This window comes from Echiichthys vipera (genome assembly GCF_963691815.1).
Source record: "Echiichthys vipera genome assembly, chromosome: 16".
Taxonomy (NCBI): Eukaryota; Metazoa; Chordata; class Actinopteri; order Perciformes; family Trachinidae; genus Echiichthys; species Echiichthys vipera.
The window spans coordinates 4,391,137-4,463,225 of record NC_139841.1 but is presented as its reverse complement, the minus strand read 5'-3'; the positions used below and the strand labels follow the sequence as shown (position 1 = coordinate 4,463,225).

General features: G+C 41.5%; 2 protein-coding genes across 2 annotated transcripts in view; one reads left to right on the top strand and one right to left on the bottom strand.

Annotated features, from left to right (window-relative positions):
• Positions 1-4,934, top strand: part of LOC310959169 (endophilin-B2-like) — a 22,905-nt gene extending 17,971 nt beyond the window's left edge. The window contains exons 9-10 of the mRNA XM_083930418.1: positions 1,449-1,689; positions 4,042-4,934. Of these exons, the coding sequence (XP_083786544.1) occupies positions 1,449-1,689; positions 4,042-4,149 (349 nt within the window). The 3' untranslated portion in view covers positions 4,150-4,934. The remainder of the gene's footprint in view (positions 1-1,448; positions 1,690-4,041) is intronic.
• Positions 4,935-48,317: 43,383 nt separating this feature from the next.
• Positions 48,318-70,778, bottom strand: pip5kl1 (phosphatidylinositol-4-phosphate 5-kinase-like 1; the record flags this gene model as incomplete). Its single annotated transcript, XM_083929987.1, has 9 exons — positions 48,318-48,762; positions 57,270-57,432; positions 57,673-57,785; positions 57,887-57,942; positions 58,033-58,067; positions 62,233-62,357; positions 62,529-62,683; positions 62,758-62,808; positions 70,563-70,778. The coding sequence occupies 9 exons, from the start codon at positions 70,776-70,778 to the stop codon at positions 48,318-48,320; spliced, it is 1,359 nt and encodes a 452-aa protein (XP_083786113.1).
• Positions 70,779-72,089: the final 1,311 nt, after the last annotated feature.

Sequence of the window (72,089 nt, the reverse complement as noted above, 5' to 3'; positions counted from 1 at the left end):
TCAATTCAATTCAATTTTATTTACAGTGCCAAATCCTAACAAAAGTTATCTCAGGACACTTTACAGAGTAGGTAAAGACCACACTCTTTGACTTATTTATGATTTACATAGACCCAACAATTCCCCCGTAGAGTACGGTGGCAACGAAAACCTTCACTATAACAGACAGGAACGTGGGACAGACCCAGCTCTGTGGAGGACGGACATCTGTCTGCACCGGTTGGGGAGGAAGAAAAGGAGAGAGAAAGAGAGAAAAGACAGACAGATGGACAGAGAGAGACAAAGACAGACAGAGAGACAGAGACAGACACACTTCCAGTAACTATAATAATATCTGTAGTAATGTGAATATGACTTATATGTTATGGCAGTTAATACAGCAGAATAGTAGAAACAAGCACAGCTAAGGTGATAGATTATAATAGTAGCAGGAAGCGTCATGTAGAACCACGGCAGCAGGCACCACCACCATCAGCAGAGACCTGCAAGATGACAAAGCACAAACAACTCCAGAGAAGAAGTTGAATTAGTAACAATCAAAGTTTACAAATCTTCTTTTTGTATTGTTGTTCAGGTTCATCTGTTGACGGGTTAGTTGACCTGTTTTTTGTCTGAAAAATATTATTTTCCTGAATGATCAGATCACAGGGCGAACTTCTTCCGACGCATTTGTTGTACGTCACTGTGTGCGCCCAACTCTGTGATTCACAGAAAGACGTCTTTTGGGAAAGGAGGAATATCACGCCTCGGTTTCACAGAGACAGGACGTCAAATTGCAGCCTTTACCTGGACACAAATGTGACACATTTTCTATATAAAAACCACTTCTGATGGCAACCAAAGACCAAAAAAGGGTTGCCAATTTCTCTAAAGGTTTGCCAATGGAAACCTGGCAACTGTTACTGTCGAGCCCTGCTCCAACATAGAAAATATTATTTGTTTCTACAGTATATTAATGTTCTGTATATCAAGTACAGCTGCTTTTAATATTTCCTGTAGTGCCACACAAAAGGACTAGGAGTAGGAGTGAATCTGTGAATAATATATCATTTTTTTAAGATAGTCCACAACATCCATAAAACCACATTATTTAGACACGGTAATTCATCCTTGAATTTCACACATTTTAAGATGTTTGTTTGATGCAAATGTTGACAAAAGAGGAGGTTTCTGTCTTAATAACACCTTTATTTTACTTAACCTTTTCAGCATGGGTAAATGGTAAATCTCTATAAACACCATAAAGCCAAGCTTCCAGATCTGTCTTTCCCCTGGAACAGTAGGAAGCTGTTCAGACAGCAGCACCACAGCCAAATCAAGACACATCTCTTTTTCCATTCTTTTAATGTGGAACACAAATAACACACACATCTGGATGTGACTGCTGTGTTGTTTTCATTGGAAACCCACTTTTTAGTAACTTACTCCTTCCCTTTGTTTTTGAGCAGATGTGCTAATGCTGCCAGCGCCCCCCACCCTCCTGCAGCTGTCTGTCCAGACCCTGTCTCCTCTGCTTTCCTGTCTGGACCATCATCTCCAGGGACCACAGTCTCCTCCTCTTCTAGCCAAAAGCCCAGCGCCCTGGCTATAGAGCAGACACAGCTCCCTGTCACAGGCACCAGGAAGGCCAAGGTCCTGTATGACTACGACGCCCATGATACCAGCGAGCTCTCCCTCTTGGCTGATGAGGTACAATAGGATATTCTGAGTCAGCCCACACACTAACATGTCTGTTGTCACGTAGAAATAAAGGGTCCCCTGAGACCAGACAGCTGATTGCAGTTAGAGAAGAGAGTACAGAGTATACCACACATTTAACAAAAATGGTCCTCATAAACTGATAATACCTTGAGACTGCCCGGACGGCAAATACTATGAAAATGAACTATCTTTTGTCTGTCGCAGTAAATAGAACAGCGAAGGTGCAGGAGGGAGGAAATGACGTAGATTACAGCACGGTGATGGAGCCGGTTCTTAATTTGGTCATGAACCGCGTCTCTTGCTGTTCTTTGAATTAGTCTGATTATTTTAGTGTCAGTCCTCGAAAAAAAGTTGTAATTCCAGCACTTTGTCTTACTTGCAAAAAAATATTAATAAAGCAACATTGCTATACTAGACCTTCATCAGGCAAACAGTTATTTGTGAGTAAGAGGGAGTGCAAGTCTGCACTCAATCCCAGAAATCACCCCCACAGACATGGAATCTAATAGACATCAGCTTTTTCTCCCTCAGTCAAAAATAAGGGTGGATAAAATCCAATGAGACACACATGAAACTATTTAAAAAAATGTATGACTAGAAAATGAACCAATGAACCTAAAACTATAAAAATCTAGATCTAGATAAATAACAAACATCTAGAAGATATAGACACATTATCCAGACGGAAAACTAAATGGTCAATGCATAGAACAATGTCAAAACCAGATGAAGACCAAGAAGCCGGCCGGCTAAACACCGTTGATATAGGTGTTTATCAGATCGGGGACATTCACAGTCATAAGTCAGTATTGGCACAGACTAATGGAGGCTGTTTATGAAACATCTACCAAAATAAATCACAAAAATTACCTGTTGAACAAAAAGTCTGCTGACTCAGCATCTGTTTTCAGTCCCAAATCCTGACGTAGCCTTCACCACCACCGCTCAAAGGAATCCCCGATGTTGACTCCTCTTTGGTTCCTGTGGAGGTCACATTTCAGCCTTTTTCACTTCTCTAACCTTCTCCATTGGGGCGAGCAGAGGCCACTTGCTGGTATCGTTTTTTCCCTTCTCCATGGTAACAGACGCTCTGGTAGCAGAGTTGCTAAGCTAATCACTAGCTGCTCAGAGTTTACGGAGACGCAGGGGGAGGGGACGAGGAGCAGGGAAGACGGGTTGATTGGACGGAGGGTACCTTCCGGGACCCATTGGTCAATTTCTATGCAGGCCTACAGCTGATAGACTGAATGGATTTTTTTTGTCCTTTTTGCTCATTTCATATTGTGTAGATCAGACTACAGGACCATAATCACTGTATAAACAATGTTAATAATAATTACCAATATTCCAAATCGTAGACCAAAGCTTTAAGTCTGGTTCATGCAAAGATGCTAGTGAAAACAACGTTGCCCTCATAATAGTACAATATATAAAACATGATTAGTGAGGCATTCAAACTCTGTATTTTAATGTGTACTCATTAAAGGATGCTGTAGGTTCACAAGTCTGTTATATATAATATATATAATATTCACGCTCCCACATGTGCGTTTAAAGAATGATTGATAGCTTTAATCATTCCACCTGTCCACATTGGCCATGAAGTGATTTATTTTTAGGGCAACTTCAATGTAAGAGATGGTAGGCAAAATCAAGTTCGGGTAATGCTAATATCATCTTCAGAAGTCTGAGTTAGACAAACCTCCAAAGTTAGAAAACGTGGTCTTGAACGGATGAGCTGTATTAAGGTGATCTAGAGGTAAATTTAAGGTAACACCTGTTAGGATGGACAGGTAGGCTTGGATCATATCTACTCCATACCTTCAATCCATCTCAATTGTTCATATATTTGTTTATTCAAGTACCTTGCAAATAACAATAAAGAGTGAAGCTGCATGGCTTGGCTAATGACAGTGAAGTGTTTGGTAAAAGGTGCATCATTATCAGCTTGGAGAATGCGGTTGTCAGCCTGCTGGCCATGCTACCTACTGGACTTTATTTATGTGATCTGGCCCACTCCATTTCCTGTTCTGCTTTTGGCCCTGGTCTTACCACACCTTAGAGGAAGTGGCAGATAAGGAGGGACATTAGACTGAAGCTGACTGAACCTTGAGGTCAGAAAAATTCCAAAACACACTGTAGCCAAGAGTCTGAGGCTGATGAGTGGAAAGACGGAGATATGTCACCGCATGGGGTGCAATGTATCGCTTTCCTTTTCCTTTAGAAACAACCTCAGTATTACATGGGTTTTCTTTTTGATTTTGTGTTAAGAGCTTCATAGTGGTCAAATAAAATGTGTCTTCAAATGTCCTCCTTTGTTTTGTGTTTTTGTTTCTCCAGCTCATTACTGTATACACTGTACCAGGAATGGACCCTGACTGGTTGGTTGGAGAACGGGGAAACCAAAAGGGCAAAGTCCCTGTCACCTACCTTGAACTGCTGAGCTAATGGACCAAGCAACAGGACACACACACACACACACACACACACACACACACACACACACACACACACACACACACACACACACACACACTATTTGTGTGCATTTAGTACACTTATTGTATCTGAAACACTTATGCAAACCTGTCTGTTGGGAAGGTTTCTATAAATACAGATGTCATGGGAGGAAATTGCAACAGAGCTTGCAACAGTTTTGTTTGATGTGGCCATGTGGATCATTACAGACTTCCTCTGATTCCAGTAATGTGTGAGTGAGCATGATGAGGCCAAAGTCGGGGCTACACTTCCTCATTGTTAACAGCGCAGTTTTTTTTTTGTGTGTGAACTTGAATTCTTCTAAATCTTACATTTGTGTTTTAACACAGCATTGATGAGGCCTTCAAAGACCTGAGACCTTGCATGATCCATAGAAGGGTAATTGTGAACACAGTGACATGGCTACAACAGAGTTTGATGGGGCGAAATACACGAGCTGTCAGAAAAATAGGAAATTGTAAACTGGCCAACAATTTAGCCAGCTTTTCTAAACTTCTTTCAAGCGAACAGCTAGGTACAAAGTGCTGTTAACCTAAAAACAACTGTTGCAACAATGCTGAAAGTAGATGACAGAGGCAACAGATAACTGCTGAGGAAATGAACAGTCATGTGGGAACCACTTATTGGAACCACCCATCACACTGTGACATCCTTACTGTGGGAAAGTTCTCCGGATCTGTCTTGTTTTTTTATTTCAGGGATTTCCGTAACTATGTATTGTAGTTACTAATGATGAGTCCAAAGTAGTCAGCTCCCACACGTACATTTGACTGGTAGCTTCCAGCTCTCTGACAGAGGGGATCCTCTAAACTCCCAAAGCATGTAGGGTGGACAGACCGGGTTACGAGGCCTAAAAGCAAGGTAAAGCTTGAACATCCACCAGTTGCTGAAAATAATTTCAGACCGTCTCCACAAAAGTAGACCTATGACATGTAATTTGTGTAACATCCTTGCAATTGTGTTGTACAAGAAAGTTGAAAACAATTGGAAACAGAGTGATTTTGTTTGCTGTGATCTGTGATGAGCTGACAGAGCTGCTGACCTTCAGGAAAACAGGTCACATTCATAGTCAAAGGACTTACTCACCAACTTGTATGACTAATGTTTGATAATGTGTAACTAACTACTGATGATGTAAAGTCCTTAATTGGCCAGTTTACCGCACCAGTGATTGTGCAACTAGTGTGAGTCATAGCTGTGTGTAATGTTGTAAGGCTTTCAAAGGGAATCCCGAGCGTGATCTCACATCCCAACATGCTAATAATAGAATAGTACACAGTAGTTGAGGATCTGAGATCACACCCGGCCTTGATATTCTTGGTTCCCGGAGGATGATGCTGAATGTTTTGTGACCCCCTGATCTTCCCTCTAGAGTCACCATCAGGTCAAAATATCCCTGTTTCATTTTAAATTGAACTGTCAGAATGCCATTCATTTAGCGTAGTACATTCATAGTTTCCTCTAGCGCCACCCTCAGGACTTCATTTATATTTATAGCTCTATTACTGATGAGGCTGTAACAACGGTAAAGTCGAAAAGTTGTTATTTGCTCTTCTTGTATTTGGTCCTCTTGTATTTTTGAGTGTAATAGGCTAGGCTTCGGCGATATGTTAAAAATGTCCAACTGGCCACCGTCACAGTAACCAGTGATTGCCGATATATTGGCCCAGGGCCGTGTGCAGCAACCCAGCTGGGAAGTGTGTTAAAACAGCGAGTTCGTCTCGCTAATAAATAAGAAAAATCTCACAATCTGTAAAGAAAAGACATATTTTAGCACTTATTTTCCTTATTAAACAGAAAAATATAAAATATATCTGAATACAAGTTTCTCTCTTTCACTGAACTAAGATGTCTCATTGCTTTATGAGAAACTAGATAGAAACGAAACTCACCAAACCCGTCTTGGTTAGTCTTTTATCTGTTTCAACAATCACCATGTCTGGTTAAATATAAAAAATCTTTCATTTACTGAGTAACATGTGAAAATGTCTGCAGAGTGGCGGCCATGGCTTCTTCTAGGGGAGACCAGTCAAAAATGACACAAAAAACTGCAACCGGTGTACTCAGTCCTCCCTATTTTAGTGCAATTACCCAACCCTGTAATAAACACAGCAGCAGTGCTTTAGACATTTGGTCTACTTGGACAATTGAGCAAATGCTATTCACTTATGAAGATGGGAGTTAAAAGCTCTAAAAAGGCTGGTCAGTGGACCTCACAATTAACAAGTGTGTGTGTGTGTGTGTGTGTGTGTGTGTGTGTGTGTGTGTGTGTGTGTGTGTGTGTGTGTGTGTGTGTGTGTGTGTGTGTGTGTGTGTGTGTGTGTGTGTGTGTGTGTGTGTGTGTGTGTGTGTGTGTGTGTGTGTGTGTGTGTGTGTGTGTGTGTGTGTGTGTGTGTGTGTGTGTGTGTGTGTGTGTGTGTGTGTGTGTGTGTGTGTAATTCAGGATTTCTCACCACAGTTGTTTTGATGGACTGTGTTTCTTGTTACGTAATGTCTGGGGGAGGCTAATTTTCTTTTCCTATAATGAAGAAGTCATGACCTTCCCTATGCTGACTGGCTAGTACTCATTGCCTTTGTTGGTTGGGTTTAGGAACAAGGAGTGAGATTGGTTTGTGTAAAAAAACCAGGGTAAGCCAATCAGAGGCAGAGTAGGACATAGGGAAAGAAATATGACCTGGAGTTGGGACAATAGGAGGTCTAGACATCGTATTGTCATTACATTCTTGTCATTCTCCAACGTATGGCCACTGGTTTGATGTGCAATAAACATGCATGTGTGTTACAGCAATATGATCTGTCTGGTTCTTGAATACCCACAAACAAAGCATTGAGTATTTCACAAAGGTTTACCTTAAAAAAAAAAAAATCTATTAAATAATTAGTGGGAAGAAATTGGATTGTCTAGTTTCATTAGAAACACTGGTAGATAAGACCATCAAAGAGTCACACATTCTTGCTGAGACTTGACAGAGAGATATGTCAGATGTTCTTTCCAGTCAAATCGGTCACCGGGTCACTCATTGCTGAAATATACCCTGGGGCAAGTACCCTGGGGCCTTGGTTTGCCACTGTGCCTCGGGCCACGTGTGGTTCATGGCCCAAGACTTTTGAAGGAAGTCGAATGCCAGGGCTCACTCCAGGTTAAAGTGAAATTCCGGTGCAAAGTACAATTACACTCATCGAATAAGACATCGAGACCATTTTTGTTCCCTGGTGAGTCACCGACAGCCGAATGCAGCTAAAACACTGATGAGCTCAGGGCAGTATGGTGAAGGCATAAGGCTCAATACTGCTGAAAATAACAGCAAACCTCTGCAGCAGCATGAGAAGAGACCCTACACAGAAAACAAAGCACCAACAACATAGTTAGTGTTCCCAGACTTTATTAAAAGAGTGTTTTAAAGACTTACCTACTGGCCCCTGTACCAGCTCCTCTCATAGTAAAGTCCATTCAAGTGTATTACCAAAGTCAATCCAACAGGAAGGAGCCCATTGGTGCTTTGTTTTCCGTGTAAGTGCTCTTCTCATGCTGCTGCAGAGGTTTGCTGTTATTTTGAGCAGTATTAGTGGTTAAAAAAGACGTTTTTATATGTCCCCCATGCTCGCCTTAGCTAATCAGTATTAGCCACATCCGGCTGTTAGCGACTCTCAGGGATATAGTAGCCACAATAACCAACCAACCAAAGGAGGAAGCCTCAGTCAGGGTTATCAGACACATTCTCCTCTATGTCCCTAGGTTACAGCATATATGATTGTACTTAGCTATGACTTCTGATCTCAACACGTGATTGAACAATAAAAAGGCTACCTCGGTTGTGTTGGTTCAGTGGTTGGAGCATTTGCCCCATGTAAAGAGACTGAAGGTCCTCGAGGCAGCGGCCGTGGGTTCGGCTCCGACCTGCGGCCCTTTGCTGTGTGTCTCACCCTCTCTCTCTCACCCCATTTCCTGTCTGTCCTATCTAATAAAAGGCTTGAAAGCTGCCAAAAAGGATCTTTAGGAAAATAGCTACTGCACTGCTTAAGACTTCACTCTTTGGTGTGACGATCAGACAACCACCCTCAGTTGAACATCAATCAAATTCCGATCAAATTGATCCCAAGGAGGTAAGTGAATGAATATGAATGATTACAGAACTTCCCCTCATGTGATGGTTATCAGATTTTCCGTGTAAAATTCACAAAGTAGAATTAACGACATATTACAGGAGTTTAAATGACATCATCTCACTCCCTTAACCCCATACCAACCATTCTGAGCAGAGACAGTGCAAATCACTGCTAATAAACACATTAGATCACTGATTGGAAATAAATCCCTGCAGTGTCAAGTATAAGCATGGCGGTAGTGTCCGGGGGTTTCTTTCGTTGCATCAGGAATTGCCAAACCCATGACTCAGTCATTTCACAGTCATTGGTTTACTCACCAAAACACATGTTCAGATGAACTTTACGAGTCATACAAACCTTCACTTTGCTCAGTCATCATGTGATGTAGCTGACAGCTAGAATGTGACCTGCTGTCCTCAACATTATGTCATGTCATCAGTCAGTTTATCAGATGATGATAAATTTATGATTGAAGAAAAGAAGGAAATCAAGTCCCGTAGAACAAGAATGTTAAAATCCATGTAGGGTGGAGGGTCAGGGTGGAGGATGGGTACCAAAACTCAAGTTCAGATGAACTTTACGAATCATACAAACCTTCACTTTGCTCAGTCATCATGTGATGTAGCTGACAGCTAGAATGTGACCTGCTGTCCTCAACATTATGTCATGTCATCAGTCAGTTTATCAGATGATGACAAATTTATGATTGAAGAAAAGAAGGAAATCAAGTCCCGTAGAACAAGAACGTTAAAATCCATGTAGGGTGGAGGACGGGTCTCAAAACCCAGAACATTCTCCTGAGGGACCTGTACTAATTCAAACCTCAACCTTTTCTGATCTTAAAGTGTAATTCTGGCTTTAAAGCATCCCAGGGTCTTTTTTGGCAAATACACTCTCACCATTGAGACAGTTTTTTCTTGTGTAAATATTAACTGAGAAATCCCAGACAGTTGCTAACAATCGAATGTGGCTAACACCGATTAGCTCGGGGCAGTACGGTGAATGCATTCAAATGTCTTTTTTAACCACTAATACTGCTGAAAATAACAGCAAACCTCTGCAACAGCATGAGAAGAGTCCCTACACATACGCATTCACTCTATCCGGATGGCATGATTTATCTGGATAGGTTTTGTGTGTGTTTTGTGGGTTTTTGTTTTGAACGATGACAAGCCGTGATGAAAACAAGCAAAAATTAAATGAAAGTGTAGGGACGGGTATTGTTAAGATTTTAACCATACCACTACTTCTACCAGTAGTGCTTATTGAAGAAGAAAAATTTAAAATTGAGAATTGAATGAACCACAGCTTTTTCTTCTACCTTATAATGTACTAAACAAACTGTACTGTAATAAACATTTTTGAAAGCCAAATCATCAGCACAGTTTTGAAGAAATATTAGTATGATGTCATAAATCAACAGCCATGTTTAACAATTCACTATATATATAGACATACTCAAAACAACCAACAAAAAATATCAAGTGGTAACATGGGCATCACATTATTACTCCTGTGTTTTTATAATGGCCCCAACCATAGACTGGATAAGACTAGCATAATATACCACTAGAATAACTGAACTTAGACTTAGACTTAGACTTAGACTTTTCTTTATTGATCCTTTGGGATGAACTCCTACAAGGAAATTGAGTTTCCAGAAGCTTACAAAAACACAAGGGAGGTATAAAAAATACAGTATAGGATAACCAATAAACTCTTAGCTAAATAAATACAGAAAGTATAAAAAAACAATAAACAGTAAGCAATAAACTCTTAGCTAAATATATATGAGGTAGATGTAAGAATACAGGTCAAATAAAATTCATAGAAAGTTAAATCATTCATTCATTCATTCATTCATCTTCAACCGCTTATCCGGGGGTCGGGGTCGCGGGGGGGCTGGAGCCGATCCAAGCTGACATCAGGCGTGAGGCGGGGTACACCCTGGACAGGACACCAGTCTATCGCAGGGCACATAGAGACGCACAGTTAAATGTAGAGGAAATGTATAAGATCAAATATGTTTGACTGTATATGACAGAAATGAGCAGTAAGATTAAAGTATTGCACTTAAGTGGTGGATATAGTTATTGCATAAAGAAAAGAAGATAAGTGTCCAGGTGTGTAAGAGTAGATTGTTAATTGCACAGTGAGAGGCTCCCACTCCTTCCCTTCTCTCCTCTTTATTTCCTCCTCCCCCCGAGTGAGGAGTTGTAGAGGGTGATGGCCTGAGGGACAAAGGAGTTCTTGAGCCTGTTGGTCCTGCACTTGGGCAGGAGCAGCCTTCCACTGAACAGGCTCCTCTGGCTGCTGGTGACGGTGTGCAGGGGGTGGCTGGCATTGTCCATAATGTCCATTAGTTCGTCCAGTGTCCTCCTCTGTGCCACTGTCACCAGTGAGTCCAGTTTCATGCTGACCACAGAGCCGGCCCGCCTGATCACTTTATCCAGTCTGGAAGTGTCCTTCTTGGACACGCTGCCCCCCCAGCACACCTCAGTGTAGAAGAGGACACTGGTGACCACAGACTGGTAAAACATCCACAGCAGTTTGATGCAGATGTTGAAGGACAGCAGTCTCCTCAGGAAGTACAACCTGCTTTGTGTCTTCCTGTGCAGGTGGCTGGTGTGTGTTGTCTAGTTTATTGTCTAGTCACAGCCCGAGGTATTTGTCCACAGCCTCCACCTCAGCTCCCTCTAGCAGGACTGGTCGTTGTCTTGGTCGGGACCTCCCAAAATCAATGATTAGCTCCTTGGTCTTGGAGGTGTTGAGCTGTAGGTGGTTAGTGTGGCACCAGAGAACAAATTCCCCCACCAGACTCCGATACTTCTCCTCTCTGTCCCCCCTGATACATCCCACGATGGCTGTGTCATCGGCTTACTTCTGTATGTGACACAGCTCCGAGTTGTAGCAGAAGTCAGAGGTGTACAGGGTGAAGAGAAGAGGGGCCAGCACTGTGCCCTGAGGGGCTCCAGTGCTGCTGAGGTAGTCTCTGACCCAGTCCACCAGATAGGGTTCCACTCCCATCCTGTTCAGTTTGTCCTGTAGTATAGGGGGCTGGATGGTGTTAAAGGCACTGGAGAAGTCCAGAAGGGAGTGGACTGTAGAGGATGGCATCCTGAGGTGGATGTAGAAACAGGAGAGTTGTGATCTAGGCTGTCAAAAAACGGTGTATTTATCCGTCTTTAGACCGCAATACTTTCATTCTGTACCGCTCAAAATGCCCCGTGGGTGTATTTTTTTCTTTTTTTAAATACAGCTTTTAATAAAGATTCTACCTATTCAACCTTTAATCATGATCTTTGATAATTGCTAATATCCAAACCTGTTCCAAACATAGCTGACACAGCACAACCCTGCCTTGTGTGGATAACCTCAGCTAATTCACCCAAACTCTCAGGGCTGACCTGGGATTAGCTAATGTTACTAAGCAACTACTGTGAGATCCATAGTTAGCGTAGTTAAGTTACAGCTAGCTTAACCGTAGCTTGCTTGCTAAGTAACGTTAGCTCATCGTAACCGAGGCTAAAAGTTGCCTGCTGGCTGTGCCTCAGCCGTGCAGCATGAATCTGGCGTTGGTTGCTTCATGGCTAATTTGCAAACAATTTGCAAGCTAGCATTATTCTAAATAAGATTTAAATTCCTTGTACAGCTAAAGATGCTGACTGCACTCCCCAATCAGGTGTCACTAATAAGAGTCTTCTGAGAACTTCAAAGCAAATCATCCACAGTGAATAATCAGAGTTTAAGCATCAACTAAATGAGCCAAAGGTAAACAATTAGTACACTTGTGCAAGTCATGCTGACACAGACACTCGCACACAAACATGCACGTAGCCTCCAGGATGTGGATTTTCTGTTTGTTGCTATCCTGACAAGATATATTAACCCAAAATTGTGCAAAATAGGAACCTGTGAAACCACAGTGTCCATGACTTGGTGAGTTAAAGAGGAAGTAGTCAGAATATGAGTTTTTATGCAGAAACAGGATGATCCCTCGCTAGCCTCCCATTCTTGAACACTGCCAGCTGTGTTTGGTGGAACACACGGCCAAGCACGAGGCACCATTGCTGTACCTGAACCCAGGTTTCTGTGACAGTTGGTTGCTCCTGCAGCTAGGTGGTGGCCCCTACGTTTGTTTGTCTAGCAGCACAGAAATAGCGTTGTATGGCAGCACTTAATTGCGCCCTCTGACCACTAGGGCGGCAGCATATAAGTACGGTCAGGTGTTTGCTCGAGCAGAGCAGCAACTGAGTGCTTCGTGAACCGTTTAGCCCTGGTTCTTTTAATGGGTGGTAGATGTGGGTCTCCCTCTCCTTCCTCCTCCCCGTGCAGCGTTTGGCTTTGAAAACAGGGAACGCTCATCAGCTGGCCAAAGTTAAAGGTGGGGATCACGTGACTCCACCACCAGCTGATTGGTTCCGCTGCTGCTTTGTCTCCTGCTTTGTCTGCCACTTTGTCTGCTGTTTTGCCTCTGCCGTTATACATACGGCTGTGTCGCTGCTGTTCATCTCTGTGGCTGTAGACGACGTTGTCCCCTGCTTCATCCCCAGCTGTCTTCATTGCTGCTCCATTACAGTAGTCTGCTTCAGATAAATTCATTGACAAGTATTTCCAAATTCTGCTGAGAAATAAGTCCTTTAACCCTCGATATTCTTGTAATTCACTCTGACTTTGTAATTACCTTATTGGAAGCTGTTAAAATTCAGGTAGGTCTGGGTCCATGGCTACACCATGATTTCTGGCTTTGTCTGTCATTTTTAACGTTGCTGATGTTAAAGAGTGTGTACTTTTATTTGTTCCTCTTTGGCTCCAAAAACACATACATCAGTGAATGGAGCTGAGGTAAGTTTCCAGCAGGTCCTTCATCTGGTCAGTGAAAAGGGGGAAGGAGGGGCAATGGTTGAGTGGGGAGAACAGTGGCATAGATGGGGTTTGGGGTGATAATCAGAGGCGTTGGTGTTGGTAAAAGGGGTTGATGGAGGTGGATGGAGGTGGAGAATCCACGTGTTCTTGGCAGGAAGTTATGTGTTCAGTGTCAACAATCTGCTGAATCTCTCAACTCCTCTTCTGACTGGTGATAGAGGGCCACTTGACAAACACATGATTCAGAGAGCTGCTGTAGAATTGTAGATGTAGAATTGAACGAGAGGATAGCAGAATTATTTTGTTATTTTTTTTAAAGATTTAAGCTGTATTCTCACACGTCAGCTGGCGACACGCAGCTCGCTCCAAACAATTTGGTGTGTTTATTGTTAGTGCTTGTTTGTCAACAAACTAAGTGATAACATTCCTTTTTGAATAGCACTCGTTTTTATTGGACTTTTTATCGGACTTTGTCTGCTTGTGCATCCATCTACCAGGAGTGTCAGAATGGAGGAACGATGCTGTGACAGCAGTGACATGCAACCTGTGCTTACGCACGCTCGTAACAATCTCCTGGATCTCAACAAAGTTGGACTTGCGGAAAGGGCCTCACCCTGGCTGCTGGCTAGCATCCCAGGGGAACTGATCCACTCTGCAAGCCGGTGGAGACAGAAACAGGGTAGACTGCTGGCTGCCAGAGAAGGGGATCTGAGGCGACTGACAGATCTGACAGATGGGAAGAGGAAGCAAGGGTGACGGGGTGGAATAAGGACAAGACTTCAGCACCGAAAATCCCGACCAGCTCTACATGCTATGATCCTTGCCTACCCACACTCTATCATCAATAAAATTTAGGAGCTAATACAGTCATTTGCACGGTACTCTTCTTCACTAAGTCATGGCTGCGCAAAGACGCTCCAAACTCACTTTATGACGTCACCGGGTTTTCACTCATACAGGCGTATGTGATAGTGTGATTTCATGTATGATTAAAATACAGAATAAATAGTATAAATATGAATAAATATGTTAGTGAAATTAGATTAAAAAGAGTAAAACAATTTTTTGCAAGTATTTTAGGTAGTTAAAGATGTGTTCAAGAGTTAAAACCATTCTAATTCATCTGAGGTGATAAAAACATCTGTATAGTGACACCAAGTCATTACAGTGCGCTTTGGATCCGTGTTCTGTGATCGATTGGTTTTGCCTGCAGGCCCTTGCCGCACGTTGCTTCACTTATAATGAAGCTGGAAAAAGGTTGTGAGAGTGAGAGCTGGTTAATGTGGCCCGGGAAAGGGAAGCAACCATAGACATAAAGAGTAGACGCCTCATCGAACGTTGGGCCTATTGGCGCTGACGAGCGGTGGGGCCGCCATCTTGGCCCGGTCGCCCGCTCCACTCAGTGTAAGGACAGGACACGGTTCAGCGTATTTTAATATTCATAGTGGGATTAACAGTAATAGAATATTCTGATATATGATATATGTGATGTATGATAGGTGTTTACAAACACTATAAATATAAACACAACAAGAGAAATCATTTATAGAGTATGAATAGGCTATATTTCATACATGAATACATAAATCTCTCTCTCTCTCACTCTCTCTCTTTCTCTCTCTCTCTCACACACACACACACACACACAAACACACGCACGCACACACACACACACACACACACACTCAGAGAAAATTAAAATACATATAAATCAAGAGTATCAATACAATTAGGTCAGGGAGAGAGAGATGACATTTTGGACACATCTAAATACAAGTCAAACAGACACACTTTCATTTAAAGCACTAAAAAAAACAAGAGCCGAACCCTTTATGTTAATAAATATTTAGAAATGATCCATGCTCTGCCAGTCGCATAGTCGTGGTAGTGGAGAGGAGAGGGAGCGAGTGTGTGTGGTATAAAAATATATATAACATTTTGTTAAATCGATCATTTTCACACTGTTTTGTTCTTGCACAGTTACCAATGAGAGTGTAGCTCTCATTCTAAAAGACAGTGATGTTGTAGGAATACTTTGTATAGTATCTAAAATGACTGTGTCCTTTGTTTTTAGGCAAGGTCTAATTATGTGGATGTCTTCTTTATTACATATTTTAATTATGTAGTAATTGTATTTAATGTGCAAACAAAAACACGGGGCATAGTTCAGTAATATCCATTTTAAATTATACAAACGATTTAAGATGTTTCCTTAGTTCAATAAATTTATGATTTTTTCTTTTCAGACTGTTTCAACTTCTCTGGTACAACTGAACTAAAAAAGCCTGGACTCATCAGTTCTGGTTTACAAACATGTGACGTTCGTCCTGCTTTCAAGTGGAGATGTGGAGAACCAAGTAAAAATGTATGGAACATTTAGTTCAGCTGTGAGAATATCGGGCACAGAGTGGAAATACATGTTCACGCTTGCCTCGTAAATCTCTAATTCATTCTTTATAATAAACCCCACATCATGTTGCACCTGTTTGAACAGCAAAGGATATTGGTCAGATTCTGCCACTTCTCCTTTGATAGTCTAAACTTAAAAAAAAAAGTGACATGACATGAAAAATTATCTCATAATTCATGTCAATGTCATGTTCAATATTTAAAAAAACAAAACTGAGAATATCTGAGGTGACCTGAGATGAACTGTCTCTGAAGTGTCTTCCTCTCATGAAACCACAGCACATCCTCCGCTGACCTACTGCTGGAAATGTGCAATCCATTTACTGTACACTAGACCACATGTACGACAACCCCTCTCCTCCCTGCTTCTCCTTTAATATCTACACAGGCTTGCACACACACACACACACATCTGGCCGGGGGGTAAATTAACTAACATTCCCACAGAGGCTAATCTCCATGCCTCTACTGTGACGAGATAATAATAATAAAATAAGGGACAGCAGCTCCTCTGGCAGCTAAATATGTATCTACCTGCCACAGCCTGAGGGACTCACTATAACATTCAAAAATGCCTGGATTTATGTATAATTGTTTAAAATTGTACTGTACCGTACTGATTATGAATTGTAATATTGTAATATTAGATTAGAGCAGGAATACGCTGCACAGGGCTCTGGCATCTTGTTCCTTCTGCTGCTCAACTCAGAGGCTCAACGAGTCACTCATAGAACTTATCTGGGAGAAGGACCGGTCCAAGATGGCGGCCGCATTTCTCGCGGCCCAACGTTCGATGCGGCATCTACTCTTTATATGTCTATGGAAGCAACGCCATGTCTGTTTTATTCATTCACATTTCCCTCTTCAGGTACGAAAAACACGGTCAATGCATAATGTGGTTGTGCTGGATTTTTGTTTACAATGCATGAATGCCCTGACGTGAAGCAGAGTCGCGCAGAAAAAGTTATTTTGTTGTTTAGTTCTCGTGTAGCTCTGAGTGTAGTATGAGCTAGTTAGCTAGTGACATGTGGCTCACGGAGTACTGTTTAGGTCTGAGAAGACACGGTGTGCGCGCGCGTGTAGAGAACAAGAGAGAGAGAAGCTAAGTAGCGATATGCTTATACATAAGGGTTATGTTGAGCCATGTACAGTATACTCACGGGTATTGTTTATTAATATGGAGTATATAGTATGTGTAAGTAAGTATATTAAGTGTAATATGTATTAGGGATGGGCATGATTACTCGACGATCGATTAATTTATTATTAAGGATTTCGTCGATGACAGTAATTTTTCATCGATCAAACTAATGCAGGTTCTGTTGCGTAGTGTGTGGGTCATGAGGAATGAAATGAATTTCATTATGTGGAAGCAATTAAACATTTTACCACACGGGGGCAATGTTTGAAAAAAAGCCACTAGGAGGATCTCGGCCCTCCTGAGTTTCCGTCTACTTCAAAAGTAATCATGAAGAGGACGAGGTCACGGCGAAGTGTGGCGTGGGATCATTTTGATTTAAAAAATGACTTAGTTCACTGCAAACACTGCGAAGCTGTGTATAAGTACAACACGGCCACGACTCAAATGATGTACCACTTGAACAACGCGCATCCGACCCTGGTTAGTAGCGGTGGATCCCACGCTCAGTCTCAACCTAGCATCAACTCGATGTTAGCACGGCCACGGAGGAGCTGCGATGCACAACGAACGGATCTGCAAGTTCATTGAGATGGATATGCTGCCCTTAAGTATTGTCGAGGGCGAAGGTTTTACAAAACTGCTAAAATTATTGGAACCAGCGTATCACATTCCGTCTCGACTGATAGAGACTCACTACGAAGAACGGAAGGAAGAGCTGTTAAAAGAATTGAGCACAACTGAAAAAGTTGCTCTTACAAAAGACTGTTGGACTGCGTTAACAGCGGAGAGCTACATCACCATCACCTGCCACTACATCAGTGATGACTGGCAAATGAACTCAGCGGTCCTGCTCACTGACAGCCTGCCAGGACGGCATACAGCTGACAACCTCGCAGAGAAAATGAATGAAGCTGTAGAGCAATCGGGACTTGAAGACCGAGTTATTGCATGCGTTCATGACAACGCGGCCAATATTGTTGCTGCTAACAGTCCCACCAGAGTGAACTGGATCTCCGTTGCCTGCTTTGCACACACACTCCAGTTGGCCATAAACGACGGATTTGCACTGTATCTGCATCGGGTAATATCAGCGGCTTGTAAACTTGTTAGCCACTTTCATCACAGCACCGCAGCAACCAATGCATTGCAAAAGAAACAGGAGCAAATGGGCCTCGCAACCCACCGGCTTATCCAGTCATGTAAAACACGGTGGAACTCTGTGTGCAAGATGTTTGATCGGCTGGTGGAGCAGCGGTGGGCGGTTGCTGCTGTGCTCTCGGACCGAACCGTGACTAAGCTTCCAGATGCCAGGATCCTGGAGTTGAAGGATGAGTGCTTGCAGATGATGGAAGACACACAGCCTGTGCTGTCAGCACTCAAATGTGCCACCACGGTTATGTCTGCAGAGAAAGACATTTCCATCTCGAACACTTATCCCGTTACCTTCGGCCTCATCAATATCCACCTCATGCACAGTGAAGAAGACGGGCCCAGACTCACCGAATTCAAAACAAAAGTGAGGTCCTCCATCATCAAGCGAATTAATGTAAGTTTAACTTTCTTTTATGTTAGTTTAAACAATTTCCGTAATAAATAGCAAATTGGGTTAGGCCTAATTACACGCATACGTGCCTCTCACCTGCTTTGTGTTGCCTTTTTAGGTATAGCTTTCTTTTTTATTGATTCCCCTATTATATATTTACAGGTTCAGTCTGATGAGTTTGTGTCATCTGCCCCCATGATCTCATCAATGCTGGACCCTCATCACAAGCACCTGAGCTTTCATAGCTCAACACAGAAAATGGCTGCTAATGTAAAACTAATTGAGCTGGGAAAGGCAGTGGAGATCGGTAGGGCGGCTATCCCAGATGCTGGGGGAGACGGGAAGCTTGCGTTGTCCGACACGGACGAGGGGAGCGCAAACACTGGAGTAGCGGCCTCTCAGTCCCAGGTCTCTGCTATGACACAACTCCTTGGGGAGCACTATACCACTCAATGCGAGTCTGGCATCGAAGCAGAACTTCAGAACTTTCTGAGGGATGCCCCCCCACCCCTGGATTACACCCCTACAAGCTGGTGGAAAGTGAATGGAATAAGGTTCCCTCGGCTTGCCAAATTAGCACAGAGGTATCTGTGCATCACAGCAACGTCTGTCCCCTCAGAGCGGGTGTTTTCGGCGGCTGGACTGACGGTCACCAGGCTGCGGTCACGTCTGACTCCGGAGCACGTTAACATGCTCATCTTTCTCAACAAAAATCAGTAGACTGGTGCTGAAGATGTTTGTGAGTTACTGGTTCTTTTTTTCTGCAGCTTTGTTAATAAGCCTAATTTATTGTAACAATCACCCTCTTTCTCGACTGTGTGCCTTTGGTCATTTTTGAGTTACGTTTGTCAAAATCTGTCCAAACTAAGTAGGCTGTGATATATTTTTGGTTAAGTTATAACATGATTGTTTGTTTGTATTAATATTAGTATTATTTATATTATTATTTTGGGAAAAAACGAGGGTCCGTTTTGTTTATGAGCACCGGCAGGCTTTGCTGCTTAAGAGCACAGTAGCGCATATCAAGTGTAACCGTTAAATGCTTCAGGAACTTCCACATGTATTGCTCATCTAATAATAAAGATCTAAATGTGGAAAAAACGCTGTGTTTTGGATTTTCTTTGCATTTTGAATGTAGTTAATTTTAATTAAAAAATATTAATGATTAATCGAAAATTAATTGTTAATTCTCCCGACGATCGACTAAGATAATTTAATCAAATGCCAATCCCTAATATGTATACATTTTTTTGATACTTTGTATTGATGACGTTATGATGATACATGTGAATGTAACATGGATAAATAATGTTTATGTTTTCACTTATAATGAAGCTGGCAAAAGGTTCAACACCCTGTCTGTTTATTCATTCACATTTCCCTCTTCAGGGACATTACATGTACAGGAGTGAAAGCTCGGGGAAGAGCAGAGGAGGAGGCATTTGTGTGTACATAAATGAATGGTGGTGCTGCCGGTACACAATCTAGCATATCATATGTATGAGAGACTTTGAACTAATGGGCATTGGGTTGAAATCTCATTATCTCCACCCACAGTTTGGCTGCATTTTGCTATTTGTTGTTTATGTCCCCCCAAGCGGCACTAAACATCGCGCCTTCGCTTCAATAGCAGATGTGTTCATAATCAGGTTTGATAATAATCATCTTTGCCAGGATTGCAACAGGTTGTTAAATGTAGAACCAGGAAGGAAAGCAAACGTGTGCTACATTCATCTCTCCAATGCCTACCAATCCAGGAGCATACCACCACTTTCAAACTCCAACCACAATGTGGTACTATAATAATAATGAATGTAGAATCTTATACCAACCTGCATATCAAAACTGAAAAGCCCCAACCAGAGAACAAGGTGGTTGGACAGTGGACTCATGACAGCAGTCAGGAACTGGGATCTTGCTTTGAAAGCACAGACTGGGATGTGCTGACGGGGGACACATTGGATGAAACTTGCACTGCCACAACAGACTACATTAACTTTTGTGTTGTAGGAATTTTACACAACACTTTCAAATTCTACAGGAGGCTTTCTGGAGTCAGCAGAGTCGTTGGTAGTTTAGTGCGCCAGCAGGCATTTCTTAGCAGGATGACATCGGATTCTACAGACATCTGGAGAAATGTTCTATTCTCTATCTAGAGTAACTGTGAGCACACAGTACCCGTTATCAGAGGCAAGAAGTTCTGATATCTATTCTTACTACTCCAGCATATAAACTTGTTACAAAGGCGTGGTTATGTGTGCGCTTGTGCGTGCATGTGTGTATTTTTGAAACAGCCGTCAGGACACCTCCATCTCGACTCCCACGCGTAGGGGTTCCCTCTGTGTCCACAGGAGTCTTCTTCTTTATCTGTGAAGGAAACAAAACACGGACAGCAATTCTCCTAACTCTTACGCTATCTGCCAGATTCCTGTTTGAGCGCTGACTAGTTCTTTGTCTTGTGACCTTGACTTGTTCCTGTGCAGAGAAAGCAGATACAGATTGAATCAAAAGTTTGAGTGCTTTGCTGGGAGCAGGAAAGTTTGAGCTTGAACTTATAATCACTATCACACTTTAAATGATCATACCTAATAATCACACTTATCACACTCTTATTAATCATTACTAATACACACGCTAACACATAATTATTAATTGAATCATTACTAATACACACACTAACACAAGATTTTTAATTCTTCAGTGTACAGTCCATCATTCCAGCAAAAACATTTAAAGTTTACACCAGTAATACCTCCTATATAACCAAAGACATTAAACAAATAATGACCTTGAGAAAATTGGCTTTCAAAAAGAGACAAGAAACTGAGAGGAACACTGAGGAAAGCAAAGGAGGCACACAACACACACCTGGAGGAAGTATTCAAGGCTGGCAATCCCAAAAACATGACACGTATGCTAGGTAAACTCAGGAAAACTTTTGTTACCAATGATGAGTTGGCATCCGCTACTGAGTTACAGTTTTTCTCGATTGCTAAGACACATTTCATGAAAGCTTCTCTCCCTTTCTCTAAACTGTAAACACAAACCCCAATTTTCAAGCTACGTTCACAAAACCTCAGACTCTTCTTGCAAAACCAAACTTTCACCTCAAAACAGTTCAATCTGTGCCCAAAACTGAACTTTGTTGTCAAATCATGCCCCAAGTCAATCAAAATTAAAAACACTACTGAGCAGCCACTAAACACTACATAGAAAAATAGAAAACACAATGCTCAGGACATGAAGCTGAATGCATGTTGCAAAACAAAAAAACTTGCATTTAGCACTTTACACAAAGACAAAAAACAGAAATCTTGTGCATTAACATGTAGCACTTGTACAGTACAAAAAACAAAGATCTTTTGCATTTACAGTACACATATTATTTGTTCAAAACAAACAGAAACCGTATGCATTTGCCACTTGTGTACAGTTCGGCATTGTCCTCAAGGACCATATCAACAATTAGGGGAGAACATACCTGTCCTCACACCCTTATGTGGCAGTCTTTTAATTCTACAAAAAGAGAACATGCAGTTACAAAAAATATTCATGGAATACTAGGCCTACAGAGAGTTAGACTAACCCTCCATTACAATACTACAGTACATTGGCACAGTGATGTACTGAAACATATATTTACTTACAGTATACTGTGGTACAGTATATACTGTAATATGTCATACAATAATTTGCTCTCAACATGTACATACTTTACTATAATGTCAAAAAATCGAATTACCTATTCTCTTCTCTAAATCTTCGGATTATGGGTGACACAGTGAATCTAGCGATGTTTGGTTGTACACTTTGTCCGGCCTCCCTCATGCTCATACCATGGACAAGAACATGGTCAATCACAGTAGCTCTGATGTCATCAGATATTACTGTTCTTTGTCTTCACTGACCACCTTGACCACCTTGACCTCCTCGACCTCCTCTCACACAAACTCTTCCTCTCAGATTTCTATCCATTGTAGTGCCTCACAAATCAGTGCTCTCTGAACTGACTTTAAATATTCCCTCACATCATTAGCCACAAGTGTTATCAATTTTGAGTTGTTGTGTTCAAGTAGTGACAACCGTGCTTTAATTGTGTTTGACTTTTGCCACCTGTGCTCACCATTATGCAGCACATGTGAATCACAATGAAAATGTGTTGGTAAGTTGTGTCTAAACAGGTGAAAAGTGCTCATAGTTTTGCCAAAAGAGTGATTGATTCAATCAGTGTGTTCAGGCAACAGAGAAATTGGTTCAGACAACAGGGTTTAGTGTTTTAGCAATTGAGAAAAACTGTAAACACCTTCTTTAGCAGGTTTGAAATGGCTAGGAGTAACAGTGCATTCACACCAAAAGCGATGGAGGCGATAATTGGCAGTCTTTCTGGGGAAAACCTGGTCTTATTAGGAGAGATGGTATTCATCCTACTTTAGAGGGTGCCGCTCTCATATCTAAGAACCTGGACGCAGTTGTTAGCGGTCTAAAACCATGACAACCCAGTGTTGGGATCAGGAAGCAGAGTGGCAGTGTTACACACCTCTCTGCGCTCCCTGTGGAGCATTTTCCAGCTCAGTTTAGTATACAAACACTGTCTGCCCCACGATCATATAAATTAAACAGATCAAAAATGAACAGAAGAGGAGCTATAAAGAAAAACTTGATACAAATCAACGCAAAATCTGTGACAATGCAACAATATCAGAAAATAAAATGTGGACTTTTAAACATTAGATCTCTGTCATCTAAAGCTGTATTAGTAAATGATCTGATATCAGATAACCATATTGATTTACTCTGTCTGACCGAAACATGGCTGCGTCCTGAAGAATATGCTAGCCTAAATGAATCCACTCCTCCCAGTCATATTAATACTCATATTCCTCGAAGCAGTGGTCGAGGAGGAGGCGTTGCAGCTATTTATGATTCAGGCCTATTAATAAACCCTAAACCTAAACTAAATTATAATTAATTTGAAAGTCTTGTTCTTAGTCTTTCACATTCAACCTGGAAAACTGTGCAGCCAATTATATTTGTTATAGTGTACCGTGCTCCTGGTCCGTACTCTGAATTTCTGTCTGAATTCTCAGAGTTTCTGTCAAATTTAGTCCTTAAATCTGACAAAGTAATCATTGTAGGTGATTTTAATATTCATGTGGACAGCGGTAATAATAGTCTCAGTATCGCGTTTATCTCTCTATTAGATTTGATTGGTTTTAGTCAGAGTGTACATAAACCTACTCACTGTTTTAATCACACCCTCGACCTTGTTTTGGCTTATGGTGTGGAAATCAATGACTAAATAGTCTTTCCACAGAATCCTATTTTATCAGACCATTTTTTAATAACTTTTGAATTCATATTACAGGACTACTCACCTCTGGGCAAAAGTGTCTACACTAGATGTTCATCTGACAGTGCTATAACTAAATTTAAGGAAGCGATTCCATCTGCATTTACTTTAATGCCTCATCCTAATATTCAAGACTCCTGCACTAACGTTAGTTTCTCTGAAATTGATCACCTTGTTGAAAGTGTTGCAGGCTCTCTAAGAACAACACTTGACTCTGTTGCTAAAACAGAGGAAGTTAGCTCCGTGGTATAACTCACAAACCCGTGAATTAAAACAAATATCGCGAAAGTTGGAAAGTAAATGGCGCTCCACTAAACTGGAGGAATCTCATTTAGTTTGGCAAGAAAGTCTTAAAACCTATAGGAAGGACCTCCGTAATGCCAGAGCAGCATATTACTCATCTTTAATAGAGGAGAATAAGAACAATCCTAGATTTCTTTTTAGCACTGTAGCCAGGCTGACAGAGAGCCACAGCTCTATTGAGCCATGTATTCCTATAACCCTCAGTAGTAACGACTTCATGACCTTCTTTAATGACAAAATTATAAACCCAGGAACCTTACAAACTGTACGACCTGATATATTCTTGGACTGCTTTTCTACAGTCGACCTTAACAAATTAACCTCTACTATTTCAGCATCAAAACCTTCTACTTGTCTCCTAGACTCTATTCCAACTAGGTTACTTAAAGAAGTGTTACCTTTAATTAGCACTCCTGTATTAGATATGATTAACATGTCTTTATCAGCAGGTTATGTACCACAGTCTTTTAAAGTAGCTGTAATTAAACCTCTTCTTAAAAAGCCCAGTCTTGATCCAGAGGTACTAGCCAACTATAGACCTATATCTAACCTTCCTTTTCTCTCTAAGATCCTCGAGTAATTAGTCGCCAATCAGCTGTGTGACGTTTTACATAATAATGAGTTATTTGAGGACTTCCAGTCAGGATTTAGAGTGAATCATAGCACTGAGACAGCACTGGTGAAAATTACTAATGACCTTCTAATAGCTTCAGACAAAGGACTTGTCTCTGTACTTGTCTTACTAGATCTTAGTGCTGCCTTCGACACTATTGACCATCACATCCTGCTACAGAGACTGGAGCATCTAATTGGCATTAAAGGAACCGCACTGAGCTGGTTTAAGTCATATTTATCAGATAGATCTCAGTTTGTACATGTTAATGACAAATCCTCCATGCACACTAAAGTTAGTCACGGAGTCCCACAGGGTTCTGTCCTTGGACCGATTCTTTTCACCTTATATATGCTTCCCTTAGGAAATATTATAAGGAAGCACTCCATCAATTTTCATTGTTATGCTGATGATACACAATTATATCTGTCGATCAAACCAGAAGAAACCCATCAGTTAGATTAACTTCAAATGTGCATTAAGGAAATAAAAAGCTGGATGACCTGCAATTTTCTGATGTTAAACTCAGATAAAACTGAAGTTATTGTACTTGGCCCCAAAGGCCTCCGAAATTCAATAGCTAAAGACATTATTACTCTGGATGATGTTGTGTTGTCCTCCAGCACCACAGTAAGGAATCTGGGTGTTATGTTTGATCAGGATATGTCCTTCGATTCTCACATAAAACTAACAACAAGGACTGCATATTTTCACCTGCGTAATATTGCAAAAATTAGGAACATTGTGTCTCAGAAAGATGCAGAGAAACTTGTTCATGCATTTGTTACTTCTAGGCTGGACTACTGCAACTCCTTATTATCAGGCTACTCCAATAAGTCTGTTAGGAGTCTCCAGTTGGTCCAAAATGCTGCAGCTCGTGTACTAACTAAAACAAATAGAAGAGAACATATTTCTCCTGTATTAGCTTCTCTGCACTGGCTACCTGTAAAATCTAGAATAGAATTTAAAATCCTTCTCCTTACCTACAAAGCTCTTATTGGTCAGGCTCCGTCGTATCTTAAAGAGCTCATAGTACCGTATCACCCAACTAGATCTCTGCGCTCTAAGAATGCAGGGCTACTTGTCGTTCCTAGAGTCTCCAAAAGTAGAATGGGAGGCAGAGCCTTCAGCTACGAAGCTCCTCTCCTGTGGAACCAACTCCCAAATGTTATTCGGGAGGCAGACACTGTCCCCTTATTTAAAAGTAAACTTAAAACTTTCCTTTTTGATAAAGCTTACAGCTAGGGCTTACGATGAGACTTTATTCTGCTTAATTATGCTGCTATAGGCCTAGTCTGCCGGGGGATAATACTTTTCCTGATACTCTGAGCTTCTCTCCTCTCTGTCTGTATCATTCATGTCTCATCAATGCATGTTACTAATTCAGCTTCTTCGCCGGAGCTGTTTGTGCTTTGTCGTCTCGCAGGTCTCTGCTGATCGTGGTGGTGCCTGCTGCCGTGGTCCTACATGACGCTTCCTGCTGCTATTATCACTGTTACTCATATATACTATCACTAGTTTAATAAACTATAAAATTTGTAGCTGTATCGTAGCTGCTATTGCCACTACTCATCATTGATCATGTTTGCCACCATAATTATTATCATTTTCATATTCTGTCACCTTAGCTGTGCTTGTTTCTACTATTCTGTTGTATTAACTGCCTTAACATTTACGTTATATTCACATTACTATAAATATTATAGTTATTGTTAGGCTTTGCTTGCATCTCTGGGAAGTGTGTCTGTCTGTCTCTCTCTGTCCATCTGTCTGTGTCTTTTCTCTCTTTCTCTCTCCTTTTCTTCCTCCCCAACCGGTCAAGACAGATGGCCGTCCTCCACAGAGCTGGGTCTGTCTGACGTTCCTGCCTGTTATAGGGAAGGTTTTCGTTGCCACTGTACTCTACAGAGGAATTGTTGGGTCTATGTAAATCATAAATAAGTCATTGAGTGTGGTCTTTACCTACTCTGTAAAGTGTCCTGAGATAACTTTTGTTATGATTCGACACTATAAAGAATTGAATTGAATTGAATTGAATTGAATTGATAACATCGCCTGGAACGCTTGTATTGTGTTGCTCTAATTTGTCACATTGGTCACATTTTTGATCATTGCTTCATCACTTCAATCACAGGTAGCAGCCGAGGCGGCTAGGTATTTGAAGCTAACCTCAGCAATCTGAACGCTGATTGGCTGTCGCGGCACAGCTTCATGCGACATCGCTTGAAAAGTTACAATTTTTCAACTTCAAGTGACACACACGATGAGGCGATGGACGCTTCATCGCATCGCTGTTATCGCTCGGAACGCGTCGCCGAAAACGACATTGCGTGTCATTGTGCCATTGATTTTGAATGGCAGCTTGATGCTTTCGTCGCCTCCATCGCTTTTGCTGTGAATGTACATAAGGAGAGATGCAGGGAGGGACTAGAGTCAGTCACAGTGTGCTCTGAGGATAGAGTGGTAATCACAGTGGGTCAGGTGGCTAACATCTTTAGTCAGCTTAATTCAAGGCTGTCGGCCCCGACAACATCAGTGCCTCTATCTTGAAAACCTACAGTAATGAGCTAGCCCTGGCATGGCAACCTATTTTCCAACGGTCCATAGACACAGAAAATGTCCCAACGGCCTGGAAAACATCACACATCATCCTGCCCCAAGGAGTGCAATGATTTCCGACCTGTGGCACCAATATCTATATTAATGAATTCAATGGAGAATATCATATCCCATTTGCTCTCTCAGTCTGTACAGGACAAACCTCAGCCCTTCCATTTTGCATATAGGCAACAGCGCAGCACCTAAGATGCTGTTACAACTTTCATGCATCTGATCTCAAAACCTTTGGATGTTTCGAAGATAAAACCTTATGCCAGGGTACTGTTCATCAACTTCTTCTCTGCATTCAATACAATGAAACCGGACATACTGCTCTCCAGAATGATTCTTATGGGCATGAATCCATATCTCATCCACTGGTACTGCTCCCTTTTACTAACAGGCAACAATTGGTCCAGGTCAATAACACCCATTTCCCCATGGTCACAACCACCTGCGGCGCCCCACAGAAGTTTGTTAGCTCTCCCCTGCTCTTCACACTGTATACCAATGACTGTGTTACCACCACATAATCAAGTTTTGATGACACTGCACTGGTATCACTGATGAAAGAGGGGGAGGGGGCTGACCTCTATCCAGGGGTGAAAGTAAGCTGGTACTGGCCGTTTTTTTTGGTAGCTTAGCATGACTCATTCTTTTTTATGAACTAGAGATTGTGTAGATAGACTGCAGAGCGGAAATCCTTTTTCTAAAAGAATTTTCATGGTTCACCTTGCGGCCTAGGAGGGATATTCAAATCCTGATTCAAATAGATCTATGTGATAAGATAAGGAAGAGAGTGCAAGAGGAAAATATAAAAAGTAATAATGCAGAGAAAAATTTACGATATGTTTCAAATAAAAGGCCGCAGCAATGATGAAACAGAAATGTACCAGGTAAAGTTAGCATAACAATAACCATGTGTAGTTGCAACAACGCCACCTGGGGTAATTTCACCCCTAGGAACTTCTAAGATACCTTTTAATGAATGAGGTCACACAGGTTCGATAAAACCACGGGGGCAAGAGACAGTTTTCCACTTAAAGAGCACACTTTATTTAACATAAGTAAATCAACAAAGAAAATAATCAAAAGCTCACATACACGCACACACCCACACACACACACCAGTTAATGACACCTAGAATTAGCACCCTGCAATAACAGAGATTAAAAGGCAGGGCTGTAGTTTACGGCGGCAGGGCCAAACCAAAGCAGGGAGGTCGCTAAATTAAAACCTGCGAAACCGCACTCACACACACACACACACACACACACTGGACACTTGTGAAAGGGGGCCACTACCAGGAACTGAACTGCCGCCTTGGACCACAGCACCTAACCAAAGCGCACAAAAACAAGTTAAAACATGCAACAGGGTGCTACACAGACCTGGTGTAATGAAAACAAAATACAAAGAACACTAAATAACGAAAATAGAAACTAATTATTAAGGCACAAATGAATGAAAACAGTGAAATGCCCTTTAAATGGCTCAGAAGTGGGCAGCCTTATTAATAGAGTGATCATGTGCGGAGGAGCCGGGCCCACGCCAACAGTAGCTCAATTGACAAGCCCAGGACAAAACACGTTCATAGGGTAGCCACACGGCTGATTAACAAACTGAACGTCATCAGTAAGAGCCAGGACGTCCAATAATTGAATAGAGCCAAAACAGCAGCGTAGATCCTGGGAAAGATGGCTTAACACGGGTCAACCGTTCACCACGGCCTCTACAAGAAAGGCACATAACTATAATTTAGCGCACATGTATACATAATTAAAAAACAACATTTCTAGCAAAATAAACTCATACATACCACTCGGCGAAGCTACAGTTACGCCCCAGGGCAACAGAGGAATGATGACTTGTGCGGCGGGTCAATCACTCAGCTACACCAGAACAGGAAAGTAACATTAAGCTGGGAACTGGGCGACGGAGCTGCCGGACAGCAGACAATTGTGGACTTACTGAAAGGAACAGGTGAGCGCATCCAGGGAGGGCTTCTGGCAGAGCACTTCGTCTCCCACAGCCTCCGCAGCCGCTTGTGCTGCAAACAGCGGAGATCACATCACCAAAATGCCCATTTACGCACAGACGCACAACGGAGGACTGGCAGAGAGCATTACCTGAATGAGGAGGATTGTACACCTGCAACGGCCAAGCTGAGCCACCGCAATGGACAGGCAGCAGCCACCGGAGGAAAGAGGAAGAGACAGGTGTGTCTGCACCTCTATATGTAAGGGTGCATTGTGCCGCCCCTCATTTAGGATGCCCAGTAAGTTGGCACAGTGCCATATAGTGGCAGTGAGGGAGACGACCCGTCACACATGGAAGAGGATTCAGAGCCAGAGTGAGGAGTCACAAAGTCAGCAGAAAGAAATGACAGCTGCAGGATCTTCAGAAACATAATATGATGCTAGGCCTACCGCATGGCTCGCAGTCAAACACATGAGGACAGCTACTTCAAGCCTCTTTTGTATTTATTTTAATTGTTTTGCCTAAACCACCACCTAAACCACCACACCACTGTTAGCACTGTCGCCTCCTTGTTTCAATCCCGGCTGGGGCCCTTCTGTGTGGAGTTTGCATGTTGTCCCCGTGTCTGCGTGGGTTTTCTCCGGGTTCTCCGGTTTCCTCCCACAGTCCAAAGACGGGCACGTGTTAGGTGTTCGGTTCATTGATGACTCTAAATCACCCGTAGGTGTGAATGGTTGTCTGTCTCTGTTTGTCTCTATGTGTCCTGTGATAGACTGGCGTCCTGTCCAGGGTGGACCCCGCCTCACGCCCGATGTCAGCTGGGATCAGCTCCAGCCCCCCGCAACCCCGACACAGACAAGGGGTTGAAGATGAATGAATGAATGTTGTTTTCTCAAGAGTACTTTCACAAAGAACGTGAATATTACACAACAAAAAAAAAGACATTTTTCCGATCAAGGTCAATTTTACAGGGCTCTCACACTGCGAATAAAGACATCCAACAATCAGGTTGTGAATTTCTTACTTATGAAAATAATAAAACAACAACACAAAGCTCAGCTGCTGGACCTCATTCATCTATGGATCAGATGGAAAACTATTTGACTTTCAAACTTGACAGGCAGCTGAGATAGCTTCACTTCTTACGTTCTGACCTTTCACAATAAAAGCTCCAGACACACAACATAGTTAACTGTTTACCAGAGGGAACTTAAATACATTCAGAGCATTTCTATAAAAAGGAAATTCAATGAAATATGTGACAGTAGCTCAGTTTGATCTTTTACTGCCTAAGCTTCCTGACTTTTATTTTGTCTCCTGGCCGAAGTCTCCGGAGCTAAACTCCATCACTGCACTCAGCAGTAGAAACAAGACACGGCACCCCTCTCTTTTAGCATTGTTGTATCACCATGGTGATTTATGCTGCCAACCAAACCTGTTCTAAGGAGGTTTTCAGCTCAGACTTAGAGCTGAGACGTAGACTTTCGGGTTAGATGAGCTTCTTAAAGCTGAGCGCAGCTGCAGAGCCCCTCCTTTGACAATGGTGTTACCCTTTTGTGGGAATTCCGTGGACCTCGGAGCCCGTATCATGCAGGGGGTCTCACCGGAGACAGAGGGTCTTCTGGGACAGATCCGGTCCCTTGGCATTGCCCGAGAATATCCTTTATGAGAGACAGAGGTTCTCATCAGAGGGTATTCACTATTTGATCGTCTTTGTTGGACCTTATGTTGGCAATGCTGCACAAAGAAGACATGCTCTTAGTGTTGCACAGTGTGTCTGTGTTTCACTGTGATTCTTTGCCATGGGTACACATTTACATGCATTTGTTGATGCTGAAAATCTGAGCAAAAATACGTTGTGCCGTGCTATCCACAAGGTTGTAGCTCCGCTCAATTCTTTGTGCAATATTTTTGTGACATTTCACAGCTTTCTGCCCACTCCTACTATCAAAGAATGATTTTGCTGGGTCCCTTGATCTGCTCCTCTTCAGTGGAATATGCAGCTGCTGCCTCTGTTCTTACTGCCTCTGTTCTTACTGGTCCACTTGATTCTGTTAGTTATGTTAATTTATGGTATTAATGCACTGCTCCACTTTATTGTGTCTATCAGGTCTTATATTGTATCCATCATAGCACTATGGTCACTTTATTTTTCAGTATTCATCTGTTACACAGAGCTAGCGTATACTTAGACTGCTGTTTTCCTGCCATGCACCGCTATCACTTTATTATTTAGCTTATAGTTATATATTATATTTATACTCTATTACTGCACTATAGTTCTGTTACGTCTGCTCATTACACACATGTATCATGTCTGACCTCATCTGAATCCGATCACTGTCCACTTATATCTTCTCTGCACTACAGTTCTGTTTATACCTGTTTCAACAGTCTAATGCATGTTTACATTGTTTACATCATAAACACCCGTTCACATGTCTGCTTACATCCGATACACACATGTCTTTCTACATCTCACGCCGACGATGTTCTCTGTATCTAACCTGTACTAACACACTAACATCCTGACACTTATTCTACCTGTACTAACACACTAACATCCTGACACTAACTCTTTATTCTTGTGTTAGGTTAAAATGTTTTTGTATAATTGCACTGTCATTATTTGCTGCTCTGTGTGCCCTGAATTGCCCCCCGGGGACAAATAAAGTTTTTTGAATTGAATTGAATTGAATTGAATTGAGCCCTTGATCTATCCAAAGGCTGAGTCAAATGATGCAATACATGCCCTCTTTATGGGAACGCGCATTGAAAATAAAACAGAAACCCTGGCTTGACAAATTGACTCATAAGTGAGCTTCATGGTACCGTTGAACTCGCAAGTTTTGTATTTGTCGATCCAGGTTATCCAAAGAAACCCTGGGTATGTTCAGCGGGCTTCGTAGTACGCCACACCGGTGTGAATAACGTCGCTGTCATACAGTCTTTCCCCGCTATCATACAGTCTTTCCCCGCTATCATTCAGTCTTTTACCGCTCTTTAATAGCAACTGGAAAATGTTAAGTGGAGCGTTTTCTTTCCTGTTAGTTCATGAGTTTAGGTAGTGAACAAATCCAGCCACCTTAAATGTCAAAATGACAAAAACTATTTGTTTTCATCGTCTTTCTTGAATGACATACACATTAAAATTGGTCAGATCTTGAAGTGCTGTGTAAATGTCACCTAGATTATTCAAACTTCGACTGTTCTGTTTTTCTCAGTGCCGTTCTGGTGCGCTCTGGCAGCACTACACCTCTGGTTATCACTTGTCAGTGTGTGTAAGTCACTAAGTGGATAGCAGATGTGTCAGTGTAAGTCATTGGGGGCCGATCTCAAGCTCATGAACGCAATATTGTGATTGCAGGTAGGCCTAGGTAGATCAATTTGTAGGTAGTGCATTGTAGGCTACCTAGATTGAAAATGTAAACTACTTAAGCTCACTAGTTGCCAGCTGACTGCAGTTCAATATCTCACCATGTATACAGTCCCATGACACGTAAGACTTTTTCAGGTTTGCGGGTTTCACTGCTACAATGTTGCATTTGTGGCTGCTGGTAATGCAGCCGAGAAAAGTCTACTGTACAGAGCTTTTTTCATCATTATTATGTTTTTTTCTGTTTTAATTTGACGGCACAGAGGTCCGGGGCTATAGCCTTGGCAAGGTGCCTGCCAACTTTATGATAAGCCAAAAAAACAAAAGTCCACATAATGTGTTTCTGTTAGACATTTTGCAGCAGCAACCTGGAGATGGGCCGAAGGTTGGTGACTGTTGTGTGTAACGGCAGAAACTAGTATTCTCATCCAGCGAGGAGCGGGACTCCTGCCAATTCATCCTGGGGCTCATCTGTGTCACATCCGGATGTGTCACATCCGTGTGTGTGTGTGTGTGTGCGTGTGTGTGTGCGTGTGTGTCTGTGTCTGTGTCTGTGTCTGTGTGTGTGTGTGTGTGTGTGTGTGTGTGTGTGTGTGTGTGTGTGTGTGTGTTTGTGTCTGTGTGTGTGTGTGTGTGTATGTGTGTGTGTGTCAGTGACCCACTTGGGCCACCCCAGTCAAAAAAGTCTGAAAATGCCACTGTGTAGATGTGGTCTTCATAGAAAGACTTTTCCAAAACTTTCACAAGATTCACAAGTGGTTATCTAACCTTAAAAATGAAAGTTAAATTAATCTTAGTCTTAACAGAAATGTTTGACTTTACAGCTGTTGCACACACGGACGGACAGGGGACACGGCCTCTTCACAGTCTCTGATGCTTGAAATGCAACATAAACGTATTAAGTGTTGCTTTTAACCTGTAAGTCATAATTATATGATGAAGTATTGGATATAATGATGGATGGATAATGAGGGACTACTTAGTAACTATTCAGTACTTGCAGGACACAAAAACAATAACCAGTGTTTAAATAATTAGTAACTAATGAGTCGTTGTTTTATGTAGCTCAATCAGGAACGACTCATAAAGAAAGTGGTCAGATATTCATTTATATTGGATCGCTCAGTCTGTTCTCTAGTAACTCACCATCATCTATCATATATTCCTTCGTCAGAATCATTAGGAAGGACTTGTTAATTAATTAGTTATCAAGTGGTTCCTGATTTGTTCCTGACCCGTTTCTCAGTTAACTAATCATTAACTAATTGATAATAAATCATTAGCTACTCTATTCCATTTGATTAGGAGTTATTCATGAATTAATGATTCACTAAGGGTTAGTTCTTAATTCGTTCCCTGGTAATCTAACTCACATTTTGTGGCCCTTATTTTAAAGTGTTACCAAAATGACATCATCTATAGCGACGGGGTTGACCCCACCTTCTCTTAGCTCTTTTAGGCACGGGCACACATACACAAGATAAACATTTGCCTCCAGTTCACTTTTTTTTTTTTGCAGGCAAAGGGGCAAATAAAAGATTGACTTCCGGTTGCAAAGCAATTTGTGTGGAGTTCCTCTTTGGTGAACTGTGACCAGCGAAATATCACCTTGACAGGCGATGGTCAGTCGCCTGCTTTCACATACAGTATGTGTGACCAACACAGTCTAACTAAAGCCAAAGGCCCCTGACCAGGCGTCTATTTTTGACGTGTTGGGTGTGAGACTGTGGAGGTTTGTAGAGGACACTCTTAGCTCCAAACTTGGTGCTATTTGGGAGTCTTTCTAGTAGCAAGATCTTTTTTTTTAAAGGGGCACAGATGTCACACCCATGGGAGATTTTGGAGAGCACCATCATTAAAACACTCTGAGTGAATATCCTTCATCGTTCATTCCTCCAGTAGAATCTTCCATCCTGTAATTTGTTTAAACCTGAATACTCTGAACAGCCTGTGCTTACAAAGCTTAGAAAAGAGTAACGATAAATTACAAAAACCTGACTTTTTAATAAAAAATACAATTTTACAGATACATTACTAAGACATATTATCAAGATATATTATTGAGACAGAGAACACATACAGACAGAGACATACATACACAAAGAGGCATATTCTCATTAAGGCATAACCCCTATGTGAGATAAGCACCAAATGATGACGTTATGATCAGTTTGTGGCCCTCATTGACGCATACGCTCACATGATCTCCTTTCAACAAATCAAAGAGCTGCCCTACAAACACACTCCTGAACCCGTCTGAGGTGCACTCTACTCCATCCCAGGCCTCCGTCAGGATTTCAGTCTCATTGTACCCTTCATTCCATCTGTGCAGCGCGACGTTGAAGTTGGTAGTTCCAGCCTCACTGTTGCAGCTTAAAGCCACCCTCACATAGACAAAATAGAAGCCATCCTCAGGAATCACAATGGCATGTTTGTCTGAGTTGTAATCATCACCGTGCATGGCATCCCATGTCAGGTATAGTCCATCAGTCGTGTTGTATGTAGACACAGACCCTGTAGGATGAGAAACACACAGTGAGTCAGATGTTTCATTCAAACACATAAATCCCTCTTGTTGTTGTCTTTTTTGTCAGATTATAAAAGATAAAAACTAGGTCCTAATAGCTTTTTAAGAGTCAAATTGGAAGTGCTGATGAAACACAGACACTTTGCCTGCGACGGTATGACACCAGAATCATCTGTGCTTCATGTGCACTCCAACAAGTGTGCTGCAGCATTTCATTATAAACACAGCTTTTTTTAATGGGGTTGGATTAAGACTTTTAAACTGAAGCCAGTTCACAGCAGCATGACATAGTTGGCTTTGCAACATATGAGATCTTTGAAAGTGAGTTTTTAAGGGCAGAATTAAAAACATAATTTGTTAATGCACTGGTCAATTTTGAGTTATAGCTGGTCATAGCATGTGTTCTTTGACTAGTGGTAGTTATTCATCCTTTCCTCTTCAACCGCTTGTCCCTATCGGGGTCTTGGCTGAGGGCTGGGGTACACCCTGGACAGGACGCCAGTCTATCACAGGGCACATAGAGACAAACAGAGACAGACAACCATTCACACTCACATTCACACCTACGGGCAATTTAGAGTCATCAATGAACCTAACACCTGCATGTCTTTGGACTGTGGGAGGAAGAACCAGGAAAAAACCCACGTAGACACAAGGAGAACATGCAGACTCCACACAGAAGCCCCGGTTCGAACCAGGAACCCTCTTGCTGTGAGGCAACAGTGCTAACCACCAAACCACTGCACCACCCTAGTGGAAAGTTAGCATTAGATAATGCCTCATTTGCATATTTAAACATAACATTTCAGAAAACTATCATACAATATTTTTAAAGTTTGTTTTCTCTCAGAATATTTTTTTTCTCACTCAGAAATCTCCACTCCAGCAGCACTTACATACACACCAAACATTCCACCTTCATTCCCATCCAATGTTCACGTTTCTGTTCTGGACATGAATGCAAATGATCACATAAGATAATACTTAATTTGCATATTTAATTTTGGAAGAATCGTAGTACAAGAGATATTTCTGTCAATATAAGAAATAAACTGGGGAAGTTTTATGGTAAAAAACTGTTAGTTACCTATTTGACCGTATTCACCTGTAGTGCCTCCCTTAAGGGATTTGCTCATTTAGACTACACACTTCAGGCTTCACTTAATGTTTGTTCATCTTTGGATGAGTATTTATGTCCATATAATGGAATTGATCTCAAATGAATAAAAACACATGAAATTATAATAATATGTAAACAAAAAACACAATAGTTACATAACATTCAATGTGTTTCAGTTTCTGTCAGACAAAACAAAATGCAAAAAGTAGTGAAATCTCAAGACAAACCCTTACTGAGATCGATGTGCAGTCTTTGGAAGTTTGTTTGAGGATTATCTGTCGCTTGAGAAAAAGAGGAGAGAGAGGTTCAAAACAATGCTTGCTTGCTTGCTCATAATATTTCAGGGAAATCCTGATCTGCATTACGCAACACAAACGTGACAAATTGCGAAATCGGACACAAAGTTAGAGTATCTTTCTTTTGTTTGGAGTGGAGCGAACTAAAGCATGCTTCAACTTGTAAACTTAAACTTGTAAATGTAAATCTCCCACTTCTATAGACCTTTCATTAAACATGAAGTGAATGGCACGACATACCTGCAGGGCAAACGCTCTCTTGCTTGGAGTAGGCTGTGCTCTAGGCATAAGGAAGCACACATTTTCAGTTTCAGCATGACATGGCACATTTAGGTTGGATAACGGAAATTGTGGGCATTTTATGGGTCATATGACAGCTTGATGAGACTTGTTGAAATTCTAAAATGTGATGTTGTTATCTTGTTACGTTGATACCGGAAGCACAGTAGCTGAGATGTGGAAGCAACAGGTTGCATGAGAGAAAATAGTTTCATCACAACCATTGAGTAAACAGATTTGGTCCGCTATCATTCATATTTCCTCTGTGTCCACTGAGATATGTTGTCTATAACATTGATGTTGGGATGAAGTAAATTAAAGTATCCATACTAAAAATGTGGACACACCCCCCTGGCTGAATGTAAATCTATACATTTTCATAGAAACGTTGTCATCCCTTAAAAATCAAATGGTACGAGTCGTCAAGTTCATATATCTTAATCTGTTACAGCCCATGTCTAACCACTGTATTTAGCATTAGAAGTTAGATCAACAAAATGTCGAAAACCGCTCTACTCCTCCTCCACCCTCACTTAAGGGGTTTAGTGAACCGGTGACCCACTTAACCCAGGTAAGGGGGAAATATACCTACTATATACATTACATAAGCTAACAATTCAATTCAATTCAATTTTAGTTACAGTGCCAAATCATAACAACATTTTACAGAGTAGGTAAAGACCACACTCTATGACTCATTTATGATTTACAGAGACCCAACAATTCCCCCATGAGTACACAGTGGAAACGAAAACCTTCCCTTTCACAATGAGCTTTACATGCTCACATCATCAATGTGAAATCACAGCCAAAGCTCTTTAGGTAGACAAGGAAACCTTAGCCCATCAATAAAAAGTTTCTGTGACGTACCCCTTGTGCACTGGATCCAGAGTTTTCCCGCTGCCTTACATCAGCACAGGTAAAAATGAACAGTGCCGTACAGCTGAGCAGCAGGAGCAGAGTGATGAGTCTGAGGCGCGTCTCCTGTTGCTTCATCTCCTGGCAGTGTTGGATGAGGATGAGTACAGACTCCTCCGAGCCCATGTCTGCCATCGCATCTCCACGGGCAGCTTGAGCTGGCAGAGTGTGCTCAATCAGTTTCTGTCCCATGGCAGCAAGCATGTGTTTGTTGACTGGCTGGTTCTCAAAAAAACGTGTATACCAGTGATACATGCAGAGTTTTATATCAGCAGCTGAGCAGTGGGGCTGCAGCCAATCAGTCTGGAATGACCTCATCTGTCCTGTAAATGGGAGGGAGGAGGAGCACAGACCAGAGAAGGGTTCTCCCTCTTAGTCAACTAATCATCTGTTTTGGTCTTAGTCATAGACATCTCAGATGTCAATAGTTCATTCTTCAATTCTTCTCTTTATTCTAATGTTTTTCATGCTGAATGACTTATTTTCAAGAAACTTTTGAGCACATCTCTGGTGAGCACAAGATTTAAAGGTGTTTTTGTGTGATTCTTTGTTGACTAAGAATTTCTTTGATCCAAATGTACAGTGTTCAAAACATCTGGATAAGCTTGACCCCTCATGCCTCATCATTACATGCCAGGAATAGAGATAAGCATGACAAAAATAATTCTCTGGTGATTTGCTAAAAAATTAAACAGAAAATCATTTAACAATACTTCACAAACCTCAAAGACTTCAGGATGGATAGGTCACTTCCAGTTACCGATGTCAGTTGGAAATCCAGACCTGCATCTATTCAGACGTAGGGCATGGCAAATTACCTTTCCAGCCCATCTCAAGGGGCGGCAACAACGCATGCATTTCATTATTTCACTGCACGCAATTGCATAGTACTACAGTTGACTATGACCAATCAGAGCAATGAACAAGGTGACGTATCTAGCTGACTTTGATGGCGCATCACTGTCATCATCGGCAAAGCCCGCCCATAATAGACAGAACGATTTGACCAAGGAGATGGGATTTTCGGACATAGTTAATCAAACAGTGAGTCTCCAGAGGCAGCCGCAGGTGCGTCAGGATTTCAGGGGTGGTCTCTACCCACTCCTGAGAAAAATGTCTGTGTCACAATCAGTAATTGGTGGACCCAAACACAGACACATACAAAGAGAATGTAAAAGGATTTGACTGGAGTTCAGTTCAATACTTTCTTTCTTGTACTGAACTCCAGTTCATTCGGTAGTTGATTTGTTTGGGCTGCCTGACAACATGGATCTAGCCTTCTGCTAAGGCTTGTAGCATTGCAAAACTCATCTCATCTCATCTTCATCCGCTTATCCGGGGTCCCTCCTGAGAAAACCCATTTCGGCCGCTTGTACCCGCGACCTCGTTCTTTCGGTCATGACCCAGCTTTTATGACCATAGGTGAGGGTAGGAACGAAGATTGACCGGTAGATCGAGAGCTTTGCCTTTCGGCTCAGCTCTCTTTTCGTCACAACGGTGCGGTAGAGTGACTGCAAAACCGCCCCCGCTGCTCCGATTCTCTGGCCAAACTCACGCTCCATCGTCCCCTCACTCGTGAACAAGATCCCGAGGTCTTTTAGTGTCGCTGTATCACCATGGGGATTTATGCTGCCAACCAAACCTGGTCTGAGGAGGTTTTCAGCTCAGACTTAGAGCTGAGACCTAAACTTTCAGGTTAGATAGTCTACTTAAAGCTGAGCCCAGCTGCAGAGCCCCTCCTTTGACAATGGTGTCACCATTTGTGGGAATTTCCGTGGACCTTGGAGCACGTATCGTGCAGGGTCTCACCGGAGACAGAGGGTCTTTTGGGACAGATCCGGTCCCTTGGCATTGCCCGAGAATATCCTTTATGAGAGACAGAGGTTCTCATCAGAGGGTATTCACTATTTGATCGTCCTTTTTGGACCTTATGTTGGAAATGTTACACAAAGAAGTCATGCTCTTAGTGTTGAGCAGTAATTATGTTTCACTGTGATTCTTTGCCACGGGTACATAATTACGTTGGTGATGCTGAAAATCTGAGCAATAATAAGGTGTGCTGTGCTATCCACGTCCTAGCTACTCTCAATCCATTGCTTAATATGTTTGTGGAGATTCTGAGCTTTTCACCCACTCAAACTGTCATGGAAGGATTTAAAATTGTTTCAGGTGAAAGAAAACCTCCACCCCTGTGGACAGTGGTAGAGTGGAGGCAGCGCGTGCATGCGGGGTTCCTCTCCCATGCAAGGTGCATTAATGTCTAGTTTTTAAAAAATCCAATTATTATGCCACATGGAAAACTTATTCACTAAAAGTTATGGTGTTAAGGTCTATTACACCTTTGCATTTGTAACATTCTACATTTCTATAATCCATTTATAGGATTCCCCAAACTCATAGGTCCCATTCACTACACGTCCTCATCAATGCACCTTTAAACCATGAGGCGGACTTTGTGAATAGAAAGTCACACATAGCATCAAAGTGTAGGTAGATTATTACCTGGGCTAGATCATGTGGGAAGTGAAATTGAATGCTGGAGGCCTACTAAAACTTTGTAATGGTGCTGCATAATGGTCAGCACATCTAGATAGGGGTAAAAGACAAGATGATGCACAGCCTTTTGCATTTTTAAATCATCACTCTATAATTAATGGCAAACAATTCTGCATTTGGCATAGTTATTTTTAGACAATATGCAGACTCTTTACACTTTACACAAATTTACACGATCGGATACTTTTTTGCCAGCACATCTCCCAATCTTATTATTTGCAACTGTGTTGTCCCTTGCTGGTACTATACTCTTATTATTATTATTATTATTATTATAATGATCTGCTCCTCTTCAGGGAAATATGCGTCCCTTGATCTATCCTTTTTGTAAGAGTGAGTAAAATGATGCGATACACGCCCTTTTTGTGGCAACATGCATTGGAACTAAAGTGGAAAACCTGCCTTGACCATTTAACTCTTAAGTGAGGTTCGTGGTACCATTTAACTCTGACACTAAGTGCTCGCTATCCAATCAAGGGAAAATGCAATTCTTGCAGAAGTCTCCAAATGTCAAAAGTTTTTGATGCCAAATCCCAGCGTGTCTTTTTTTGCCTGCTGGTCTTAACGTGGTATTTTGCAGGAGTTTTTTAAAAACTATTTTAACTCTCAATTGTTCACCCAAAAATTGCTGCAACATAAGACAAATAGATCATGAGGATGGGCAACTAACACTTCCATCATAAACTTATAAGCCCTTATGTACTTTCATAATTTATTTGAATCAATTCATTTTTATTTATGATTAATGATAGCCCTGACACAGTGATGAGCGTTGTCCCAAACATCCCCTGCCCCCCACCCTCAACACTGGTAATTGTTTAATATAAAAATACTGATAAATGCAGCTTTGTATATTAAATAATTGACAGAGACCATATGTAATGCATTTTATTTATTCAGAAATAATTACCTGCACCACTGATGAAGTATATACTCTTCATGAGTTTACATGTATTTTCAAACATAAATAGATTTCACAGAGGTTGCTTAGTCATACCCGGATATTCAATGCATTAAAAGGCTCATGCCCTGCAGCTGCTGGACTAAATGATCTTTCTTGTATGAGTCACCTCCCTTGTTTGGGAATGATACACAGTGAATAAGTCTTGATACTGAATTTTCTACCTCATCAGTGGATGTGTGTGAGGAAACACCACAGGAAAAGGATGTGAGACTAACAGCTTAGCTCAGGCGAATGGTTACAGCTCATTTCCTTACAAATAACTAAGGCAAAATCATCTATTGCGTCAAAGTAAAAAAAGCAACGAAAGAGAATGATCACAATTTCATTTTTCGTATTCAGACTTTCATACACGAGAAAAGAAATCGTACTGCTCAGTACAGAATTGAATTAAGTTTGTGTTCTTTTTCATTTTGAGGGGAATTAACACTATGATATTCTTAAGGTGCACATCAGACCATGCCCAAATGACAAATAATAAATATTGCAAAAGAAAAAAACTGAAAGCATGAGTCTTCACAGTTGTATCCAGTTATACTGTATCAACACACAAAAGGTTCAAAATCAAGAAATACTAAGAGAATCAAAGCTAAACTGGATATTTTTGTCAATAAAACATAATACCAGACATCATTGTAGTTATTTCCTTTCTATTGCACACGTCTGTAAAAATGAAAATATATTAAAAAGACTGAAAGTTGACTATATTCCATGATGCTGGACCATCTGTAATGGTGATATGTTTCACACAGTCGTCTTATGATTCATCCTAGACAGTCACACCATCCAGTGCTGTCAGTGCTTCAGGATGCTCTTCACATGCAAAGATGACAGTGCAATATTTGTTCAACCCTTTAATGACCATGACACCATGCAAATAGGGTTTGGAAGAACATGAAGCCAGACATCTTCATGTTAAGCCTCTGAGGCCTTTTTGATGTAGTATCATTACATCACTTTTCTTTCTGAAGCCACCTCAGAAGCAACTGCTAAAAATGAAGGGAACACTTAAACATCACCTCTTGATATACAAATTATTCAAGTTGAAAATCTTTACTGACGCACATTATACCATTTGTTGAGAACAGAACGATGTAACAACGGTTACTGGAAACCAAAATCATCAACCCACTGAGGGCTGGATTCAAAATCACATGGAAAATGCTCGGTGGAGTCCGATGCACCGATATAAAATGTCCCATAGGTGCTGAATTGTATTTAAGTCAGGGGAGGCAACATGAGGTCGGGCATCGTCCTGCACCAGGAGAAACCGAGGGCTCACTGCACAAGAGTACTGTTGGCTCTGACATGGAGTTCTTTGTGACCCTTGAATGGTATGCCTTCCCAAACCATCACTGACAGACCTGCCAAACTTGTTGTTCTCTCTGAAGGCCAGTGGAGCTGCACGTTGTGAGAACAGGTCCCATGAGAGCATGTGGGGCCCTTATGCCACCCTTATGGAGTCTGTTTTTGACAGTTTGGTCAGAAACATGCACACCAGAAGCCTGCTCAAGGTCTGTAAAGGGCTCTGGCTCCTGATGGCAAATAGCGATCCTGCTGCTGGGTTGATTCCCTTCCCTGTCCAGCTGTCCCCTTGTAACAGCCGGTCTCCTGGTATCCCCTCTGGCTATTGAGACTGTGCAGGAAGACAAACCTCCCTGTGACCACACATATACAACCCCTGGCGACAATGATCACCAGTCTTGGAGGATGTTCATTCAGTTGTTTAATTTTGTAGGAAAAAAAAGCAGATCACAGACATGACACAAAACTAAAGTCATTTCAAATAGAAACTTTTATGGCTTTAAGAAACACTAAAAGAAATCAAGAAAAAAATTGTGGTAGTCAGTAACAGTTACTTTTTTTTAGACCAAGCAGAGGAAAAAACTATGGAAACATGAAAAACAAACAAACAAAAGAACACTTCAACACACCACTAGTACTTTTTTTAACCACCTCTGGCTTTTATAACAGCTTGCAGTCTCTGAGGCATTGACTATTTGAGTGACAAACAGTACTCTTCATCAATCTCGCTCCAACTTTCTCTGATTGCAGTTGCCAGATTATCTTTGATGGACCATTTTCTTCAACTTCCACCACAGATTTTCAATTGGATTGAGATCAGGACCATTTGCAGGCCATGACATTGGCCGTATCTGTCTTTCTTCAAGGAATATTTTCACAGTTTTTTCTTTGTAGCAAGATGCATTATTATCTTGAAAAATGATTTCATCATCCCCAAACATCCTTTCAATTGATGGGATAAGAAAAGTGTCCAAAATGTCAATGTAAACTTGTGCATTTATTGAAGATGTAATGACAGCCATCTCCCCAGTGCCTTAACCTGACATGCAGCGCCATATCATCAATGACTGCGGAAATGTGCATGTTTTCTTCAGGCAATCATCTTCATAAATCTCATTGGAACGGCACCAAACAAAAGTTTCAGCATCATCACCCAATGCAGATTCGCGATTCATCACTGAATATGACTTTCATCCAGTCATCTACAGTCCACGATTGCTTTTCCTTAGCTCGTCGTAACCTCGTTTTCTATCTGTTTAGGTGTTAATGATGGCTTTCGTTAAGATTTTCTGTATGTAAATCCCATTTCCTTTATGATTTCCTACAGTTTGGTCACAAACGCTGACTCACGTTTCCTCCCATTAGTTTTGCTGTGCATTTTCTGTTTTGACACTTTGATGTCTTCCTTGGTCTACCAGTATGCTTGCCTTTAAAAACCTTTTCAGGTTGTTTGTACTTGGTCCAGATTTTAGACACAGCTGACTGAACAACCAACATCTTATGCAACATTGCATGATGATTTACCCTCTTTAAGGAGTTTGATAATACTATCCTTTGTTTAAATTGACATCTCTCGTGTTGGAGCCATGATTCATGTCAATCCACTTGGTGCAACAGCTCTCCAAGGTGTGTTCACTACTTTTTAACTGCAGACTAACGAGCAGATCCAATCTGATGCAGGTGCTAGTTTTGGGAAAGAAAGGATGATTCCATTATTTTTTCCTCTGAATTAAGTGATTCCATCACTTTTCCCTCTGCCTGGTCTAAAAAAGTAACTGTTACTGACTACCACAATTTTTAGGGCCCGAGCACGAAGGTGCCAGGGGCCGAAACGGTGCTGTGCCATTGCATTTTTTAGGCACATAGGCTAACAGAAATTGGCACACAGGTCAGAAGTGGCGAAAATTGAATTCAAAAGCCATTGGGGTCGGGCGTGGCCAGCGGGCTCCATAGCGCCCCCAAACGTGTTCACGAATTTGGTGGGTACATTGCTCTCATCTTAAAGAGCACATGGCGAGTCTTGGAATTTCTTTTATCTGAGAGGTAGTCGGGCATTTTGGATTTTTTGTGCCTCAATTTTCATTTTACGAACATATGTTTGAGGACTTTAGGATGCACAAAAACAACAAAACTGTGGACACATGTTCAAACCAATTATGTTCTTGATTTGATGTTATAATTAGACTTGGGTGTGGCACGTCCGGTTCATAGCGCTCCAAATTACTTTGAGCACTTGAACACATTTATAGCGCTACTTGAAAGCGCACAAAACTTGGCAGACACATGAGAACCCTTAAACATTGTGAAAATACACAATGATTTGGTCCATGTGTTTAGCTGGCTCCATGGTGCCCCCTACCACCTGGAAGGCCATAGTTGAAACGAAGTAGCTCTGATAGTTACAAAATTTGGTACCCCCATTGCTTTAATCATTTCAGACATATTTCCCATTAGCTTTCATTAGCTCTGCCCAACAAGAAGTCGGCCATCTTAAATTTTGTGCGGTTTCATGTATTTTATGCAAACTTTTTCAAACTCCTCCTAGAGAGATTATCGGATTATTTTCATTTTCTTGGTATAATCCTCCCACCAATGTGATGCTAAATAGTCAACACCTCGAACAATGATGTCATAACTCACGTGACTCCCCGCCATTTTAGGCATGTGGTTTTTTATAACTTCTAGGGAATTCAACAGATCAATCTCAAATGTGGTCAGCAGAATCACGAGACCTTCACAACGCCAAAATTTAAAGCATTTGCGTTTTAGTGTGTTTTTACTTTCCTGCCAGCGTCTTGCTGGCCCAGCCGACGTGCACGGGTTGCGAGGGCTCGTTCAATGCTGCTTGCAGCTTTCATTTTTCTTAATTACTTTTAGTGTTTCTTAAAGCCAGAAAGTTGCCAATTGAAATGACTTTAGTTTTGTGTCATGTCTGTGGTCTGCTTTTTCTTCAACATTTAAACAACGGAATGTACATCCTCCAAGACTGGTGATTCCATAATTGTTGCCAGGGGTTGTAGATTTGCCATCCTGGAGGAGCTGTGAAACCTGATCAGGCTGCAGAGACCACCTCATGCTACCAGAAGTGACAAGGACACCACAGAACACAAAACTAGAGCGGAATCAGTCAGGAAGGATAAGGAAAGAGTAAGTGTCTGTTGCCACCACATTAAAACCATTCCCCTTTGGAAGGTTGTCTTCTTTTGTATCTCCATTGCACCTGTTGTCTCTTTCAGTGTCACCAAAGCAGGTGGAACTGATTAACAATCACTTGTGATTCCTTAATGGACAGATTGTATCCCTGATGTTTAAATAATTTCATCTTTTTAATTGTCTGTTAAGTTCCTCTCTATCACAGAGTGAGGTAAAGCAATGGTGACTGATCATATGACCCACTAATGAAAACACTTGTTGCCTTTTTGCTGAGTATTCTTATATCTCTCTGTAGAGACATTCCCTCTCTAAATGTAAATAAGCCGCCATGTTAGTGTCACTGCTGACAGCTGTTGGTTTGCCAGTAGAGATCGTCACCAACGGTTATGATGCATTCACTTGTAATCGGAAATCGGGAACTTCCAACTTCTGAGCCAGGCATGTAGCAAGGGCATGTGAGGGTAACAGGAACGTGTGTGTGTGGATTTAAGAGGGAAAGATATAGGGGACGAACCCAAAGTAGAGAGGTGAATGTGTATCAATGTTTACAAAAGAGCAAAAAAAAAAAAAAAAGTCAACACACACAGTGACCGTGAACATGACAAAATGGAGGCTCTGAAAGAACAGGCTCGCCTAAGTTCTTGCCAAAGAGGTCGCTAGTAACGTATCTCAATTCTTACAGATAATGACTTCAATTCACAATGTGACAATTTAGTGTTCCCTTCATTTTTCTTGGTAATCGGGAAAACTGCTCTGACAGAAACATATGTTGTTTATGGAATTATATTTGTGTTAAACGTATGTGTGCCCACTGAGACATTTTGCAAAAGTATATATTGTAGATAAATTACAATCATGCAAATAATCATTAATTTAAGCAAACAAAAATGCCTTCTGTACTCAATAAATGTATTTGCATGTTTGCCATTATCCACATTAAACGTACAATACTAATCTCTCTTAAATGTCACTCTTTCATATCCTCTGCTCTATGCACTCTCAAACCCTTGGACACTACTGGCTTTCTTGCTCTCACAACCACCGTGCTACAGTATATATTTAAGCACTTTCAACTTGGAAGTGTTACAATTTGTCGCAATTTCAGCCGAATGGATAATGGTTTGTTCTCAGATCTGATTACAAGTAGGATTATTGGTCTCTGGGGAAGCACCGGGGGAATGCTTAGGTTTGCAAGGAAAACACAATAATACATTTATGGCGTTTCCCACATCATGGTATGGCTCCACTTGACTGGAGTTGAATATCAGGGGCTACAGCTCTATTATAGATCTCTGTATTTTTCCTTAAGAGTATTTCAAAAGTATTTCTTGTGTCACAGAAACCACTGAGAGTGAATCATGCATTATGGATGTTACTTTCATGTGGTGTTGTGTTTTGTTCCAGGCTGTCTGGAGCTCTGTATGACGCTGATGTCTGGCAGAAGGTTGCATAAAGTCAGCAAGGAAGTTAGATGGTAGACACTAATCTTGTTTTTAGTTTAATAAAATCCGATCAAATTCTCGGATGTTACTAGAGATTCCTGTTCTGTTGCAACGTCTGCTGTTGCTCTTTAGAAGCTGCTAAGCCTAGCCTGAGGTACGGCTGTTAAACGGTGGGTAAACACATTTAATTGCCTATAAAATCTTGGAAATAAAAGTCTCCTCGTTTTGGCAAAAAACGAAGCAGAAAATTCAGGAAATGCTGGTTACTTTTAAAAACGTCTTTCTCTCTGATCCTGCGCAGCATGAGTTGAAACCATACACTGCATAAAATAGGGTGACTCTCACGACACAAGCTTCAAGTGAAATTCCGGCGAAGTACACTCATTAAAAAACAGAAAACAAAGCACCAATAACGTAGTTAGTGAACCCAGAGTTTATTAAAGAGTGTTTTAAAGACTTACCTACTGGCCCCTGTACCAGCTCCTCTCATAGTAAAGTCCATTCAAGTGGATTACCAAAGTCAATCCCAAAGGAAGGAGCCCATTGGTGCTTTGTTTTCTGTGTTGGGACTCTGCTCATGCTGCTGCAGAGGTTTGCTGTTATTTTGAGCAGTATTAGTAGTTAAAAAAGACATTTTAATGCCTTCCCCTTACTGCCCCAAGCTAATCAGTGTTAGCCACGTCCAGCTGTTAGCGACTCTCCGGGATTTCTTTGCTAATAGTTTATACATGAAAAAAAATGTCTCATGGCTTATTTGATCTGTGTATTTGCTGAAAAAGACCCTGGGATGATATTATGCCGGAATTTCACTTTAACTCCACTTTAGTAAAAGCTCAGCTCGTTTGGAACCTCGACCAAAGTAGTACTAAATAAAGTAACAGGTACCAGGTATTATCCGCAACTTTTGCTAATGGAAAGCAAAATCAGAGTTAGTCGAGCTGTACTATGCAGTGGAGAAACCCCATTAGTAAGTTGTATGGGTTTGTTCAAATTAAACTTTTGTCTGTGTATCACCAGTTAAAATAAATTGTGTTCTTATTATTCCCCACAAAATATATTTTATGTGCTTGCAAAAAATATTTGTATGTGCTCAGACTGCTATGAGACCCCCATATAATGCCATACATGTGTTTTGAGCATGTGGAAAGTTGAAAGGATTGGAACTATGGAATGTAAAGATAAACTTTTTTCATGTGTGGACTTGGTGGTTGGGGTGGTTGATCATTTAGTTGTTTGGAGAGTTGGTGGTAAGTCTCCAGCACTCATGCAGGGTCTACTTTGTATGGTCCTGAACCCAGTGACATAACCTGAGGCAGTAAGTCTGTGGACTGACGGTGGAGAAGGACCGACCTGGATGTCTCAACCTCTTCCATAAATGCTCCAGCCTCTTCTTAAAACTGTAAACTGTGAAAATGTCAATGATGCCAATGAAGTAGCGCTGCTCAGGCCCATCGATGATGTGCAGAGGATTCTTCAAGTTTGGCAGTAAGCGTCGGTTTTGGGCCCTGAAGTCTTGAAGCTCAGCTCCATCACTGCCTGGCCCTGCGTGCACTGGGCACGTTCGAAGAGTGCCGCCACTTGATGAAACTCCTGCTTCTGATTGCTTCAAAAAGCTGCAATCTGTTTCAGACAAAAGTACGGTGGAGTCATCTTCTGGGATTGCCCCAGGGACTGCAACTATGCCTGCATGGATAGGGCTGGAGCCTGGATTCACAGATCTAAAATGAGAGAGTCAGAGTGGTAATGGGTATAAGTCAACAAAATCAATGAATTGCAATCACAATTGATCTGTGTAGTAAAGTTTGCTCTTCTGTCTAGACAGGCAGGTGTAAAGATGTCAGTAGAAAAAGTCACTTGAAACAACTTCATTGTCCATTCAGTATTGTACAATATGAACAGTCTACAGTGATGCTAGCAGCTCTAGGAGGCTTAGTTAGGCACAGTGTAGGAACCAAAAATGGTATGGCCTATATTATTATTATTTGTTTATCCTGTACCGGTCTTTCTTTTAATGGCCTTTCCGGTAATTAACAGCTGGGTGTGGTTTCACGGTATTTCACCTGTTCTGTTTTACCGTGCACTTGGTTAGACATGGGGGGTGAGTGGAGTTGTATATTTTTTGTTGACTGTTTCGTTGCTTTTCATTCATTACCATGACATATGATTTTGTTTTCATATATAAAGTTTTGGTTCAATAAACACTCAAAATTAACGTTGAGGAAGAATAATTTTATACAAGCGTGTCGGAAAAAGACCTCACTAAGCCTCCAAGCTGCTTGTTCAATGGACAATTATTCACTATACACAGCATAATGCTTTGAGCTAAATACTGTCAGCATGCTAAAAGACAGTAACGACCCACAATGACATCACAGACTGATGCAAATCAGATATAAAGTTGACCATGTTCACTATCTTAGACATTTGCCAATTAGCAACGCAAGGTTGACAGTGCAGCTGGCTGCTGGGAACGCTGGTATTATACTCTCACCCATGCCTATTTAATGTTTACATGGATGATCTATCAGACCATTTAAGAAGCTGTAAAACAGGATGTATTACTGAAAATGTGCTTGTAAATCCTCTTATGTATGCAGACGATTTGGTTATTGTTTATCCTAGCAGTGCTGGATTTCAACAGTTAATGAATATATGTTCTGAGTGTGTTGAGGGCAGGTGATGCTCGTATGCTGTCAAACTAAATATTTGGGACACATCATTACAGATGAAATGTCTGATGACTATGACATGTATAGACAGCACCGTTTGTTATATGCACAAGCTAACAAGCTTGCAAGGAAATTTTCTTATTGTTCAGACAGGGTCAAGGTGACCCTTTTCAGAGCTTACTGTACCCCTCTTTATACTGCCCCCTTATTGGTAGAGTTTAAGAAGGCGAGCATCCAGGAGCTCCAAGTTGCTTAATGATATATTGCTTAGAAAACCAAGGTGGTGTAGTGCAAGTAAAATGTTTTGTAATGTAGGAGTCAACATTTCCATGCACTGTTGAGAAATCTTATAAATCCATAATTCTGTTATTTGCTTTTTTATATGCTTTTTAAAACTTGTATATTGTATGTCTTTTTAAAATGGACCTTGAGTCTCTTCAATGAAGCTGCTGCTGCTGATTTATGCCACGTGCTGCTTCTCTGCCGACACTGTTTCTGGTAGAGAAGCTGACTCAGTGTCTGCTCCATTCAGTATTTATCAGATCCAATGTTTGTGTTACATGATCCTTTTCCATGATATGTGCAAAACATTTTGGATGACGCATATTAACGACATAGCACTGCTTGTTATAGTCAAGGGATCCACAGCAGATCAGAATCTAACGCACCAGTTCAGGCAGCCAGCCAGCCCATTTCTCATAATGGTTGCATGTGTTTTGGCAGCATGCGTCACACTTAAGTGGGAATCACAATTTCTGGCATAGAACCGGGCCCCTGACAACTAAAATGTCATGCATTATTTTTTAACCTTTAAATGCACATAGACATTTAACAGACCACTTCATTTAATACCATTTATTTTTGGAGCTTCTTTAACATCAGGCTTCAAGTTACGGGTACAGTGTCATTTCGTAAACGGTCATCCAGGTTGACAGACCCGAAGCCTCCATATGGGACGAGCTGGTAGAACGGTGCGGTCAGCTGCTGGATAACCTGCCTTCATCAGCTGATTGACAGACATTAACTGAACTAAAATAGTTTTCATGTCGGCTCCATTGGAACAAATCAACATTGTTTAACTGATTCATTGACTATATTTCCCTGCCCAGTGCAGGAATTTGTCCTATTTGTGTTTTTAATGCCTTAGGGCAGGGGTGTCAAACTGTTCCAGTAAAGGGCCGCTGTGGCTGCAGGTTTATATGTTCGGTAAAAGTTTGCACCTCTTTGGATTTGATTTTAACCCATGTGTCGTCCAATCCTATCTAAAGAGGTGCTGCTCTGTGGACAGAAACATCAAGTTCACCAGAGAAGAGGTCAAGGACAATAGTTTGCCTTTCTTAGACTGTGACGTCCATATGGAGAATGACAGGAGCCTCCATATTGGGGTATACAGAAAACCCACTCACACAGATCAATATCTAACGATCTTATATCAACGATCTAACGACGGTCGTTGGCACTTGGAACTTGGGTTCCAGTGACATCATCGGCCTTGTGAGAGGTTAAATACCTGGATCTCCACACCAGATAGTTGGACCAGTCCCAGCCTGGTCAGTCGTGTACATGAACTGATGAAGCCTCTTGGATGAGAGGTGAAACGTCTCCCTAGACAAATAACCAAGTCCAGATGCTTTTGACTGAAATTGTTTTGAGATAAGAGAAACAACAAAGTCATTCCGTATGTGGCTGCGATATCCGAGAAACTCAGTACGATCTTCAACAAACACTGTATCCCTGTGTATTTCAAACCCTGTAACACACTCAGACAGAGACTAGTACACTAGTACATCCCAAGGACAGAACACCACACACCCACAAAAGCAACCTGGTTTATGCTGTCCAATGCAACAAGGAATGCAAAGATCTCTTTTTGGAGAAACAAAACAACGACTGCATAAACGCATGGCCCAACACAGGAGAGCACTAAGAAAGTCGAAACCTACTTCTCACCTACGGCGGACGTTGGCACTTGGAGCACAAAGGGTTCCAGTGACATCATCGGCCTTGTGAGAGGTTAAATACCTGGATCTCCACACCAGTTAGATGGTCCAGTCCCAGCCTGGTCAGATGCGTACATGAACTGATGAAGCCTCTTAGATGAGAGGTGAAACATCTTTCTAGACAAATAACTAAGTCCAGTTTGTTTTGACTGACATTGCTTTGGGGATAACTCCATTGGACTTTTTGACAAATTTCAATCAGGCTTGCGACCTCACCATAGTACAGAAACAGCTCTTATTAGAGTGTTAAATGACTGTGGATCACAGTATACTGCTGAACAGGTTGGAAACCACTCACAATAGATGTCACTTTTTAGAGCAAGTCAAAAATTGGATTTACCAAACTTTCCTTCAGTTAAATCAAGAAAAAACTGATATCATTGTTTTTGGCAATAAAGAGAAGAGGGTTGCTGTCAGTAAACACTGTCACTGAGTCACTGTCTTTAGAAACTAAAGACCAAGTCCAAAACCTTGGCGTGGTGATAGACTCAGATCTGACCTTCATTAGCCATATCCAATCAATCACCAAATCAGCCTTTTATCAACTCAACAACATATCCAGAATTAAGTGGTGATCAGACTAATCAGGAGAAGCTGATTCATGCTTTCATCTCCAATAGACTTGACTACTGTACTGGTCTTCTGACAGGACCCCCCCAAAAAAAAGGATCAAACTGGAGTTTGAACCAGAACAACAAGATCAGATGCACACGCGTTGATATACGCCATCGCGATGCGTCGCTTTCTTTACAAAACTTTTCATAGACCTCAGAGAATTTCCGCCCATGGTCCGTCCTTCTTTTACACCTGTGCAAGCTTGTGCTCGTACATGTACAAACGTGCTTTACAAAAGCCCGCCTCTCCCAAAAGGGCCGTGGCCGGTTGCACTCACACTGGTCAAACAAACTAGACTTTACCCGTGAAAGGCCCTAGGGCACGGTACGGATGGACAGTGTGATTGCTCCCTCAAAAAACTCTGGGTTCACTAACTATGTTGGTGCTTTGTTTTCTGTGTAGGGACTCTTCTCATGCTACTGCAGAGGTTTTCCGTTATTTTAAGCAGTATTAGTGGTTAAAAAAGACGTTTTAATGCCTTCACATACTGCCCCGAACTAATCAGTGTTAGCCACGTCCGGCTGTTAGCGACTCTCCGGGATTTCTTCGTCAATAGTTGTTACACAAAAAACTGTCTTGATGGCTTATTGGATATATGTATGCCTTCTTATGCCATAAAAGACCCTGGGATGATTTTGCGCCTGGATTACACTTTAATAGAGCATGAGAATAGGTATCACAGACTCCCTTCATAATGCTCCAAGACCCTATACACTCAACTTTTAATATTTCAAAAGATAACACTGTTAACACAATGATTATTATTGATTTAGGATTCGAAGAAGTTGTCAGTGCTGAGCTGCATCTCATATTAATCTTCAGGTTCAAGTTTCCAGATGATGTAAAACTCTTCTATATTACATCTACTGTTGACCTGCTGTCTCCCTGTCCCCCGCCTAAAAAACACAAAACGCATGTATGGAGGTACTCTAAGGGCTGATACAGTTTACCCATAACATAACATGTTGTTGCAGCCTGGCCTCCAAATGAAACTAAACCAACACTGCAGTTGCCGTTTCTTTATATCTCCTCATTCACTTCTCACATCAGCACAAGTTAAAGGATTTAAATTTCAGTTCATTGTTACTGAAGGATAAGACTGGTGTGGCTCCATTTTTGTGGGCAAATTTCGTGAAAAGGACGAAACTATTAATGTGTTAGTCAGTCTCTAGATACTGCCTGCTTTCACTACCCTTTTTATGTCTCATCCCAAAGCCCCTTGGTTCCATGTCACAAATTTATAGTTTTGTTTTGTAAGCAGGGGTTTTTCTGAAACAGCTGGTCTCTGTATTCAGGGTCATTCACATCCACACTTTCAGTCATAGTTAGGAATAGGACTCTTTAGGGTTTTATTGATAGGCTACTGCTCCATATCCGTAACTCAGTTTCGATACTCTTTATCAGTTCATTTTTATTACTAAACAATTGCCTTTTATAAATATATTGTATTTTATGAAGTAACAAATTGATTAGAATTTAATGTTTTTAATATAATTAAATGTGTTTTTCTAGAGCGGCAACAGTAAGGTTTACAACAGCAAAACAAGTGAGACATTACTGAATTCATATGGTGCTTTATAAACTCAATAATATAGCACAGGAAACTGATCTCACATATTAGTAAGATAAATCACATTCCTGACATCACGATACTGAGTGAAGTTTAGAAAGAATGAGGAACACAGACATCAGTCAGTATTAGTCCTCTGTCCTCCCTGTGATGGCAATCAGGTCTGATGACATCACTGAAGTGCATATTAATTCGCCATGACATGTGCAGGAGGACTTGTTTGTCTCATGGATGAATAAATCCCCAGGGGTTGCCATAGTTTGTGCATGCCAACCAATTTAAAAGTATATTTCCATTGCTTTAATTTAATAAATTCAACAACATAACCATGCGATTTTGAAAATTGGGGGACAAAGTGCCCCCTGCCAGGAAGGAAGGGCTCTTTGGGGCTCATTACATACAGTACTTTTGTGCACAGAAATAACTAGCAGACAACATAAAACTTGGTATGTCCAAAAATGTGTGTTTGTTTGCTCCCCTTAACTTTACCTAACCGAACATATCTAACCTCATTCTCACTGTGGTTATCACTCTTTTCTTCTTCTCTTTTATACTCATCTGGAAATTCAAATGTGATTTAACAAACAACATTTTTAGCCTTAGTTTTTTAGATGGAAATGCAAATGACAAGTCATTTAACACACTAAATGCATTCAATGTCTGGTTAACATATTAAGACACAATATAGGCAAAAATGGCTCTATTAAAATGCACTGTTTTGATCAAATAAATGAAAGATGTCTTCATGAATAAAACAATAAAGTCCCTTTATGTTAACGTCAAATCACTGTATGTCATTTTACAGAGCAAACTAATGGAAAACAGAATAAAATGGAGACGAGTTGAGACTTGCAACTACTTGCAGTGTGCAAGTCTGCAACGTTCTGACACCTGCCAGTACACACCAGTGAGACGAGAGGAGATGGTGTATCACCCCCATGGCAACACCTCTCTGTACTTCTGTTCTAACCTCCGTTCTAGCCTTTGTCTATAACGGCCATTTCAACAAGCTGACAGTTTGTAAGTGACTTGACTTGACTTTGCTACGAATTATTGGCTGTTGAAACAGTTTGAGTCTTGAGTCTGCTCACCTCGTGTCTGCTAGAACCCCCCCCTCTTTGGCTTGTGGCCCCAAATAAAAGCTGAATGTGTTTATTTGGGGGCCCTCGGCACGTTTGAGATGAATATGGGGCGGCAGTAGCTCAGTCCATAGGTGACTTGGACTGATGGCTGGAGAGGTGCCAGTTCATCTCCTGGGCACTGCTGAGGTGCTGTTGAACAAGGCACCGAACCCCCAACTGCTCGGAGCGCTGGTCACTGGAATATAGGTCCTATCTCTGCATGTGTGTGTATTTCGGGCCTGTGTGTGTGTAACATGAATAACAATAATAGAGTGAAAATCGAATTTCCCTGTTGCGGGGTTAATAAAATAATTCTTCTTCTTCGAATATGAATTGTTATTAGTTATTCCACAGAAACATTTCTCCTCTAAACTTCTGTGATGGTTGATTGGCCTTCAGAAGGCCCGGCCCCTAGGCTTGCACCACTGGAATAAACACCTGAGCTGTACATGAAGTGCCAACTCCAGTGAAATGCTGCTCCGACATTGATGCATCAATATTAGCAATCTAATAAACATTTGTAATTTGATTGAAGTAGGAGTTTGAATGAAGGACTGATGGTAGTATTAGTTACTGGTACTTTTACTCTGTAAAGTTTTCTGTTGAGGATATGAGATGTTTAAGTGAAAAAACATTAGGATTGCACCTACATTACAAAATTATACTTATGTATATTTGAATAGAAAGTCTCTGCTAGTTATTGCTAGAAGAAGAAGAATTACTTTATTTATTAAGGACATTTAATTTTTTGAAATTGAATGTTAGACTCTAACATCTCTCCTTAATTGCATGTATAGGTCTAACAGTTAGAGCGAGGGGGCTGCCAGTGACCAGCGCCCCGAGCAGTTGGGAGTTCCGTGCACCTCGGCAGTGCCCAGGAGATGAACTGGCACCTCTCCAGCCACCAGTCCACGCTCCATACATGGTCCACACAGGGACTTGAACCAGCGACCCTACGGTTCCCAGCCAAGTCACCTATGGACTGAGCTACTGCCGCCCCAACTACTACTACTACTGCTACTGGCCGGGTCTGGATGTTGGGCCATTAGTCTAAACATCTATGGTGTGTTAATGTATGTTTTTGTAGTGGGAACTCTGGAATAGATGTGTGGTGACAGCACTGATGTGGTGTGTGGTCAGGTTTTTGCACATCACACTTGCAACTTTTGAGGTTGCTTGCATCTCTGGGACTGTCTGTCTTTGTGTCTGTCTGTCTGTCTGTCTGTCTTTGTCTCTCTCTGTCAAACTGTCTTTGTCTTTCTCTCTCCTTTTCTTTCTCCCCAACCGGTGCAGACAGATGTCCGTCCTCCACAGAGCTGGGTCTGTCTGACGTTCCTGTCTGTTAAAGGGAAGGTTTTCAAAGCCAACGTACTCTACGGGGGAATTGTTGGGTCTCTGTAAATCATAAATAAGTCATAAAGTGTGGTTTATACCTACTCTGTAAAGTGTCCTGAGATCACTTTTATTATGATTTGGCACTATAAATAGAACTGAATTTAAAATAAGCCATTATCACACATTCTTTTTCAAAAATAATTTAATCTATGATATACTATGACTTTTTAAAAGAAAAACTTAATCATTGATATTTCAGTTACTTAGTCCTTGTGTGCTCACTCTGCTTTGTTTATATATCTTTGGTCAAAACATGTTGCAAAGTTTCATTTTTTTGCTCTCATGTGACAGAGATCACATCTGGAAAAAATTTGATACCAAACGAGGGAAACTTGCTACAACTGAATTTCTAATAGTGATGAAACAGCGATGAAACAGTGAAAAAACTGTTTAATTTCCCTGATGATGCTGAAGACTTGACAAGCTGAGTCACAGGTGACAACATCAGCCGGTTTGAGTCTCGAGTCTGCTCCGCTCGTGTCTGCTAGCAATTAGCCACCCCCTGTCCATCACAGTGCCAAAGCATTCTCATAACTTCATAATTTTATTCTGGTGTTCAAAATGTTGTCATAATTAACACAGAAATTCTTGAGTTATGGCTAAAAATGTCACAGTGACCTTTGACCTAATCACTTCATCTCTGAGTCCAGGTGGACATTTGAAGCTGTGGAAGACACTGGAAACTGAGAGACTTTCTCTCCAGGGGTTCCTGAGATATTCACAACATTCTGACGGACAGAAAACCATAAAAAAAACATAAAGCCTCCGGCCCCGACTGTCACAGGTGCAGAGACATAAAAACAGGCTGACAAAATGTTGAGAAACCCTCTCTTTGAACAACTTAAAGACACTGACTTTTTGGTTCTCATGATGAGAGTAGCGAGAGAGAGACTCTGGTGGCGTTCGTCGTGGTGTAAGGGCTGATGTGCCAGGAGGAGACTGTAGTCCAACACGTTGAGCCTCTGGAGGAAGTGTGTGTCGATCTCCACCTGCCGCAGGAGCCAGGGACGCTGCTGGTCTGCACACATACACACGCCACATAACATTACAACTCAAACATGGCTGTACAGAAATATTTGAAAAGATTAGATTTATTTGAATTAGATGTTTTCACAGGGTTCATTTAAGATAGGATGCATTTTCAGAGTGTTTTAATATACTGATTGGCCCGAAGGGGGAGCAATTACACCACCCTTTCTACTACACAGCGTCCTATGACTCACAGCTCTCATATAAGTCACACTGTCTTTTACCTTACCCAGAGTCATGTACTGGCCTTCAAAGTTGAGGTCCTTGAGAACGACAATAATGTGGCTCCCCTCTGGTGCAGGCTCTGTCCAACGACTCACCTCACAGCCCTTAATGTCGTACCTGCCAATACAAAACACAAAGATGCTGCCTGTGTTTCTGTGTTGCTATCATAGTAACACTACTCATGTTTTGTGTTTCAGGGGCAAGCAAATTGAGCTAACCTGGCATTGATTCGATCATCAGGATAAAACACACTCTGCATAACAATGAAATATTTCTGTAAAGGACAAGGAGAAATGCTTTATGTTACTTTTATTATCCATTAATTATAATGCCAACCAGAGCAGAAATGAAATTTGATCTGTACCTTCCGTCTCTGTGGGATTATGATCCTGTGAACACCTTGAAAAAACAGTGAGAAATAACTCAGTCCAACATATTATATGACATATTGTCACATTATAAAGTTGAGCATGTTGGCAGACAGTTACATATGAATACATCCAGCATACACATAGTAACATTGAAATTCATTTTAGTCATGTTTCTGGCTGTTCAATGAACTTGAGGCCAATATTCGCTTTCATTCTTGTTTTTTTTAAACACATAATCAAAATGTACATAGGTAGTAAGAAAATGTTATAATAAAGGATCATTGTGACATGGGTAGTTGTCTCTTAAGTATAAGTTTATAATATGCAAAACTTTAAACCAAACCCTTTTGGCTTGCAGCCCCAATTAAAAAATAAATGTGATAGTTCCATTTAAATAACAGCTGAGGCTCACATGATCCAATATTTTACAGAAACAAAGATTAGAAAAAAGTCCAAAAACATGACTTGTGAATCAGCGACACTTGGTGGAAACACCATGAAATACAGCTGAGTCAGCAGAAAAAACACACACATGAACTATAAAATAACTGGTAACAAATGTATTTCACAATGTATAAAGTCGAGTTGTAGTTGTGGATAGTCTATATAAATACTGTATACAGTAGGACTATACTGGTGGCACAAAGTTAAGATGCAGTTTGAATAGATTATCAAGTCTACACGTTTTTAAGAACATGTGTAATTGAATTGTATAACTGCATCTGTTGGCTGAAGTTATGAAAAGGTTTTGTGCAAAGTTATTGCAGACAATTGTGAATTGAAAAGGTAAAATTTGACCCTGCTGAGATAGTAATGAGTTGATGTGTAGATTTTTTTTTGGAATGCCACTTGGTGGAGATCCTCCCCTCAAAATTCCACCCAGGAGGGATTTTATCGATTCGTAAAGTAAAGATTGCGTGAAAATATGTTTTACGAATCTCGTTTTTTTTTTGCACAATCATGGTTTTGTGCGGACGCAATGTTTTGGGAAGGATTCTTTGCACAGTTTTATAAATGAGGCCCCTAAGCTGTATATGACGTGCCAACTCCAGTAATTACAACAGTGAAATGCTGTTCCAACATTGATGCATCAATATTAGCAATCTAATCAACATTTGTAATTTATTTTAAGTAGGAGTTTGAATGAAGGACTGATTGTAGTATTTCTCATTGTGTTACTGGTACTTTTACACGGTAAAGGATGTGAATGTGAACACTGAAAAGTTGAGGATCAGAGATGTGAAAGTGTAAAAACATTATGATTGCAACTACATAATAAAATCATACCTATGTATATTTGAATAGAAAGCCTAAGTCTCAAGCCTGGATGTTGGGCCATCAATCTAAACATCTATGGTGTGTTGATGTATGTTTTTGTAGTGTGAACTCTGGAATCGAGGTTTGCACTTTTAGGGGCCCTCCACACAAACGCAGGTATTTTTGAGAGCGTGGCCTTTCATCCACACATAACCGCACTTGTGGGCTTCTGAAACCGGAGTTTTTTGTAAGCCGGGGTGAACTTACCGGTGTCAGCAGTCATGTGTGGACAGGAAAACCATTGTTTGACGTCACGATGCGACGGTAAAGAGTGAGTTTATCTATGGAGACTTGTGGAGCACTCCAGACGTGACCAGCTGATGGAGTTGCTGTTACGGAAGACTTCGCCAAATACTGGTGCTATTTAACAACTTATCAGCACAGAGGCATCAGCATGATCTATTAAGATAATTACAATAATAATTATTTTTAATAATTATTTTTCCAGCCTTGTGATTGGCTAAAATGGCCTTCCTGTTAGGGGTGCTATCGCGACCTACTGCTATGGAATGTGCATGACATTGTTTGAGGAGGATTTTGTGTTGTTGTTTCATGTGGACGGAGATATTGTTTATTACACTGGTGGTGTGTACCAAGCCCCAACCACAGCAACTTCCTGCAGTTCTCTGAGTGTCCAGTAAGAGTAGTTTGCACAATAGAGCAGTTTCTCATTGACCCCCATGTAAAACAGGCTGTTTAAACAGCATAATTAAACCTGTTTAAACCTGGTATAAAAAAATATTCTAGTCTGTATGTTTAGGTCATATCTCCATGACAACACTGAGGGGTATGAATATTTTTGTAACAGGCTAATTTTTATTTTATTGGAGGTTAAAGTTTATGAATAATTAGGGGCGCAGCCTTTTGAGTGACAGTTAGCCTCTGACCCTCACTTCGCCCTGGAGGCTAGTTGTCAGGATTAGCATCATTAGCATGCTAACTCCGTCATCTCAACTGCGGTCATTCGTGTGGTGGTGTTTCCATAAGTGACAAGATGGTTTGCCCTTCATTCAACTGTACCAACAGATGGTTTAGTAACACACCGTGTTAACGTTAGCTTTGTTATGCTAATTAAATAGCCGCACTTGCACCATGACTTGCAGTACAGCCTGCTATCTATGACACATATACTAGCAGCCTTTTTTTGTAGGAGGAAATGAGGAGGAGTCAAAGTCTGACGAGATGGCGGCTCCCAGAGGCGAATATGATTGGATCAAGTTGACAGAACAGCCCCCCTCGTGTTGATTAGGCCTTAGATGTAGTTAATTTAACTAGAGTTCAGGAACAAGACCATACCCCTCTCCCTTCACTAATCCTACCACTCACGCCTCACAATTAAACAACCCGTGTCTCATTAACACAACACCTGTGTCTCATTAACACAACCACCTGTGCAACCACATATATATTCGTCTTACCCACTCTCTCTCTCGCTTGCTCGTCTCAGTTTTCCAGGACGGCTACATGTGTAGCATGTAGCCAAATCAAATTTTTTTTGCTCTCATGTGACAGAGGTCACATCTAGACCACTTTCATATGTGGTCCTAAAGTTGATACATATCTGATCACGATTGCTGTGAAACAATCACATAGGAATCCATGTGTGTTTTTCCACAATATGACAATTGTTCCTACTTTGCTGTGATTTGCTGGTACTGTTGCCTCCTTGTGATTGGATGCTGAATGGATATGAGTGTCAATTTTGATTCTGCTCATATGAGCTAAGTTAGCAAACGATCTTGCTCCCCACCAGTCTCTCTATTAGGTACACCTTGCTAGTACCTGGTTGAACCCTCTTTTGCCGTGTGAACTGCTTTAATCCTTCGTGGCACAGATTCAACAAGGTTCTGGAAACATTCCTCAGAGAGTTTGGTCCATATTGATGACAGCATCACGCCGTTGCTGCAGATTTGTCGGCTGCACATCCATGATGCCAATACCAAAGGTGCTCTATTGTATTGAGATATGGTGACTGTGGAGGCCATTAGAGTACAGTGAACTCATCGTCATGTTCAAGAAACCAGTCAGAGATGATTCACGCTTTATGACATGGCACGTTCTCCTGCTGGAAGTAGCATCAGAAGATGGGTCCACATGGTGAGCAACAATACTCAGGTAGGCTGTGGTGTTGACACGATGCTCAATTAGTGCTAATGGGCCCAAAGTGTGGCAATAAAATATCCCCCACACCATTACACCACCACCAGCCTGAACCGTTGATACAAGGCAGGATGGATTCATGCTTTCATGTTGTTGACGCCAAATTCTGACCCTACCATTTGAATGTTGAGACCAGAAATCGAGACTCATCTGACCATGCAACATTTTTCCAATCTTCTATTGTCCAGTTTTGGTGAGCCTGTGCTAACTGTAGCCTCAGTTTCCTTTTCTTAGCTGACAGGAGTGGCAGGTGTGGTCTTCTGCTGCTGAAGCCCATCCGCCTCAAGGCTCGATGTGTTGTGCGTTCACAGATGCTGCATACCTCGGTTGTAACGAGTGGATATTTGAGTTCCTGTTGCCTTTCTATTAGCTCCAACCAGTCTGGCCATTCTCCTCTGACCTCTGGCTAAAACAAGGCATCTGCGCCCACAGAAGTGCCGCTCACTGGATCATTTCTCTTTTTGGTAGCATTCTCTGTAAACCCTAAACTGGCTGTGCGTGAAAATCCCAGTAGATCAGCAGTTTGTGAAACACTCAGAGCAGCCCGTCTGGCACCAACAACCACGCCGCGTTCAAAGTCTTTGCTTACTATATGCTTGTCATTGTGTTGAAGTGTGTGTGTGTGTGTGTGTGTGTGGGTGTGGGTGTGTGTTTTTGTGTGTGTGTGTGTGTGTGTGTGTGTGTGTGTGTGTGTGTGTGTGTGTGTGTGTGCGTACCTAGGAACTTGACCAGCAATGAATGGGGGTATTTTCTCAGGTGTTCCATGTAGATCTTCAGGTTGGCCAGAAGGAATTTGATTTCCCTTTTGTTCTGGGTCTTCAAAAAGAAGCGTTTATCATTTCTAGAAGTTCAAAAGCACAGAGTAAGTAGATCTCTATCCTATCAATAATACAACAGGTTTAGAGTCATAGTTAAAATGGCATTTCAATCCAAAATAAATGTTAATTTTATATGAAAAGAGAGGAACAATCATGTGTGTGTGTGAGTTAACAGCTGGTGTGTGCGGACTCACGTCAGGAAGAAGTCGGCCTTGCTCTTGGAGTTGCTGATGAACTGGAGGTAGCAGTTTTCAGAGCAGAGCGACTGCTGATACTCCTGCTCTGTCATTCCTAAAGAGCCACGCAGGCTGGCAAACACGGGGCCCGCAAACGTCTCCATTGTAAAATCCTACACACACACACACACACACAACTGAAAAAGCAGGTGGGTGCATAATAATTAATTTGAGTCCTTCCACCTACCTTATGAATCTGAGTGACTTCTAATCTGAAATCAGCATCTGAAAGTTCATTCTAGAGTGGGAGAAAGAGGAAAGATATAAATACATACAGTACATTTGCATTTTATAGATAGACAATGCATACATTACACACTGCCTTGAGTTTGAGCACATGAGTGATGAGTGGGAGACAGTGTTAGGGGAAGGCTATATGTACTATATATACAGTGACTTTAGCAGCACTCACTCAGTATTCTTAATCCTTTAGGTTTGTGCGTTATGAAATAAAATACACTTAATTATTCCAGCCATTAAGCCTCAGGGTTTTCATGTGTTTCCAACGCACTGTAGCAGAGTAGCTGAATGTTCTTTTCATGGGGTGCCAGCCAGTTCCAACAGAAACAGTCCAAGGTTTAAATCAAAAATCACATTTGGTTTCAAGTACAACAAAATAAAGAAGGAATTTCAGTTTTCCGTTGTTTTTGTAGCATTAAAACACCACAAAAAATGCATGTATGTATGTATGTATGTATGTGGACTGTGTGGGTGACAAACATCATCTGATGGTCAGTGACCTGGAGGTGAAGCCTGCCTCTACTTCAGCTCTGGAGGAACTCTCTGAAAACGAGCTGTACTGAAATCAGATGGGATACTTCTGTCCAAAAAGGACTTTTCTGTGGGACAGTGCCACAACATATGAATCAAAGTTTGTTTGTTTTTTAGTCTGGAGGGAGTCATATATGCTGTTTGGGGGATTTTCAATTGTATAACTCTGAATCTGATGGACTGATTATTTCAGGGTCCCTCCATATTCTTTATCACTCACACAGGTGACTGAACCCCCTGTATCGTATTTCAATTTGGACTGCATGTTGAGATCTGATGCGGAACTAATCAAAACACAGAACTGAGACAGTAACCCTGTTTGATATTAAGGACTTCAATTGTTTATTTATCTTAGAATTACAGTCAAAGTATTATTTCGGTCATTTCAAGAAAATATCTCCCTGTTCTCTACAATTTGTGAAATCTGTTTTACTGTATATTTAGCATTATGATGCTTTAAAGATTGTGTTAAGCCATATTGGACAGAATGCTAAATCAGTTCTTGTCATGTTCAGTTCTTGAGACAGAGGCCAGATAGGCCACCATAGAGGGGCCTTCTTTATAGACTGTAGATAGATAGATGTCCTAATCATTACACCTGCTGTATGTCGCTCTTCCAGACATTTATTAAAGTGTTATCACAGAAACTTGTGTGAAGTGGAACAGATCAGTACACTGGTTGCTGCTGCCAGAGTTCAAAGATGTGGCAAATCAACTCCGACTGATGACAGCCATGTTGGAAGGCGATCAATAATAGGTATGGGAGTCCTGCTCTGAAAGATAGACACTCTGATCTGGCAGAAAATGCAACAAAGACCACATCTCTGTTAAGGGGCCCAGGAAGTGCGACCAGCTTTGAAACCAATTTGACATAGTGGCCAAATGGAATTTGGAATGACAACTATCGGGTTTGTCACAATGATGTCCTCTGGCCCCAAAATACTTATTTTCCTATTAACTTACATGGCGAAAAAGGCGTCTATCTTTCATTTGGAAAGTCTATAAGAGCCACACAATTAAATCATTTAACCATCATTAGCCAAAGTGCTAAACAGGAAGTAGCAGGCTCAGCAGGTGGAAGTCTCTAGTGCACCTACTCTGTAGGCCACAGTGCTGAAGCAGAGCAGATCACCCAGGTATTTTTAAAGTTAGTAGTTGTTTTGGCTTCTGAGCAGTTTTCATAGGAATGAATGGAGCTCCACCCCCATGCTGTACCATGAACGCAACGTGGGAGACAAGGTCCAAAGTCCCCAGAGCAGCAGTGGGTGCTGGGGCGCTGTCCCTTCTGCACTTCCACTTGTGAAATATATATCTTAATGAAATACTGGATGTACATTTCAGTTGTTATCGAGCAATGACTAATGAGGTGACAAAATGTTGAGTGTGGTGTTTTTTCTTATTTTTTCAATGTTCAGATTTTTTTCTGGCTAATAATGTTGTTTTTGAACCAACCTGGCAACACATCTTAAGGGCCCCAAAAATGCCAATCTTGGCCATGACACGGGTTTCCTTAACAGAGCAGTGGGACCAGAGTGCAAAAAAAGCACCATCCACCAGACAAATGCTTGTTAAATATGGAAGTGGCTAGTAGATTTGCTTCACTCACCAACCAAAACAATGTTGGTCTATAGAGTGGTATGTCAAATTTGAATATTTGCAAGTCATTTGGACACCAGCCTGACATCACCATGCATATTGCCAAGTTTCAGATCCACTCTGAAGTAGTACAGAAACACATTGAGTGATGAATCATGCCTCACTATCTGGCAGTCTGACTTATATAAATGACTGGAAAAAGGATCTGAAACTTAAGTTGTAATCTGTTAGAAGTGAGATACATTGTTTCTAGCAGCCTCTTTGGCAGTAAGATGTAATTGCAGGCAGGCCTCAGGGACTTCATCTCCCAAAGTTCCTTCGGAAACCAAACAGCGTCGACTGTATGATGTCAGTAGATTGACAGCTTTCACCTGCACAATGCTGTGACGCCTTCACATGCTCCACAAGTTGTCACAGACACTCCGATCGTATTTCTTGGCAAAAAGGCAACAAGTGCTTTTATTAGTGGGTCATGTGATCAGTCACCATTGTTTTAACTGACTAGTTAGTTCCTATCTATGACAGAGTGAGTTAAAACTTTAAAAGATAGGATAATTAAAGTCGCAGTTGGCAACATTTGTTTGATCATATTCACTAAAGCCAACACTCTACTCCGATAGAACAACATAAATCATCCGGTTTTAGAAAAAAAACGCACCTCTAAGTTCACCAGTGGTGATTGCTCTAAGACTGCAAGGGAAGCTCATCAAAGTGGTGAAATAAGTACTGCTGTGTGTACATTTCATTGACTAAATACACGCTAGAAAGCTTCATCCTTTGTTCAGAATCAGCTCCTTATCACAGGTAACTGGAGCAACTTCCTTCTCATTCATCCCCACAGCTCCACAGCTCTTTACACAGTCAGACGCTCAGCTTCTACTGACTTCACTGGGGAAGCGTAGAGCAGGTTGTTCCACTGCAGAGAAACTAGACGCTCATTGGATAAATGCTGGGCTTCGTCCCGCTCTTCGGACGCTCAGAGTCTCTGGGGGTCTATGGGACAGTGGCCTGGCCCGGACGCTCGGCTTCTGCATGATGATTGGATGAGCTTTCTGAGGTGGAATCATTTTTTGATTGACAGCTAAATGAGCGAATCAGCGATCTTGAAGAATAAACATCCACTGGAGCATTTTCCAAGTTTTTCATTCTGTTGTTCTGAAATTATCCGGAGACTTTCCCGATCCCCAGAGACTTTGTCTTTGTCTTTGTCTGTCTTTCCCCAACAAGCAGCATCAGCTGTGGAGCTTCTCCCCCCATCACGATCACTCACACTCACAGGCGGTCACACTTCACAGTAGCCTGGCGCAGCAGCTCCAGCTTGGCCAAGGCTGTTTAAGCAGCCTAGCTCTGCTGCCATTGAGAGGACACTGGTCAAGTCCCTGGAAAAGACGCCTAGTTGGTACGACAAGGTCACAGATCATTTTCTCAGAAGGAACGAAGGGTAGAATTTACATATAAATAAACAAACATATTTATGATGTAGGCCGGAAAAATGAGCTTCCCCTCCTTGAAAGACCAGCAGCCGCCACTGAAGTGCGCCTAAAGTTTGTCATTTGTTTTGCAAAAATACACCGTGCCCGTATCATCCTGGCCACTCAGTGCAGTTCACAGTTCGTGCACACGCCACAGACCCCCCTCGCGCATGTTGCAATATCACAGGCACAACACCTCAATCTAGGCATACGCTTAATGATTGCTATCTACGAGTAAGTTAGCTAGCCTACCTCCATGTAGCGTGTACTCCATGCTGTTTATTGATCAGAGAAGACACAGGCGCATTCTCAGGAATCTGGTGCACGCGCACTGACGAGCATGGGAGGGAGCGGAGGAGCTTGGTGGTGGTGGGGGGGGGGGGGGTTATGTGAGTAGACGAAATTTGACTGAGTAAATTAAATCTGCTCAGTCGATCTTCGACTTGCCGAATGTAGCTTTAACTAGATGAAAACTTTACGGATTATATCTTTAAGTCATTATTTTGATCATCAGGCAATGCCTGCAATTTGATGTTAACAAAGATTAAATCAATTATATTTTGGTTATGATATTGCAGGGACTCACGTAAAAAGTTAAGGGGGGAGAGAATACATCTCAACCACTGTATGTTTTACCTAAAAGCTAAATGTGTGCATGTGTGTTGTGTTTTTAGGACTGCACAGATGCAACACAACAGACAGGACAGTCATGCATCAGCCTGCTGAGTCAGCAGTGTGTTTGACTGGGATTAGGGTGAAACAGCAGCACACGGCTGTGACTGGTCATTCAGCTGCAGCAGGGTGGACACCGCATACCACTCTGTGCCTTGTTTAGGAGGGGATTCCTTTCAGCTGTGGTATTTGTACATTTCACATGAAGGAGGAAAACAACTGCTGCATTTACCAACCTGTGCTCATTTTAAATGAAGCTCTCTTCAAATAACAAAACAGACTCTTCAGTCGTTGGGTTTTAAGGCTCAGAGAGAGAGAGACTGGCTGTAAAAATAAATTCTGTAGCATGAGGAACCTTGGTGTCATCTCTAAACTAAACTTTAGTGCATTCATCTCTCTCCACCCACCACTGAGAGACTAATGCACTCTTTTATATTCAGCAGAAGGGACTACTGTAATGCTCTCCTATCAGGTCTACCATAAGCGTAGAAAATCAGTTAGTTTGATTCAGAACACTTCTGTCCCAGAAGGACAAGACATATTACATCTATTCAAAAGTCCTTGCCTGCCAGTTTTCCTATTGATTACAAATCCCCTTTACTTAAAGCACTTCATGGTCTAATTGTCTCACATGCTTCCAATAAATGCTGCTCTGACAAGGCTCTGAGAGCAGCTGAAACTGTTGATGTCTACCTTTAAGCCTGGCTTTGATTAGTTATGGCCACTATTTATTTTATACTTATTTGATTGTATTCAAGTTTTAAATGTTTTACCCCCCTACTTTCTGATTTGTTTGTTAATGTCTCTGTATCTATTTTTATCAGCAGTTTTCTACTTTAATGGTGTAACCCTCAAGATTTCTATGAAGTTAAGGTCAAAGCGGAGCCAAACACAGCACACATTTGTTCCAGTCCTGTTCTCTCCTCAATAGCGAGCTCATCAACACAGCCTAGTATTGTTCTGACTATTGTCAAGAGAACTTCTAGTTACACCGCAGTTACTAACGATCTTCTTTGTATGCTTATTCATTGATAGACAAACTGTCAAGTTAAGATTTTGACAGTCCTATGAAAAAGATGCTTCTGTGACATATAAGCTGACTTCAGCAAAAATACTTCACAAACGTCTCTGGCCTCTGAATTGTTTGTGAGCCCAGTAACAGCCTGTGCAGTATTCCAACAATCAATGGCTGGACATCAGTGTTGTTTAGACAGGCGCACACAGACAAAACAGGCTCTGTGGATCTGTGAAGGGCAGACAGTCACAATCCACCACGTACTGACTCCATGTCAGACTGGCTTGGACTTTTTATGGCTGTATTTGTCCCACTATAGCCACTGATGTAGAAAGCATATGTAACCATCTAGATGCCCTTTTACCAGACAGATATATGTGACACCACATTGCTTTCATTCACTCTGCAACTTTGGCTTCTGAAACAAAAGTGTTAGTGTAGCACTGTTTCTAATCATACAGACATTTGTATTCAAATGTCAAAGTGATCCACTGAAACAATATTCACAGGGCTCCCCTTGCATCGTGGAAAACATGAAAAACAGTTGAACAATGTTCCAGTCAAGAAAAAGTCATTGAAAAGGAGAGGAAGAGTCCAATATCCTGGGAAATGATTTCAACTCTGATTTCCCTTTAGCTGAGAATGAACTGCTGGGCTATCATATAACACTGTCATCTGAAAGGGCTACATTCTGTTCAGGATCATATTAATGTTGAAATGATGTATTTTTATCTTATTTGGAATCAGTAGTTGTTAAGCGAAAAATTAAGCTGAGAAGAATTCATTTCCAGGAAAACAGATGTTTTATCCAAGTGAAACTATTTAAAAGTTGATTTTTTTTCTGGGATAAATATCGTGATATCCAATAGGTGCATAGTCCTGCATACTCGTCGATATCTGATCAAGTATTTTAAACAGTGTAGGTGGCCTTTCAGATGTCCTGGTATCAAAACAACTCTAGCCAAAATACGCCAAAGCACTGCTTTGAAAACCAATTTGACAGAGTGGCGAAACAGTGGAATTACAACGTCCTTGTCCCTCCCACCACCTCCCGTGTTTATCATATCACAGATGAGACGAGAATTAAAGGTTTAATATGTAGGATCTTTATGAAAAGCTATATTTAAAAAAATAATAATACACCAACGGGGCGTTTTGAGAGGTACAGAATAAAAGTATTGCTTTTCCATAAAAATATATATTTAGTCTGAATTAATATTTTACTTTTTTTTATTACAATGACTTTCTGTCCCGTGGTAGCAGCCAATAGCGTTGGGCGTTGCTGGTTGACAGGGTTGTCTGTTGTTGGGTGCAGCTACTGACGGCTGGCACTGGGTGAAATGGAGTTTGCCAATCCTGCAGCTGCTTCGGAGCCTCAGTGAAGGGGGTGTTATTTGTCCCAGCAACTGAGTGAGCGGAGACGGGCAACAACCAGAGTCACGATAGGCCGAGCATTCACTCCATGGACTGAGAGAAAGGAGAGAAACGCCATTCAAACGCACGCCCAAATGGCTACGGTTCTCCTTGATCGCTAACATCACTTTCATCTTTACCTAGCTGGAACGGCTAACGCTAACAGCTAACGCAAACTGTCAGTCAAACTCCTCTGTTTTTAATGCTGCGATTTGCCGGAGGGATGGGTTCAAACTGGCTCAAAACAGACTATGGTCTCCTTGCTTGACACTCTGGAACAAACATGGCAACCCGACACTGGAATTCTATGATCTTGAGACACTAGATGGCGGTGTTCTGCATATTCTTAATATTCAACCTTTAAAACAGGCTGTTTGAGCGACGTTTAGTGGCTGTGGCGGCTCAACTTCAGCAAGCTATCCAGCCATGTCAATGTTGAAACGTCAATGGAGTAAACAGAGCTGTCTGAAAAGTGGCCGGTCTAAATCGCTGTCAGACAGGCGATTGATTGGTTCCTGATATTGCAACTTCACACACGCCATCATGTCAGCCTTTCAGAAAAGAACCATTTCGTCACATTCAAATAATGCAACACTTACCCAGGGTGGTCTCTTGGTTTACTGGATTTGTTTTAGGTATTTTTATTGTTATGAAAATTTTTTGGAAAAGCATCAGTGGCAATAAACAATTATTGACATTTTGGCAACACTTTTTGTTAACCAAGTATTGTTATTACATCTTTAGATGGCATCTCTCATATCAATGAAAGCCTAATGTTCCAATGACTCTACTGTGTGTGCTTCTGAACTGATCACCGTCATAATGTTTGTTGTTTTTGTTTCTTTGTCTGGAGTGGGCTACGAGTGTATTCGGTTTTTATGTATTCAGTGTTGCCTTTTTTACTTTGAAACCTCTATAGTATTTGAATGCGCAGACTGAAGTTGTGTCTGTAATCTTATGACCTCAACACGATACTTCCATTTGACAAGTGGCTACATTTGAAATATCTATGTGCACATGATTCAAATGGTGCCCATGCTAACTGATACTCACTGTAGGTGCATTGTCAACAGTGTTTTGGGTGGCTGCTGCCAATCCCTCCTTCATCATGCAGGTCAGGCTGAAGAACTCATGCTGCTGATCGATCTCAAACAAGCCCAGAAGCTTCCACTGCTGCCTCAAACCTCCCCACCGCCTTCTCTTCACCGTGCCGGAGCGTTGACGGTGACCAGACATCCCCAGGCTACCTGCAGCTGCTGACATTTCCATCTGTGATACAGAAATACAAATCACAAATCCAAAACATAAGACTGCTGTACAGTCAACTGACAGTGTATTGTAAACAAGGAAGAGGCTTTCAAAGGTCCAGCAATTAGAAATCAAAGAGCTTGTAGAGGCCAGAGAGGCCAACACAAAAGACAGCTGACTGTCAGTCGAGTCTTTAACAGGGTAACTATGGAAACCAACAAAGAGGGATAATAGCCTCATGGGCTGTGTCTGGTTAGTGGCATAATGCTAGTCCTCCAACCACCACATCTATTCATTAAAACCTGTTTTAAATGTTCAATTATGTCTACATCTGTTACAGTAAGAAAAAAGTCAAAGGTAAAATTATGTCACATTGACTAGTGTACCAGTAAATCAATCTCTCACTTTGAAAGCTGCTGAGTTCTTTCAGTGGGTAAACACGACAGGTCTAAGACCAAAATGCATTTTCAATTTGAAGCTGGTGATATTCTACATTTTTCCTATTGTCGACAAATCCTATAAAAGTTCCAAACCAACAGTGGCTGTATCTCTTTCACACATCAGGTCATATTGTGATATTCACTGAATGTATCTACTGATGTGGTCGAAAAGTGCAGCAATACAGCTGTCAACAAGGAATATGACAGTAGCAGTCCGAAGTAAAGAAAAAAAAACCACATTTCTCTCACTTTATTATAAGTGCAACTTGCAAAAATATTTAGTGATGGGTTCAAAACCTTTAAGTGTTTTTTATACCTTTTTTGGTTAGGAGGTACTTGGTACTTTTTCCCTGAAAAAGACGTTGCTTGGATGGCAGCAGATGTTGCTCCAAAACCTGTTGAATACCTTTCAGCATTAAGGAGGAGCTGAGGAGGTTTTTTGGTCTTCAGTGGGGTCAGCTCCTCTCACTACCCCCACTGAAGACCAAAAACCTCCTCAGCTCCTCTCACTACCCCCACTGAAGACCAAAAAACCTCCTCAGCTCCTCTCACTACCCCCACTGAAGACCAAAAAACCTCCTCAGCTCCTCTCACCAACCCCCCCAAGACCAAACCCCCCCCCCACCCCCCCACCCCCAAACAAACATTCTTCTCTAAGCCATGCCCTCGGCTCACCTCCCATTAGGACACTGAACTTCACAATAAAAGTGTGGGTAACAGGGATATATTCAGGATACTTAACCAGCAAGATTGTTTTTATATTAAACTATCTAATCCAAAGTAAGGGTGCGCCTTCCCCTTCCCCTTGTGGCAATGCCACAAACGGTTGACCTATTTGCTCACAAAGTGGTGACTCTCGCTCCATCCTTGCTTCTGAACGACTGAGCCTTTC